Source organism: Ranitomeya variabilis, chromosome 4 (genome assembly GCF_051348905.1).
Source record: "Ranitomeya variabilis isolate aRanVar5 chromosome 4, aRanVar5.hap1, whole genome shotgun sequence".
NCBI classification, from domain to species: domain Eukaryota; kingdom Metazoa; phylum Chordata; class Amphibia; order Anura; family Dendrobatidae; genus Ranitomeya; species Ranitomeya variabilis.
In genome coordinates this window covers 610,326,575-610,398,663 of record NC_135235.1, presented here as the reverse complement: position 1 = coordinate 610,398,663, position 72,089 = coordinate 610,326,575, and positions in this window count along the sequence as shown.

Genomic DNA, 72,089 nt, shown 5'->3' with positions numbered 1-72,089 from the left:
CATCCCAGAGCTTCCAGCTAGCCAGGCAGAATCATGATAGCAAGCTGGACAGAAAAACAGTGGTAAACAAATAAGCTAGCAGGGACTTAGCTTTTGCTGGAGTAGACAGGTCATCTGAAAGATCCAAGAGCAAACTGAACCAGTACTAGGACATTGACAGCTGGCATCAAGTAACGATCTAAGTGGAGTTAAATAGAGCAGCCAGCCTAGGACTAAACAAGGTCAGCTGAGGACAGAACCTCAGAACCAGCATCTCCACTCACAGCCACCAGAGGGAGTCCATGGACAGAACTCGCCGAAGTACCATTCATAACCACCGGAGGGAGTTCGAGAACAGAATTCACAACACCAGGGCTTCCCAGTGTATAGATGGTGGATGGTGAGAGGCGCAGTGAAGAACGAGGACACAAGGTTGCAGTCTCTTTACCTTTTTACTGAAGGCCTCAGCATCCCCAGTCCTTAGCGCAGACCACAGGGCAGGCAGAGTCCGGCCGGTTTGGAGGCAAATCCAGAGTCCCCTTATCCAGGTGGAAATCAGTAGCCTTCCTCTAGCGCCGTGGTGTTGTAGTACCTTACTGCTAAGCCTCTGATAAGGTCTTCACAGATGTTATAGATGTTATTGGTGTTATCTCTCTCTGTCCCCCAGATGGATAGGACAAACCTGTATGACCGGTGGCTTGAGGCTTTTTACAGGGACTCTATCATTGCCCCAGCCTCTCGTGGGTGCCACCTTGCCTTCTGGGTATAGGGCGGATCAGTAACGTTCAATTAGCTGTCCTGCCGGTCTCTGGAGCAAGGCATAAAGGACTGTTGCTCCCTCGGTGTTCCGGCTACCGGGTTCCTGCGCCTCAGAAGGAGGCAGCCTGTGCAGGGCAGAACTCCTTCTGGTATCCACTCCTTTGCTATGACTTCTTCTCACCCTCTCTACAATACAGTTCTCCTTGGTGTCCATTCTTAGGAACTGCAGCACTTAGGGCAGGCGCAGCTCCGTGACCCTCTGTCTAGGCCTCCCACCCCTGTCAGGGACCAACTACCTGAGCGAAGCTCAGCCAGCAATTGCCTAAATTCCTCTCCAGGCCACCAGTTTTACCTAAGTGTGAAGAGTGCCCTAATAAATAGGAGCATAGCTCCCCCTGGTGGACTGGAGTATGAAATGTGTTGTATGTTTGTGATACCTGGATTCAGTTGTCTTTCATTGCCTCCAAACATAACATCACTCCCCTCTAGAGGAGAATGATATTACTGCAAGGACCAGGATCCTGGGGTGCTGCACAAAAGAGTAACAATGTTTTGAACTTTTGACTTCGAGGCTCTATTTTTCACCATCCACTACTACTGTGATCGTTAGGCTACCATCATTTTATAGACAATCATCTTGGCTATCTCATACATAAATTGGACTTGCAACTATTTAGCATATGATTAGTTATGCAGATTCTTGTCATGTTGCTGCATTATAACTGTTTTGCTCCTGGTGGTTTAAAAATATTTTTATTTCTAAATACTACAAAATACAACCTGTTTTCACATTCTCTAATAGCTCAGTGTATTATTAGGTTGATTCCCAAGTGAAAGGTAACTGATTTGAATTGAGGAGCAGCTATGAAGTCAGTTTTCCAAGAAAAGAGAAACAGCATCATCCAACTCATCGATAGCGGTCTCTTGGCCCAGAAAATTGCCAAACTGCATTATGTGAATGCCATGATAGTTGGAAGAATACGAAATTAAGTCCGCCCATCCATTCAGAAGTCAAAAGGTGGACATCCAGGCAAAATATCGGAGTCATCAAGTTGGCTCATCCCAATGTCTACCAGTTCTGGCACGACAAACAAGGCAGAGGTGACTAGTATGTTTCATAATGGTGAGATCGCTGATGTTGATGCAAAAAACATACATTGCACAAATCTGGAATGGTGGCTTGAAAAAGATGATGAAGCTTCAACTTCAATATTATCATAAGAAGTGTCAGTTCAATTTTGCAGGCCTCCCTGAACATGACGATCTTGGCTTCCACCTGGGGCTTCCTGGGAGTAGTGGTGCCCAGACCAGCCATGTTCGTGTGTTGTGTAACAACAGAAGAAAGATCTGCCACCTCCAGGCTGAGCTGCTGCAGTTGCCCAGCCAGAGCCGAAATAAGATCCATGGTGGATCAAAAAATAGTGTGGACCAGTGTCCACTCTGCTGTCAGATTACTCAGGGCCAGGGGCTCCTTCCCTGTCCCTAAAGCTAGGGACGCCCTAGCTATCACTGCTCCCTGGATTTTCTTCTGATGGTGAAGACGCTGGAGCCATGTACCTTGCTGCACTCCTGAATCAGTCCTATATCTGTTCCCCTCCCCCACCCAGGGAAGTGGGAAATAATATTGTGTGTATTGTGACAAAGTCATTGGCAAAGTACTGGAGGGGAGATATGTTTCACTGAGGCTACTAGCTTCAGTGATTTGAAACCTAGAAGTTTCCTCCAGCAAACTATGTGTTGAGAGGGGTTAAGCGGCCATTTTAAGGGCTGGATTTTTGTCAACTATCATAGAGCGTGTGGGAGTTATTCACCATATCTCCATCCCAGGGTATGGTCTGGGATATAAATAGCAAGCCTTTTGAGTCATTAGGTGTTTGGTAGGCCTAGAAAGGAGAACTCCATTGTTAGGTGTCCTGACAAGAAAGTTGAACCTGTGTATGTTGACTTTTACCTGAATGAGCGGATCCCCGCAACGACACCGACTGTGCTGTATGTTATGTTTTGTTTTCCTTAGGCGAGAAAGGCCTTGTTTATTTTAAGTCTGCACTTGTTTAGGCAGCATCCTTAATAAACCAGTGAGAGATTTAAAGAGACAATGTTCCTGAGTCTTCCTCTGTGTGAAGCCTAGTGAGCCAATCTACCACAGTATATACACAAACCAGACTAACAAGGGAGGACGCACATAGAAAAATGAAAATACCAATCATACAAATATGCACTCACAAGCAACATAGAGGAACACTAGGCAGAAAAGGAAGGAAAACCAAATAGGAGAGGATGAGGAATTGCACACAGCTGAAAGACCAAGCAACAGTCACCGATCAACACTCCAAGCGCCTCTAGCAACAACCAACACCACCACTCCACACTAGGCAGTATAAGACTATCATTGGCAATCCAGATTGCCAGAGGCGAGTATATATAGAAGTGGGGAGTGTTCAATACTGAACAGCTGAGCACATCCAAGCGGGAAAGCTTCAGAGACTCTAAGCTGAACATTTTAACCCCTGTACTGCTAACAGAAACCTGTACTGTTGAATATGAAGAAGTGCTTCCAATCAGTGCAGGAGTACGTGATATCATATGCTGCAGCTTTCAGGCCCCTCTCTGTTGTGGTAAACCCGTGACAAGAGGACTAACTATTAAGGGATAGCATTGTTAATATTCTTTCTCTAATTACAAGATTGATTACATGTCCTTTTAAATGGGCAACCATGGCAGGGTTACATCTGCCATGGGATATATGGATTGAGGTTGTCATAATGATGGATTTTTTTAAGGTTGTTTGGACCCTCCATGTGTGGGGTTGAAGAATAGGGTGGTAACTAAGTTCTTGTGGGACAGGGACTGTTGTGAATGAATAAATTCTGTACACATAACAGATAAAGAAAATAAAATAATTTTAGGTGTGTTATATTGACCACATGAAAGTAAACATCTACCCACAATGATCTCAGTAATGTCCTCTTTTATGTGGTATTCAGTAGAATGGCTATAATTGTGGTGATGGGACCTTTGTCTAGAAGTGTCATTTTTTTTTATAATTTAGGTCTAACAGCATGACTCCAATTATAATAGCAGCTTCTATTAATCACTGCATCTTTCAAGGACAGGTGCTGAGAATTCACTAGGGATGCTTGTCCTAGAACATGCAGCATCTAGAATTAACCCAGTCTTACACAAAATGGGCCATAAACTGGAGGCTTTACTCTCAATCCAACCAGTGCTCCAATATAAAAAAAAATGTGTCCACCATAGTGAGGTCAGTACTAGGGCCAGAGATGCTTAGTGCTAAATCATGCTCTGAACAACCCAGCCAGGAGGGGGCAGCAGAGAAATGAGAGGTCATATAGACTGAGAATTAACAGGGATGAGCAGAATTATGAATGTAGCTCTTGATGTTAATTGAGTTCTCATAGATCATGGTAAACACAAGATACAGTAAGTAATATTTTAAAAAGGTATACAAAATACATGTAGATTTAACTAACAATGTGGTTCTAAGGCCTTCATTCAGTGGAAGAAGATCTTCTTCAAGTCTGCCTATAGCCCTGTCCAACTGGCTACATCTAGATTTAGATGTGGTCATTCCTCTTTTATTGAAGACCAACCTAATTCCAAGTATTATATCTGTCCTATACAAATTTGGAAGCATGGTAGGACTGACCCATCAAACTACAAGGGCCCAGGCTTGATTAATCTCCAAAGGTCCAACACAATCCATCACCATTTGGAGCTGACTTTGGAGCTAATTACTTCGCACTAGGGTCTATTTTATATACATCGGCCACAAACGATTGATTATACCTTATTGATAATGTGGAAGTTAACATGCTGTGTAAAGATGTAGAGTCATTTACATCCAAGGTACTCGACTGACATTGCCGGGAGAGTTGAAATTCTTCAATGTATACACTGAGGACTCTCAATTCTAAATATTTTTCTATCTACCGGCTAACACGGTACCAAGATATATATCTTTCCTGAATCGTAATTTATGTAAGGGAATTTGTCATCAGAGACTGACGTAGTTCAAGCAATTTATATGTTAATTTACTTTGTTTTATCTGATTTTTTTCAACTTTTGATGTCACTATATTACACAGGACACAGGATCCACTATTCACAATAGGTGATATCACAGCTCTCCTCCTCCCCTTCCTGTACAATGACTGATAACACCTCTATATACAGTAAATAACACAAGATTAACCATTTACAATAAGTCAAGTTACATATTACCTCCTCCTCTTCACTGTCCTGAAAAATTACTCTATATACAGTAGATAACATAGGATCTAACATTCACAATAGATGATGTCACAGCTCGCCTCCTCCTCCTGTACAATGACTGATAACACCTATATGTACAGTAGATAACACAGGATCTACCATTCACAATAGATAATGTCACAGCTCGCCTCCTCCTCCTGTACAATGACTGATAACACCTATATATACAGTAGATAACACAAGGTCCACCATTCACAATAGATGATGTCACAGCTCGCCTCCTCCTCCTGTACAATGAATGATCACACCTCTATATACAGTAGAAAACACAGGATCCACCATTCACAATAGGTAAAGTTACTGTTATGATCAGGTGGCCTGAGAGCAGCATGAGACGTACTCTGGAGAAGGTGGTACCTGTACTGACCGCAGACCCTGAACTTAACACCGCAACTAGAAGTAGCTGTGGAATGTACCTATTACTCCCTAGACATCTCGACACAGCCGGAGGACTAATTACCCCTAGAGATAGAAAAGGGAAAACTATCTTGCCTCAGAGAAAATCCCCAAAGGATAGACAGCCCCCCACAAATATTGACTGTGAGAGGAGAGGGAAAAAACATACACCGACTGAAATCAGAATTTAGCAAAGGAGGCCACTTCTAGCTAAATAGAAAGGATAGGACAGAGTACTATGCGGTCAGTATTAAAACACTAGAAAATATCCACCACAGAAAATACAAAATCTCCACATCTAACTAAAGATATGGAGGGTATATCTGCATCTCCAGAGATACCAGCTTGGCTAAACAAATCCTTATACAGACCAAGCTGGACAAGACAAAAACGTGGAAAAGAACTGAACAATAAGGCCACAGCATGTGGACAGCAAAAATCAAGGCCAGGACTTATCTTTGTTGAAATGAACAGCAAGCAGGAGAGACCAGGCAGGGATGTGAATCCTCCAGGAACAATGGACAACTGGCACTGACTAAAGGGTCAAGCAAGACTAAATAGCCCAGTCAAAATTGCAAAAAGTGGACACACCTGATGAATGCTGCGATCCAGAGACAGCAGTGCTACCACTTATAACCACTGGAGGGAGCCCAAGAGCAGAATTCACAACAGTACCCCCCCCTTGAGGAGGGGTCACCGAACCCTCACCAGAGCCCCCAGGCCGATCCGGACGAGCCAAATGAAAGGCACGAACCAAATCCTCAGCATGAACATCGGAGGCAACAACCCAAGAATTATCCTCCTGGCCATAACCCTTCCATTTGACAAGATACTGAAGCTTCCGCCTCGAAAAATAAGAATCCAAAATCTTCTCAACCACATACTCCAACTCCCCATCAACCAACACCGGGGCAGGAGGATCAACAGAGGGAACAACGGGCACCACATATTTCGGCAACAAAGATCTATGAAAAACATTATGGATGGAAAAAGAGGCTGGAAGGGCCAAACGAAAAGACACTGGATTGATAATCTCAGAAATCCTATAAGGGCCAATAAACCGAGGCTTAAACTTAGGGGAAGAAACCTTCATAGGAACATGACGGGAAGACAACCAGACCAAATCCCCAACCCGAAGCCGGGAACCAACACACCGACGACGGTTAGCAAAACGTTGAGCCTCCTCCTGAGACAACACCAAATTGTCAACAACATGAGCCCAATTTTGCTGCAACCTGTCAACCACAGAGTCCACCCCAGGACAATCAGAAGGCTCAACCTGCCCTGAAGAAAAACCAGGATGAAAACCAGAGTTACAAAAGAAGGGTGAAAACAAGGTAGTAGAACTAGCCCGATTATTAAGGGCAAACTCGGCCAATGGCAAGAAAGCCACCCAGTCATCCTGATCAGCAGACACAAAGCATCTCAAATAAGTTTCCAAAGTCTGATTAGTTCACTCGGTTTGGCCATTTGTCTGAGGATGAAAAGCGGAAGAAAAAGACAAATCAATGCCCAGCCTAGCACAAAAGGCCCGCCAAAACCTAGAAACAAACTGGAACCCTCTATCGGACACAATATTCTCCAGAATGCCTTGCAAACGAACCACATGCTGAAAAAACAGCGGAACCAAATCAGAAGAGGAAGGCAATTTAGGCAAAGGTACCAAATGAACCATCTTAGAAAACCGGTCACAAACCACCCAGATAACCGACATCCTCTGGGAAACCGGGAGATCCGAAATAAAATCCATAGAAATATGCGTCCAAGGCCTCTCAGGGACCGGCAAAGGCAAAAGCAACCCACTAGCGCGGGAAAAGCAAGGCTTGGCCCGCGCACAAGTCCCACAGGACTGCACAAAAGAACGCACATCACGTGACAAAGAAGGCCACCAAAAGGACCTACCAACCAAATCTCTGGTACCAAAAATCCCAGGATGACCAGCCAACACAGAACAATGAACCTCCGAAATCACTTTACTAGTCCATCTGTCAGGAACAAACAGTTTCCCCACTGGACAGCGGTCAGGTTTATCAGCCTGAAATTCCTGAAGAACCCGTCGTAAATCAGGGGAGATGGCAGAAAGAATCACCCCTTCCTTCAGAATGCCGACCGGCTCAAGGACCCCAGGAGAATCAGGCAAAAAGCTCCTAGAGAGGGCATCAGCCTTAACATTCTTAGAACCCGGAAGATAAGAGACCACAAAATCAAAACGGGAGAAAAACAGGGACCATCGGGCCTGTCTAGGATTCAGCCGTTTGGCAGACTCGAGGTAAATCAGATTCTTATGATCGGTCAAGACCACAATACGGTGCTTGGCCCCCTCAAGACAATGTCGCCACTCCTCAAATGCCCACTTCATAGCCAACAACTCACGATTGCCGACATCATAATTGCGTTCCGCAGGCGAAAACTTTCGAGAAAAGAAGGCACACGGTTTCATCAAGGAACCATCAGAATTCCTCTGAGACAAAACAGCCCCTGCCCCAATCTCAGAAGCGTCAACCTCAACCTGAAAAGGAAGAGAAACATCCGGCTGACGCAACACAGGGGCAGAAGTAAATCGGCGTTTAAGCTCCTGAAAGGCAGAAACAGCCGCAGAGGACCAATTCGTCACATCAGCGCCTTTCTTCGTCAAATCGGTCAGGGGTTTAACCACACTAGAGAAGTTGGCAATGAAACGGCGATAAAAATTAGCAAAGCCCAAAAATTTCTGAAGGCTCTTCACAGATGTGGGCTGGATCCAATCATGAATGGCCTGAACCTTAACCGGATCCATTTCTATAGATGAGGGAGAAAAAATGAAGCTCAAAAAAGAAATCTTCTGTACTCCAAAGAGGCACTTAGACCCCTTCACAAACAAGGCATTATCACGAAGGATCTGAAATACCATCCTGACTTGTTTCACATGAGACTCCCAATCATCTGAAAAAATCAAAATATCATCCAAATATACAATCATGAATTTATCAAGATAATTCCGAAATATATCATGCATGAAGGACTGAAACACAGATGGAGCATTAGAGAGTCCGAATGGCATCACAAGGTATTCAAAATGGCCTTCGGGCGTATTAAACGCAGTTTTCCATTCGTCACCCTGCTTAATACGAACAAGATTATATGCCCCTCGAAGGTCAATCTTAGTAAACCAACTAGCCCCCTTAATCCTAGCAAACAGATCAGAAAGCAAAGGCAAAGGGTATTGGAATTTGACCGTGATCTTATTCAAGAGGCGATAATCAATACAGGGTCTCAAGGAGCCATCCTTCTTGGCAACAAAAAAAAAACCTGCTCCCAATGGTGAAGAAGATGGCCGAATATGCCCCTTCTCCAAGGACTCCTTAACATAGCTCCGCATAGCGGTATGTTCTGGCACAGACAGGTTGAAAAGTTGGCCCTTAGGGAACTTACAGCCTGGAATCAAGTCAATAGCACAATCACAGTCCCTATGCGGTGGAAGGGAACTGGACTTGGGCTCATTGAATACATCCTGGAAATCTGACAAAAACTCAGGAATTTTAGAAGAGGGGGAGGAGGCGATTGACATCAAAGGAACGTCACCATGAACCCCCTGACAACCCCAACTAGTCACAGACATAGATTTCCAATCTAATACTGGATTATGCACCTGTAACCATGGGAAACCCAGCACAATAGCATCATGCAAATTATGCAACACCAGAAAACGACAATCTTCCTGATGGGCTGGCGCCATGCACATGGTCAGCTGTGTCCAAAACTGAGGTTTATTTTTAGCCAACGGTGTAGCATCAATGCCCCTCAAAGGAATAGGACTCTGCAAAGGCTGCAAGGGGAAACCACAACGTCTGGCAAATTCTAAGTCCATTAAGTTTAAAGCGGCGCCTGAATCCACAAATGCCATGACAGAAAATGACGATAATGAGCAGATCAGGGTCACAGATAACAGAAATTTAGGTTGTACAGTACTGATGGTAACAGAACTAGCGATTCTCTTGGTACGCTTAGGGCAATCAGAAATAACATGAACAGAATCGCCGCAGTAAAAACACAACCTATTCTGACGTCTGAATCCTTGTCGTTCAGCTCTAGACACAATCCTATCACACTGCATAGGCTCAGGACTCTGCTCGGAAGACAATGCCATAGTGTGCACAACTCTGCGCTCGCGCAAGCGCCGATCAATCTGAATGGCCAGAGACATAGAATCACTCAGACCAGCAGGCGTGGGGAACCCCACCATAACATCTTTAACGGATTCAGAAAGACCCTTTCTGAAAATTGCCGCCAAGGCATCCTCATTCCATTTAGTCAGTACAGACCATTTTCTAAATTTCTGGCAATATGATTCTGCCGCTTCTTGACCCTGACACAGGGCCAACAAGGTCTTCTCAGCATGATCCACTGAATTAGGTTCATCATACAATAACCCAAGCGCCTGAAAAAAGGTGTCTACATTAAGCAACGCCGGATTCCCAGGTTCCAGGGCAAATGCCCAATCCTGGGGGTCACCACGCAGCAGAGATATAACAATTTTAACCTGCTGGATGGGATCTGTTATGATCCTTAGTGGCTGAGGATCACAGAATGGACTAGCTAAGTTACTGAACATAGAACAAGCTCTAGGGAGGTGGTAACTGGACTGACCGCAACCTGATCCTAACCAACACACTAAAGGTAGCCGGTGAACGTGCCTAAATTCCTGGACGTCTCGACACAGCCTGAGAAACTTGCTACCCCTATAGAGAAAGTAAGACCTCACTTGCCTCAGAGAAATGACCCCAAAGATATAGGAAGCCCCCAACAAATAATAACGGTGAGGTAAGGGGAAAATACAAAACGTAGAAATGAAAACAGATTCAGCAAATGAGGCCCACTAATACTAGATAGCAGAAGACAGACAGGGAACTGTGCGGTCAGTAAAAAACCCTATACAAAATATCCACGCTGAGAATTCAAGAACCCCCACACCAACTAACGGTGTGAGGGGAGAACTCAGCCCCCTAGAGCCACCAGCAAGCAAGGAAATCACATATTAGCAAGCTGGACAAGAACAAATAAATAACCAAGAAACATATTGAACACTGATGAGCAAAAAATAACCAAACAGAAACTTAGCTTCTCTTGGAGAGACTGATAACGAAGGAATTCAGGAGAGATCAAAATAGCACTGAATACATTGACAGCAGGCAACCACTGAAAGTCCAGGTGAGCTAAATAGGAAACCAGCTAACACATAACGAGACAGCTGAAGCCAGCCCCAGACCTGCAGAATGACACAAAGAGCCACCAGAGTGAGCCCAAAGACAGCACTCACACAGTACCACTTGTGACCACAAGAGGGAGCCCAAAAACAGTTCACAACAGTACCCTCCCCTTGAGGAGGGGTCACCGAACCCTCATCAAAACCCCCAGGGCGATCAGGATGAGCCACATGGAAGGCACGAACCAAATCGGCCGCATGAACATCAGAGGCGACAACCCAGGAATTATCCTCCTGACCATAGCCCTTCCACTTAACCAAATACTGAAGCCTCCATCTAGAAATACGAGAATCCAAGATCTTCTCCACCACGTACTCCAATTCGCCCTCAACCAGCACCGGGGCAGGGGGCTCAACAGAAGGAACCACAGGCACCACATACCTCCGCAACAAAGACCTATGGAACACGTTATGAATGGCAAACGACGCTGGGAGGTCCAAACGAAATGACACCGGGTTAAGGATTTCCAAAATCTTATAAGGACCGATGAAGCGAGGCTTGAATTTAGGAGAGGAGACCTTCATAGGAACATACCGAGAAGACAGCCATACCAAATCCCCAACACGAAGTCGGGGACCCACACCGCGACGGCGGTTGGCAAAGCGCTGAGCCTTCTCCTGTGACAACTTCAAATTGTCCACCACATGGTTCCAAATCTGCTGCAACCTATCCACCACAGAATCCACCCCCGGACAGTCAGAAGGCTCAACCTGACCCGAGGAAAAACGAGGATGAAAACCAGAATTGCAGAAAAAAGGCGAAAACAAAGTAGCAGAACTAGCCCGATTATTAAGGGCAAACTCGGCCAATGGCAAAAAAGTCACCCAATCATCCTGATCAGCAGAAACAAAACATCTTAAATAAGTTTCCAAGGTCTGATTAGTTCGCTCGGTTTGGCCATTCGTCTGAGGATGGAAGGCCGACGAAAAAGACAAATCAATGCCCATCTTAGCACAAAAGATCCGCCAAAATCTGGACACAAACTGGGATCCTCTGTCAGACACAATATTTTCAGGGATGCCGTGCAAGCGAACCACATTCTGAAAAAAATAGACGGACCAAATCGGAGGAGGAAGGCAACTTAGGCAAGGGCACCAAATGGACCATTTTGGAAAAACGATCACACACCACCCAGATGACAGACATTCTCTGAGAGACTGGAAGATCCGAAATAAAATCCATGGAAATGTGCGTCCAAGGCCTCTTCGGGACAGGCAAAGGCAAAAGCAAACCGCTGGCACGAGAACAGCAAGGCTTAGCCCGAGCACAAATCCCACAGGACTGCACAAAGGAACGCACATCCCGCGACAAGGAAGGCCACCAGAAGGACCTAGCCACCAAATCTCTGGTACCAAAAATCCCAGGATGGCCTGCCAACACCGAAGAATGAATCTCGGAAATAACTCTGCTGGTCCATCTATCTGGGACAAACAGTCTCTCTGGTGGGCAACGGTCAGGTCTATCCACCTGAAATTTCTGCAGCACTCGTCGCAAATCTGGGGAAATGGCAGACAAAATCACTACCTCTCTGAGGATACCAGCCGGCTCTGAAACTCCCAGAGAGTCAGGCACAAAACTCCTAGAAAGAGCATCAGCCTTCATGTTCTTCGAACCAGGCAGGTACGAGACCACGAAATCGAAACGGGAGAAAAACAACGACCAACGAGCCTGTCTAGGATTCAGCCGCTTGGCAGACTCGAGATAAATCAGATTTTTGTGATCAGTCAAGACCACCACACGATGCTTAGCTCCCTTGAGCCAATGTCGCCACTCCTCAAATGCCCACTTCATAGCCAACAACTCCCGATTACCAACATCATAATTCCACTCGGCAGGCGAAAACTTTCTTGAAAAGAAAGCACAAGGCTTCATCACAGAGCAATCAGAGCTTCTCTGCGACAAAACAACCCCTGCTCCAATCTCAGAAGCATCAACCTCGACCTGGAAAGGAAGAGAGACATCAGGCTGACACAAAACTGGAGCCGAAGAAAACCGGTGCTTCAGCTCCCGAAAGGCTTCCACGGCCGCAGGAGACCAATTAGTCACATCAGAACCCTTCTTGGTCAAATCCGTCAAGGGTTTAACCACGCCAGAAAAATTAGCAATGAAGCGACGGTAAAAATTAGCAAAACCCAAGAACTTCTGAAGTCTCTTAACAGATGTAGGCTGAGTCCAGTCATGAATAGCCTGGACCTTGACTGGGTCCATCTCAATAGTAGAAGCGGAAAAAATAAAACCCAAAAAGGAAACCTTCTGTACTCCGAAGAGACATTTTGAGCCCTTCACAAATAAGGCATTAGCACGCAGGACCTGAAATACCATCCTGACCTGCTTCACATGGGACTCCCAATCCTCAGAAAAGACCAAAATGTCATCCAGATACACAATCATAAATTTATCCAGATATTCTCGGAAAATGTCATGCATGAAGGACTGGAACACAGAAGGAGCATTAGAGAGTCCAAAAGGCATCACCAAGTACTCAAAATGGCCTTCGGGCATATTAAATGCTGTTTTCCATTCATCCCCCTGCTTAATACGCACAAGGTTATACGCACCACGAAGATCTATCTTGGTGAACCAACTGGACCCCTTAATCCGAGCAAACAGATCAGATAATAATGGCAAAGGATACTGAAATTTGACCGTGATTTTATTTAGAAGACGATAATCTATACAAGGTCTCAGAGAACCATCCTTCTTGGCCACAAAAAAGAATCCTGCACCAAGAGGGGAGGAGGACGAGCGAATATGTCCCTTCTCTAAAGACTCCTTTATATAACTCCGCATCGCGGCATGTTCTGGTACAGACAAATTAAAAAGTCGTCCCTTAGGGAACTTACTACCAGGAATCAAATTTATAGCACAATCACAATCCCTGTGAGGAGGCAGGGCACCGGATCTGGGCTCATCAAATACATCCTGGTAGTCCGACAAAAACTCAGGGACCTCAGAAGGAGTGGAAGAAGCAATTGACACCAAAGGAGCATCGCCATGAATTCCCTGGCAACCCCAACTTGAAACAGACATAGCTTTCCAATCCAGTACTGGATTATGGGCCTGCAACCATGGCAGACCCAAAACGACAACATCATGGAAATTATGCAGCACAAGAAAGCGAATCACCTCCTGATGCACAGGAGTCATGCACATGGTCACTTGAGTCCAATACTGAGGCTTATTCTCAGCCAATGGTGTAGCATCAATTCCCCTCAGTGGAATAGGGAATTCTAAAGGCTCCAGGACCAAACCACAGCGCCTGGCAAATGACAAATCCATCAGGTTCTGGGCAGCACCTGAATCCACAAAAGCCATAACCGAGTAGGATGACAAAGAACAAATTAAAGTAACAGACAAAATGAATTTAGGCTGTATAGTACCAACGGTGACAGTTTTAGCGATTTTTTTTTAAGCGCTTAGAGCATGCTGAGATAACATGAGTTGAATCACCACAGTAAAAGCACAACCCATTTTGACGTCTATGACTTTGCCGCTCAATTCTGGTCAGAATTCGGTCATATTGCATAGACTCAGGTCTCTGTTCAGAAAACACCGCCAGATGGTGCGCAGATTTGCGCTCCCGCAAACGCCGATCAATCTGAATGGCCAAAGCCATTGAGTCATTCAGACTTGCAGGCGTGGGGAACCCCACCATAACATTCTTAATGGCTTCAGAAAGACCTTCTCTGAAATTTGCAGCCAGGGCACACTCATTCCATTGAGTAAGCACCGACCATTTCCGAAATTTTTGACAATACACCTCAGCTTCATCCTGACCCTGAGAGAGAGCCAACAAGGCCTTTTCTGCCTGGTTCTCAAGATTAGGTTCCTCATAAATCAATCCAAGCGCCAGAAAAAACGCATCCACATTCAGCAATGCAGGATCTCCTGGCACCAGGGAGAAAGCCCAATCTTGAGGGTCGCCACGTAACAGGGAGATAACAATTCTAACTTGCTGAGCGGAATCACCAGAGGAACGAGGTCTCAAAGAAAGAAATAATTTACAATTATTCTTAAAATTCAGAAACCTAGATCTATCTCCAGAAAACAACTCAGGAATAGGTACTTTTGGCTCAGACATAGGACTGTGAACAACAAAATCCTGAATGCTTTGCACCCTTGCAGCAAGATGATCCACACTAGAAGTCAGACTCTGAATATCCATGTCTGCAGCTGAACTCAAAGCCACCCAGAGATTAAGGGGATGAGAGAAGCTGGACAGACTTCAGCAAAGGGAGAGGAAACAAAAAAAAAAAAATTGTACTCAGGACTTCTCTTATCCCACTTCTGCGATGCATTAAACACTTTTTTGGCCTGCTGTACTGTTATGATCCTTAGTGGCTGAGGATCACAGAATGGACTAGCTAAGTTACTGAACATAGAACAAGCTCTAGGGAGGTGGTAACTGGACTGACCGCAACCTGATCCTAACCAACACACTAAAGGTAGCCGGTGAACGTGCCTAAATTCCTGGACGTCTCGACGCAGCCTGAGAAACTTGCTACCCCTATAGAGAAAGTAAGACCTCACTTGCCTCAGAGAAATGACCCCAAAGATATAGGAAGCCCCCAACAAATAATAACGGTGAGGTAAGGGGAAAATACAAAACGTAGAAATGAAAACAGATTCAGCAAATGAGGCCCACTAATACTAGACAGCAGAAGACAGACAGGGAACTGTGCGGTCAGTAAAAAACCCTATACAAAATATCCACGCTGAGAATTCAAGAACCCCCACACCAACTAACGGTGTGAGGGGAGAGCTCAGCCCCCTAGAGCCACCAGCAAGCAAGGAAATCACATATTAGCAAGCTGGACAAGGACAAATAAATAACCAAGAAACATATTGAACACTGATGAGCAAAAAATAACCAAACAGAAACTTAGCTGTTGTGAACTCTATTTTTAGGCTCCCTCTAGTGGTCACAAGTGGTACTGTGTAGTGTTGTCTTCTACAGGTTGGCTGTATCAGCTGGTTCATTATCCTTGGTTCGTTTCCTATTTAACTCACCTGGATACTCAGTTCCTTGCCTGCTATCAATGTATTCAGTGCTCTTCAGATTCCTTGTGATTACCTTGCTCCCAGCCTCTCCAAGACAAGCTAAGTTTTTTGTCCGTTCATTTTTTGATTATCAGCATTCATCATGTTTCTTGTCCAGCTTTTTAAGATGTGATCTCCTCGCTGGCTGGTTGCTCTAGGGGACTGAGTTTCTCCCCCCACACCGTTAGTTGGTGCGGGGGTTCTTGAAATCTCAGTGTGGATATTTTGTTAGGGTTTTTTACTGACCGCACAGACCCCTTACTATTTTCTGCTATCTAGTATTAGTGGGCCTCATTTGCTGAATCTGTTTTCACCCCTGTGTATGTGCCTTCCTCTTACCTCACCGTTATTATTTGTTGGGGGCTTCTATATCTTTGGGGATTATTTCTCTGGAGGCAAGAGAGGTCTTTCTTTCTCTCTAGGGGTAATTAGTTCCTCAGGCTGGCTCGAGACGTCTAGGATTTTTTAGGCACGTTCACCGGCTACTTCTAGTGTGTTTGGATAGGTTCAGATTTGCGGTCAGTCCAGTTTGCCACCTCCCTAGAGCTTGGCCTATGTTTGTTACTTAGCTGGAGTATTCGTGATCTTCAACCACTAAGGATCATAACAGTATAGCAGGCCCCAACTTGACACAGACATAGCTTTCCAATCTAAAACTGGATTATGATGTTGGTAATCGGGAGTTGTTGGCTATGAAGTGGGCATTTGAGGAGTGGCGACATTGGCTCGAAGGAGCTAAACATCGTGTGGTGGTCTTGACTGATCACAAAAACCTGATTTACCTCGAATCTGCCAAGCGCCTGAATCCTAGACAGGCTCGTTGGTCGCTGTTTTTCTCCCGTTTCAACTTTGTGGTCTCATACCTGCCTGGTTCGAAGAACGTGAAGGCTGATGCACTTTCTAGGAGTTTTGTGCCTGACTCTCCGGGAGTTTCTGAGCCGGCTGGTATTCTCAGAGAGGGAGTGATTTTGTCTGCCATTTCCCCAGATTTGCGACGAGTGCTGCAGAAATTTCAGGCGGATAGACCTGACCGTTGTCCACCAGAGAGACTGTTTGTCCCGGATAGATGGACCAGCAGAGTTATTTCCGAGGTTCATTCTTCGGTGTTGGCGGATCATCCTGGGATTTTTGGTACCAGAGATTTGGTGGCTAGGTCCTTCTGGTGGCCTTCCTTGTCGCGGGATGTGCGTTCCTTTGTGCAGTCTTGTGGGATTTGTGCTCGGGCTAAGCCTTGCTGTTCTCGTGCCAGTGGTTTACTTTTGCCTTTGCCTGTCCCGAAAAGGCCTTGGACGCACATTTCCATGGATTTTATTTCGGATCTTCCAGTATCTCAGAAAATGTCTGTCATCTGGGTGGTGTGTGATCGTTTTTCCAAGATGGTCCATTTGGTGCCCTTGCCTAAGTTGCCTTCCTCCTCCGATTTGGTTCCTCTATTTTTTCAGAATGTGGTTCGCTTGCACGGCATTCCTGAAAATATTGTGTCTGATAGAGGATCCCAGTTTGTGTCCAGGTTTTGGCGGACTTTTTGTGCTAAGATGGGCATTGATTTATCTTTTTCGTCGGCCTTCCATCCTCAGACTAATGGCCAAACCGAGCGAACTAATCAGACGTTGGAAACTTATTTGAGATGTTTTGTTTCTGCTGATCAGGATGATTGGGTGACTTTTTTGCCATTGGCCGAGTTTGCCCTTAATAATCGGGCTAGTTCTGCTACTTTGGTTTCGCCTTTTTTCTGCAATTCTGGTTTCCACCCTCGTTTTTCCTCGGGTCAGGTTGAGCCGTCTGACTGTCCTAGGGTGGATTCTGTGGTGGATAGGTTGCAGCAGATTTGGAACCATGTGGTGGACAATTTGAGGTTGTCACAGGAGAAGGCTCAGCGCTTTGCCAACCGCCGCCGCGGTGTGGGTCCCCGACTTCGTTTTGGGGATTTGGTGTGGCTGTCTTCTCGGTATGTTCCTATGAAGGTCTCCTCTCCTAAATTCAAGCCTCGCTTCATCGGTCCTTATAAGATCTTGGAAATCCTTAACCCGGTGTCTTTTCATTTGGATCTCCCAGCATCGTTTGCCATTCATAATGTGTTCCATAGGTCTTTGTTGCGGAGGTATGTGGTACCTGTGGTTCCTTCTGTTGAGCCTCCTGCTCCGGTGCTGGTCGAGGGTGAATTGGAGTACGTGGTGGAGAAGATTTTGGATTCTCGTATCTCTAGACGGAGGCTTCAGTATTTGGTGAAGTGGAAGGGCTATGGTCAGGAGGATAATTCCTGGGTTGTCGCCTCTGATGTTCATGCGGCCGATTTGGTTTGTGCCTTCCACGCGGCTCATCCTGATCGCCCTGGGGGTCTTGATGAGGGTTCGGTGACCCCTCCTCAAGGGGGGGGTACTGTTGTGAACTCTATTTTTAGGCTCCCTCTAGTGGTCACAAGTGGTACTGTGTAGTGTTGTCTTCTGCAGGTTGGCTGTATCAGCTGGTTCGTTATCCTTGGTTCGTTTCCTATTTAACTCACCTGGATACTCAGTTCCTTGCCTGCTATCAATGTATTCAGTGCTCTTCAGATTCCTTGTGTCTACCTTGCTCCCAGTCTCTCCAAGACAAGCTAAGTTTTTTGTCCGTTCATTTTTTGATTATCAGCATTCATCATGTTTCTTGTCCAGCTTGCTAAGATGTGATCTCCTCGCTGGCTGGTTGCTCTAGGGGACTGAGTTTCTCCCCCCACACCGTTAGTTGGTGCGGGGGTTCTTGAAATCTCAGTGTGGATATTTTGTTAGGGTTTTTTACTGACCGCACAGACCCCTTACTATTTTCTGCTATCTAGTATTAGTGGGCCTCATTTGCTGAATCTGTTTTCACCCCTGTGTATGTGCCTTCCTCTTACCTCACCGTTATTATTTGTTGGGGGCTTCTATATCTTTGGGGATTATTTCTCTGGAGGCAAGAGAGGTCTTTCTTTCTCTCTAGGGGTAGTTAGTTCCTCAGGCTGGCTCGAGACGTCTAGGATTTTTTAGGCACGTTCACCGGCTACTTCTAGTGTGTTTGGATAGGTTCAGATTTGCGGTCAGTCCAGTTTGCCACCTCCCTAGAGCTTGTCCTATGTTTGTTACTTAGCTGGAGTATTCGTGATCCTCAACCACTAAGGATCATAACACTTAGCTTCTCTTGGAGAGACTGATAACGAAGGAATTCAGGAGAGATCAAAATAGCACTGAATACATCGACAGCAGGCAACCACTGAAAGTCCAGGTGAGCTAAATAGGAAACCAGCGAACAGATAACGAGACAGCTGAAGCCAGCCCCAGACCTGCAGAATGACACAAAGAGCCACCAGAGGGAGCCCAAAGACAGCACTCACACAGTACCACTTGTGACCACAAGAGGGAGCCCAAAAACAGAGTTCACAACAGGGATCACCAGAGGAACGGGGTTTCAGAGCAAAAAACAGTTTACAGTTATTTTTAAAGCTCAAAAATTTTGACCTGTCCCCAAAAAACAAATCAGCAGTTGGAATTCTAGGCTCTAAAACCGGAGTCTGAACGATATAATCGAAAATACCCTGTACTCTAGCAGCAAGTTGATCCACAAGAGAAGCCAATCCCTGAACATCCATACCAGCGCCGAATTCCTGAGCCGCCCAGAGGTAAAGAGGGAAAAAAAAACACAACAGACTACAGAAAAAAAAATGTCTCAGCACTTTCCTTCCCTTCTTCTGAGATGCGGTTAACTCATTGTTGGCCAGTTGTACTGTTATGATCTGGTGGCCTAAGAGTAGCATGAGACGTACTCTGGAGAAGGTGGTACCTGTACTGACCGCAGACCCTGAACTTAACACCGCAACTAGAAGTAGCCGTGGAATGTACCTATCACTCCCTAGACATCTCGACACACCCGGAGGACTAATTACCCTTAGAGATAGAAAAGGGAAAACTATCTTGCCTCAGAGAAAATCCCCAAAGGATAGACAGCCCCCCACAAATATTGACTGTGAGAGGAGAGGGAAAAAACATACACCGACTGAAATCAGAATTTAGCAAAGGAGGCCACTTCTAGCTAAATAGAAAGGATAGGACAGAGTACTATGCGGTCAGTATTAAAACACTAGAAAATATCCACCACAGAAAATACAAAATCTCCACATCTAACTAAAGATATGGAGGGTATATCTGCATCTCCAGAGATACCAGCTTGGCTAAACAAATCCTTATACAGACCAAGCTGGACGAGACAAAAACATGGAAAAGAACTGAACAATAAGGCCACAGCATGTGGACAGCAAAAATCAAGGCCAGAACTTATCTTTGTTGAAATGAACAGCAAGCAGGAGAGACCAGGCAGGGATGTGAATCCTCCAGGAACAATGGACAACTGGCACTGACTAAAGGGTCAAGCAAGACTAAATAGCCCAGTCAAAATTGCAAAAAGTGGACACACCTGATGAATGCTGCGATCCAGAGACAGCAGTGCTACCACTTATAACCACCGGAGGGAGCCCAAGAGCAGAATTCACAACAGTTACATATTACCTCCTCCTCTTCCCTGTCCTGAACAATGAATCTACAGTGCCTACAAGTAGTATTCAACCCCCTGCAGATTTAGCAGGTTTACACATTTGGAATTAACTTGGCATTGTGACATTTGGACTGTAGATCAGCCTTGAAGTGTGAAATGCACTGCAGCAAAAAAGAATGTTATTTCTTTGTTTATTTTTTTGTAAAATTGTGAAAAGTTTTTTCAGAGGGTCATTTATTATTCAACCCCTCAACCCCCCAGAATTCTGTTTGGTTCCCCTAAAGTATTAAGAAGTAGTTCAGGCACAAAGAACAATGAGCTTCACATGTTTGGATTAATTATTTCTTTTTCCAGCCTTTTCTGACTATTTAAGACCCTCCCCAAACTTGTGAACAGCACTCATACATGGTCAACATGGGAAAGACAAAGGAGCATTCCAAGGCCATCAGAGACAAGATCGTGGAGGGTCACAAGGCTGGCAAGGGGTACAAAACCCTTTCCAAGGAGTTGGGCCTACCTGAATCCACTGTTGGGAGCATCGTCCAGAAGTGGAAGGCTTATGGAACTACTGTTAGCCTTCCACGGCCTGGACAGCCTTTGAAAGTTTCCTCCCGTGCCGAGGCCAGGCTTGTCCGAAGAGTCAAGGCTAACCAAAGGACAACAGGGAAGGAGCTCCGGGAAGATCTCATGGCAGTGGGGACATTGGTTTCAGTCAATACCATAAGTAACGTACTCCACCGCAATGGTCTCCGTTCCAGACGAGCCAGTAAGGTACCTTTACTTTCAAAGCGTCATGTCAAGGCTCGTCTACAGTTTGCTCATGATCACTTGGAGGACTCTGAGAATGACTGGTTCAAGGTTCTCTGGTCTGATGAGACCAAGATCGAGATCTTTGGTGCCAACCACACACGTGACGTTTGGAGACTGGATGGCACTGCATACGACCCCAAGAATACCATCCCTACAGTCAAGCATGGTGGTGGCAGCATCATGCTGTGGGGCTGTTTCTCAGCCAAGGGGCCTGGCCATCTGGTCCGCATCCATGGGAAGATGGATAGCATGGCCTACCTGGAGATTTTGGCCAAGAACCTCCGCTCCTCCATCAAGGATCTTAAGATGGGTCGTCATTTCATCTTCCAACAAGACAACGACCCAAAGCACACAGCCAAGAAAACCAAGGCCTGGTTCAAGAGGCAAAAAATCAAGGTGTTGCAGTGGCCTAGTCAGTCTCCTGACCTTAACCCAATTGAAAACTTGTGGAAGGAGCTCAAGATTAAAGTCCACATGAGACACCCAAAGAACCTAGATAACTTGGAGAAGATCTGCATGGAGGAGTGGGCCAAGATAACTCCAGAGACCTGTGCCGGCCTGATCAGGTCTTATAAAAGACGATTATTAGCTGTAATTGCAAACAAAGGTTGTTCCACAAAATATTAAACCTAGGGGTTGAATAATAATTGACCCACACTTTTATGTTTAAAATTTATAAAAATTTAACTGAGCAACAAAACTTTTTGGTTTGTAAGATTTATGCATCTGTTAATAAATCCTGCTCTTGTTTGAACTTTGAAGGCTCTAACTTATTTGCATCTTATTAAACCTGCTAAATCTGCAGGGGGTTGAATACTACTTGTAGGCACTGTATATACAGTAGATCAGAGGTGTCAAACTGCATTCCTCGAGGGCCGCCAACAGGTCATGTTTTCAGGATTTCCTTAGCATTCCACAAGGTGCTGGAAATCATTCTGTGCAGGTGATTAAATTATCACCTGTGCAATACAAGGAAATCCTGAAAACATGACCTGTTGGCGGCCCTCGAGGAATGCAGTTTGACACCTCTGCAGTAGATAACACAGGATCTACTTTTCACAATTACTGTTGTTACAGTTCACCTTCTCCCCCTAGTTGCACGATGACTTTTGCCCAGATCATAGTACGCTCAGATATTTATGAATACCAAAGGAAAAAAGGAGTAAACGAAAACACTCACAAAAGAGATAATGTAAAACTCTTTTTATTAGGTATACAAACCACAACACAATTAACCCATTAGATAAAATGAACAGATAAAAATTAAGGAGGAAGCAATGCCAGTAGCCAGAGGAGACCAAAGCGATCACTAGTATGACCTGGGTACAATGTATATAGCAGTGCCTAGGCGTATATTAAACTTACATGTATAATGGTAGCTGCCCACAACTAAGCGCCATATAAAACGCCCATATAGGACTACCCCCAAAGTGGAGCATATATCTAAAGTGCATTACAGTGCTCACCCATAGTACGTCCTAACCAATATGACGTGGGTAAAATCTGTGCAACAGTGCTTAGGCATATAGTAGGCTTACATGTATAAAAATCACTGCCCAGAAAAAGCACCGTACTATATGTCCATATAGGACTGCCCCCAAAGTGGAGCATACATGTAAAGTGCATTGCAATGCTTACCCATAGTGTGTCCTGATCGGCAGCGTTCTCCCCGCAACCCCTGACGCGCGTTTCGCGTGCCCGCTTCTTCAAAAGGGGAAGTAGCTCAGATATTTGTTGTACACAAGTTATTAGGGTCGTAGATTGCCTATTGTTGCTAATGTCCATGTAGTTTTTGAAAAGAATAGGAAATACGAGTCTATTATTGGGTCTAATGGGGAGTGTTAGAATAAATTAAAAAAAAATCTAGATAGTAATATGGAAATATTATGAATCCAACTCTTAGTGAATAGTTGTAAAAAATGGAACAAAATAGTTAATATATTGGCAAAGTTGCTTATAGCCTTGTCCACTTGGTATATTTACTTTTTTTTATGCGACCAGGGTTAGACTTGCTCCTCAGAACTAAATGAATCTGTCACAAATGTACAGCAGAATACATCCATATTTGGAGCTGGTTTGGGAGCTAAATCTCTTTTTAACAAAATCTATTTCTTATAAATTGATCAAAACATAACCTCAGAGCTTGTTGATGGTGTAGTTGTGTACGTACATGTTCTGCATAGCTTGGTGGTCAATCTTCAGAATCATATTCCCTGGTGAGCCTAGGGAACCCTTTGCCTTATACTACCTGGAAGGTTGGAAGGCATGCATTCATACACTGACTTTGACAATCACAGATTGAATACCCTATACGGTATGTATCTTGTTACTCAGGACCCTGCCAGCAGTTCCGCAATTATATCTCTAGCCCCATTTTTAATAACGTAACTTTTTAATTAGCTTATGATGTATTGCTGCTCCAACATTTGCTTGATGACTAATTCTGTGAGAAAGTGAATAACCAGAGGGGGACAAGAAACTGGATGACAAAGAATGATTGTCTTCACCGGAGGAAAAAAAATAATAAATTCCACAATATGAGATGGAGGTAGGAAAAATTGATTTGTCACATTTCTTGGCAAAAACATCTCACTTGTTCAGTAGGTTGGAGTGGCTCCACCAGAAGAACAAGCGATGGTCTCATGTTCTGCAAATCTGATTCTACTTGGCTCATTAAACTCTAGAGCCGGTGTTGGTAGTACTGGTGTCAGTGGTAGGTTCTTCATGTCTTTCTTCAATATGGACAAGAAGATGTTGTAGACTTCGAACTTGTGAAAGTGAATACACTAAGGCATCTACTCAGCTTGAGAGCCACCCAACGCCATCAGTGTAAATCCATTGGACATCTAAATGTTCAAAACTGTGAACTGACTGCTTCCCCCATAGGTTTTGGAGACCTAACTTAGTGATCCCTGACATCTTTAATCTCTCCCTCTCCTCAGGCATTTTCCCGTCCTCCTTCAAACACTCTATCATTATTACGTTACTAAAGAAACCTGCCCTCGACCCATCCTGCACAAATAACTACAGACCAGTCTCCAACCTCCCCTTCATCTCTAAACTCTTGGAGCGCCTAGTCTACTCCCGCCTTACCCGTTACCTCTCCAGTCACTCCCTCCTAGACCCTTCACAGTCTGGCTTCCGCCCCCTACACTCGACAGAAACTGCACTTATCAAAGTGACCAACGACCTTCTGACAGCAAAATGTAATGGTGACCACTCTCTGCTCATTCTCATTCTTCTCGATCTTTCTGCAGATTTTGACACTGTTGACCACCCTCTCTTACTCTCTAGGCTCCAGTCACTTGGCATTAAGGACACTGCTCTCTCCTGGTTCTCCTCCTATCTTTCTGACCGCTCCTTCATTGTTCTGTTCTCTGGCTCCACTTCATCTCCTCTTCCTCTCACTGTCGGGGTACCCCAGGGCTCAGTCCTTGGCCCCCTTCTTTTCTCCCTCTACACGGCCCCAATTGGACAGACCATCAGGAGATTTGGTTTTCAGTACCATCTTTATGCCGACGACACACAACTATACACGTCATCCCCTGGCCTTACTCCTGCTGTACTACAGAACACCACTGACTGTCTGTCCGCAGTCTCCGACATCATGTCCGCTCTCTATCTGAAACTCAACCTCTCCAAAACTGAACTTCTTCTGCTCCCACCATCTACTAACCTTCCTAAACCTGATGTTTCCCTCTCCGTGGGTGGCACCATAATAACACCCCGGCAGCAGGCGCGCTGTCTGGGTGTTATGTTTGACTCTGATCTCTCCTTCACATCCCATATACAATCTCTTGCCCGCTCATGCCGCTTACACCTAAAGAACATCTCTAAAATCCGCCCTTTTCTCACTATAGAAACAACAAAAACCCTCACTGTCACCCTGATCCACTCCCGCCTGGACTACTGCAACGCTCTATTAATTGGCCTCCCCCTCACTCGACTTTCCCCTCTCCAGTCTATCCTTAATGCACCAGCCAGGGTTGTCTATCTAGCTAATCGTTACTCAAACGCGTCCGCTCTTCGCCAGTCATTACACTGGCTGCCCATTCATTACAGGATACAATTCAAAGTACTTGTTCTCACCCACAAAGCTCTTCACAGTGTGTTGCTTTAATTATTGTATTGTTAAGGCTTCTTTCACACTAGCGTTGGCACAGGGCCGTCACTATGCGTCAGCCCGACGTGCCGACGCGCGTTGTGAAAGTGATGCCCGACGTGGGCAGCGGAAGCAGTCTTACGACGCTTCCGCTGCCCCATTGTAATGTCCGTGGAGGAGGGGGTGCAGTTTCGGACCGCCAAAACATGACGCAACCGTCGCACGACGGTTGCGACGTGTGGCCATACGTCGCAATGCGTTGCTAATGTAAGTCTATGGGGAAAAAAACGCATCCTGCAGACAACTTTGCAGGATGCATTTTTTCTCCTAAATGACGCATTGCGACGTATTCAAAACGACGCTAGTGTGAAAGTAGCCTAACATTGTTACTTATGACTGTTGTGTTTGAAGCTGTTAAACTGTAAAGCGCTGCGGAATTTGTTGGCGCTATATAAATAAAGATTATTATTATTATTATTTATTATTATAGACCCTTTGTCCTAATTTACTCAGAGTAGCTGAACAGGTGACAACACAGAAGATATGTTCACCAAAGTTGTACATGCGATGGAGGCAGACCATCAAGAGAGGAGAGAAAGGATGTCTACTTTGGTTGGCTCCATCTTTCCTACTGGGTGGTAAGTACTTTTGAAGAACTTGCTCCACAAAAACCAGGTCCATACATGCCAACTGTGTTGAATTTGCTTGGACTGTCCTAATTATTAGTAAACAGTACATAGCCAACATGAAATAGTGATGCCATATTGTGCCCTTAATATTGGCAACTTAGATCTATACATGCCCTCAGAGAAGTTGTCATCTCCTTGCCAAAAATCGAGTCAGTAGCAATTAAGTTCTTCCAGCCCACATGGAAGACTCAACAGAAAAATATGAATTAAATAACTAAACAGGCCCCAAATAAATCAGAAAAACTTAAAAAGACCCTCCTACTATTAATGAATAAATGTTAAAAAGGGGGAGGCTTTACAAAGCAGGGGTAGGTCACATAGATGAGGGATAGGGATTCTGGCCCTAGTTTGGCCTAATGGTTTCCCTACCTTGCCATGGAGATCGCCACCCTAAAGAGCTACATGGCACCCCCACTCAACATTGGCTTGCCCTCAGTAACCCTGCTATACCCTACAAGTAGAACCACTGTGAACAATCAAAAAACAGCAAACAGGTGTGACCCAAATGATAACATTAAAAATACATACAGTACAGGGAGATAATCCTATCCAAGGTTGCGAATATATCACCTATGTCTTATCAGTCAAAAAATTGTAAGTATATCACATAAACCTTATTAACCAAACAGTTAAGGTACCGTCACACTCAGCAACTTTGCAACGAGAACGACAACGATCCGTGACGTTGCAGCATCCTGGATAGCGATCTCATTGTGTTTGACACGCAGCAGCGATCTGGATCCCGCTGTGATATCGCTGGTCGGAGCTAGAAGTCCAGAACTTTATTTCGTCGTCAGGTCGGCGTGTATCGTCGTGTTTGACAGCAAAAGCAACGATGTCAGCAATGTTTTACATGGAGCTAACGACCTGTGAGAACGATAAGTGACTCGCTGTTACGTCACTGGATCGCTCCTGCATCGTTCTGGAGCTGCTGTGTTTGACGTCTCTACAGCGACCTACACAGCGATGCTCCAGCGATCAGCTCGTTGTCTATATCGCTGCAGTGTCGCTGAGTGTGACGGTACCTTTAGTATTGTGAGCACTGTTCAATATACACAGACTAGATAATTCCTGGGTTTTGATCTTGTGTAATCCTTAGGCAACATATAAGGGTATATTGCAGTTGCCCAACGGCCTAGAACAATTCAAGTGTAGGAAGATGGATCAGGCCGGTGATGCCTCTCTCGTGTTGGTTCCGGAACTATCAGGTCTGTTGCCATTGTTGCTGGGGGGAAAGTTTTCTGACCCGGACAGACCTTTGCACTCAACTGTAAGGGGTGTGTCAGGGATAAAAGGGATGGTGCGCGGGAAAGCGAGACACTTGGCGGGAAGACAGGGCGCGCAGCAGGAGAAGGTTGACTCACTCTCTGTGGGGCTGCGCGATAGTTCAGACCTGTGCTGCAGCTCCTCAACCCTTGTGCACACTGACTGTGAGGGATGTAAATTTGTGTGCCCTCTCTCCCCTGCGACTGAGGGTCTGACCCACATCGTTCCGCTGACTGCTGTGAGTGTGTGGCCAGGCGAATCATCTAGAACCGGGTAGCTTTATCCCCGTCACCACCACTGGACTGTGACACCTTCCGGCGGTGTCAGAGACTGCTTCACATCATGTATGTGGTCCCTGTAACCCAGGACCTCGCCTCGGAGAACCAGGATACGCCGTTTCCGTCAGGAGACAGTGCATCACGTTCCTTGAGGAACAGGCCAGAGACTCCACACGTCACTTATGGTGCCACCGTGGGATTTCAAGCTTCCACAGCCCGGAAACCATCAGACTGATAAGTTTATCTGTTTCATAACCGTTTGTTCTTACCCTGACACAATACCGAGTTTTACTCCCCTCTTAACCCTTTCTCTCCCTGCGTGGAGTATCCCTTTTAATAAAACCTTTAAATCTTGTTATGCCTCCTGCTCATCACTGCATCCCACGTTCCTGCTATTCTTCACAACAATATACAGTAGATATGCCCCAACACATGCATATTAGAACACAGGACACAATCAAATCTCATAGCTGATAGACCATAAATGACATATGAATCATGTCTATAAGGTACTTATCGTTCATATTCTGTTGTACATCCCAACTCCCAATGCATTTCCACCCTCTTGTATCAGAGCTTCATCAGGGAATCGGTATAAGAAGAAACAATTGCTGTGAAAGCATTTTCCCAGATGGAAGTGATGGAATACTCACCTTTGTAATGCTCCCCATTTTTAACATTTATTAGTTAATGTTGTTGTAAATATTAGGAGCGTTTTTTTTTAAAGTTTTTCTCACATGGAAGACTCACCAAGAAGGATTTTATAAAGAGTTCCCAAATATAATTTCACACCCAAGGATCAGTCACATCTTCTGAAAATTAGTTTAGAACCAAAACCTTAAAAATTAAGGTAAAAATTAATCAGTTAATGTGAAAGTTGCATGAGCCACCAGATGATGAAAAACTCGCATAGGTAATATTGTGTAGAGTATTTTTTGTTTGTTTGCATTTCTGACCCGGTAATATTTCAAGCACTGGAGAACAATTATGGAAATAGTTCTGTGGAGTGACTGGGCGATATTACCGGCATTTGGCATAATTTGTCAATAGTGCTTATTTGGAGAATGAAATACAGAGCCCATTCACAAGTCACACAAATAAGAAAGCAAATTGGTATCGCACTGACTCAGACAAAGCAAGAGCGCTCCACAATATGAACTCTTTATTGGGGCCTAATTTACCAGCATTTATCTCAGCATGGGAGCTTACTAGGACGATGCTTTCTAGATGGCTTTTTAGCAACAGTTATTAAAAGGTAGGAATTAGAAGCTACTAGTGTTGAGCGATACCGTCCGATACTTGAAAGTATCGGTATCGGAAAGTATCGGCCGATACCGGCAAAGTATCGGATCTCGCCGATACCAATACCCGATACCAATACAAGTCAATGGGACTCAAGTATTGGAAGGTATCCCTGATGGTTCCCAGGGTCTGAAGGAGAGGAAACTCTCCTTCAGGCCCTGGGATCCATATGAATGTGTAAAATAAAGAATTAAAATAAAAAATATTGATATACTCACCTCTCCGACGCAGCCTGGACCTTACCGCTGTGAACCGGCAGCCTTCTTTGCTTAAAATGAGCGCGTTCAGTACCTTCCATGACGTCACGGCTTCTGATTGGTCGCGTGCCGCTCATGTGACCGCCACGCGACCAATCAGAAGCCGTGATGTCATCCCTCAGGTCCTAAATTCCTAGAAGGGAATTTAGGACCTGAGGGATGACGTCGTGGCTTGTGATTGATCGCGTGGCAGTCACATGAGCGGCACGCGACCAATCAGAAGCCGTGACGTCATGGAAGGTGCTGAACGCGCTCATTTTAAGCAAAGCAGGCTGCCGGTTACTAGCAGGGTGCGTCAGAGGGTGAGTATATTCCTATTTTTTATTTTAATTCTTTATTTTTTACATGGATATGGATCCCAGGGCCTGAAGGAGAGTTTCCTCTCCTTCAGACCCTGGGAACCATACACTGGGAACTTCCGATTCCGATTCCCGATACCACAAAAGTATCGGATCTCGGTATCGGAATTCCGATACCGCAAGTATCGGCCGATACCCGATACTTGCGGTATCGGAATGCTCAACACTAGAAGCTACGACTAGTGTAAAACATGGTCCTACACAATTAAAAAATGATCACGTGTTAAAAGTGTAGCAGAGTCCGAGAAGTGATTTCCCTCTTCTACAACATTTATACATGAAATTCTAGAATCCTCTGTAGTCATAAAGGGTTAACTATTATCCTTATACAACCTACTGTTCTGGAATTAGTTTGTACAGTTGTGCTGAAAAGTTTACTTACCCCAGCAGAATTTTTGCTTTCTTGTCCTTTTTTCAGAGATATGAAGGATAACAACAAAACTTTTTCTCCATTCATGGTTAGTGGTTGGGTGAAGCCATTTATTGTCAAACTACTGTGTTTTCTCTTTTGAAATCATAATGACAATCCAAAACATCCAAATGACCCTGATCAAAAGTTTACACACCCTGGTGATTTTGGCCTGATAACATGCAGAGAAGTTGACACAAATATGTTTGAATGGCTACTAAAGGTAACATCCTCACCTGTGACCTGTCTGCTTGTAATCAGTGTGGGTGCATAAAAGCTGAATGAGGATCTGAGATCCAGACAGACTCTTGCATCTTTCACCTAGCCACTGACTTTCTGGATTGTGAGTCATGGGGAAAGCAAAAGAATTGTCAATGGATCTAAGGGAAAAGGTGTTATGATCTGGTGGCCTAGGAGCAGCATGGACGAGCTCTGGAGTAGGTGGCGTCTATACTGACCGCAGACCCTGAACTTAACACCGCAACTATAAGTAGCCGTGGGATGTTCCTGTCACTCCCTCAACACCTCGTCACAGCCGGAGGATTAATTACCCCTAAAGAAAGAAACAGGAAAACTATCTTGCCTCAGAGAAAATCCCCAAAGGAAAGACAGCCCCCCACAAATATTGACTGTGAGAGGAGAGGGAAATTACAAAGGCAGACTGAAAACAGAATTTAGCAAAGGAGGCCACGCTACCTAGAAAGAAAAGACAGGACAGAGTACTGTGCGGTCAGTATTAAAATACTACAAAAATCCACCACAGAGAATACAAAAATCTCCACACCTAACTAAAGGCATGGAGGGTAACTCTGCGACTCCAGAGCTTCCAGCTTGGCTGAATAAATCCTTACACAGACAAAGCTGGACAAGAAAAAACATAGCAATTCACTGAACTATAAAGTCCACCGCATGTGGACTGCAAAAACAAAGCCAGGACTTATCTTTGATGATTTGGACAATCCAGCAGGAGAAACCAAGCAGAGATGTAAATCCTCCAGAAAACAATGGACAACTGGCACTCACTAAAGGGTGAAGCCAGACTAAATAGCCCCGTCCAAAGTGGAAGCACCTGATGACTGCTGTGAAGGACAAACAGCAGCACTACCACTTATAACCACCGGAGGGAGCCCAAGAGCAGAACCCACAACAGAATTCACAACAAAAAGGTAGTTGAACTGTAGAAAACAGGTAAGAGATGCAAAAAGATATCCAAGGAATTGATAATGCCAGTCAGCAGAGTTCAAGCTGTGATTAACAAATGGAAAATCAAGGGCTGTGTCTGTCGTCCACAACTGCCAGGAAAATTATTCGGGATGCAAAGAAAAACCCACAAATAACATCAGCTGAAATACAGGACTCTCTGAAAATTAGCAGTGTGGCTGCACAATAAGGAGACTCTTGAAGAAAAATGGTCTGTATTGTCGAGTCGCCAGAAGAAAGCCATTACTGCGCAAATTCCACAAAGTATCTCGCCTACAATACGCAAAACAGCACAGAGACAAGCCTCAAAACTTCTGGAACAAGGTAATTTGGAGTGATGAGACCAAAATTGAACTATATGGTCACCACAACCATAAACATTACATTTGGAGATAGGTCAACAAGGCTTATGATGAATGGAACACAATTTCTCCTGTAAAGCATATGAAACACTGATGTTTTGGGAATGTGTGAGCTACAAAGGCACAGGAAACTTGGTCAAAGTTGAAGGAAAGATGAATGCAGCACGCTATCAGCAAATACTGGAGGCAAATTTGCACTCATCAGGCCAGAAGCTGCGCATGGGACGTCCTTGGACATTCCAACATGACAATGATCTAAAACATAAGGCCAAGTCGACCAGTCATTTGCTACAGCAGAACAAAGTGAAACTGGAATGGTCATCTCAGTCTCCTGACCTCAATATCATTGAGCCACTCTGGGGAGATCTCAAGCACACAGTTCATGCTAGACAGCCCAGGAATTTACAGGAACTGGAGGCTTTTTGCCAAGAAGAGTGGGCAGCTTTACCATCTGAGAAAATAAAGAACCTCATCCTCAACTACCACAAAAGACTTCAAGCTGTCATTAATGTTAGAGGGGGCAATACACGGTATTAATAAATGGGGTATGTGACCTTTTGATCAGGGTCATTTGGATGTTTTGGGTTGTCATTATGATTTAAAAAGAGAAAGCACGGTAGCTTGACAATAAATGGCCTCACCAAACCACTAACCATAAGTGGAGAAAAAAGTTTGGTGTTATCATTCATATTCTCTGAAAAAAAGGCAAAGAAAGCAAAAATTCTGTCGGGGGGGGGGGGGGGGGGAATTTTGAGCACAACTGAATTTTTTCCTCAACCCTATTAATTAATTACTTCTGGATGGTCATGATTCCCAGGTTAGCATCTATGTGACCGTAGTAATGGAAGTTTCTCAGTTCTTGAAATATTCAGGTTGGCAAGAACCTTCTTTATCAGCCTTTTGGCTTAGTAGTTAACACTGTTGCTGTTACTCGCCTGTCTGATCTTAAGCTTCTCATAAGGTCCTCACAGATGTTATAGATCAGCGGTTCTCAACCTGGGGGTCGCGACCCCGAGGGGGGTCGAACGACCAAAACACAGGGGTCGCCACCTCTCTCACCTCCCCATCCACCTTCCCCCGTATGCCTGGACTGCTAGCTTTACTCCCGGCATAGCTTTGGGATCCCCGCAGGAAAATGAATCGATCGCACATCGGATCTAGGGACATACCAACTTCCGACGTCCCCCCTTCTTGTTTGGTGCAGCCAGGACAGATCCGGAATCTGTGGCACGTATCTGGCAACGGAATCCAGGGATGCAGGAAGAACGCGGCTGCCGGCATCGGTAATCGGCTTGAAGGCCTGCGGAAGAGCACGCCATAAAGGAGCCGTTCGGTACCCAGCAGTGATCCGCCGCCATCACTGTGTTCAGGGGCGTAACTACCGCGGTCGCCATTGCGACCGGGCCCCGCAGGTCAGGGGCCCCGGGCCGGCAGGTCTGAGCAGGGCCGGGCTGGCCATCGGGCACTTCTGGCAAATGCCAGAAGAGCCGATGCCAGTAGTGGGCCGCTGCACTGTTCCTCCCCCGGACCCCCCCCAGTGCCGCCGCCGCCGCCGCATTTAACTATACCGGCGTCTATGACACCGGTATAGTTCAATGCAATGATGAAAGAGAGAGCGTCACCTGACGCCCCCTCTCCCATCATTCCCCGCTCTGCCTCTGACACTGCGGGTGCGCGATGACGTCATATCATCGCGCACCTGCTGTGTCCTGGGCAGACTGCAGCCACCGAGACAGGAGCCAGGAGCAGCGCGGGCAAAAGGAAAGGTGAGGAGTTTTTTTTTTTTCTTTTTAAACGGACTGTGGGGCCATTATCGGGGGTGGTGGGATGAGATGTGGGCTGTGCTCTATATACCCCTGTGCTGGCTGTGCTGTATATACCACTGTGCGGGCTGTGCTGGATATACCACTGTGAGGGCTGTGCTGGATATACCACTGTGCGGGCTGTGCTGAATATACCACTGTGCGGGCTGTGCTGGATATACCCCTGTGCGGGCTGTGCTCTATATACCCCTGTGCGGGCTGTGCTGGATATACCACTGTGCGGGCTGTGCTGGATATACCACTGTGCGGGCTGTGCTGGATATACCACTGTGCGGGCTGTGCTGGATATACCACTGTGCGGGCTGTGCTGGATATACCCCTGTGCGGGCTGTGCTGGATATACCCCTGTGCGGGCTGTGCTCTATATACCCCTGTGCGGGCTGTGCTGGATATACCACTGTGCGGGCTGTGCTGGATATACCACTGTGCGGGCTGTGCTGGATATACCACTGTGCGGGCTGTGCTGGATATACCCCTGTGCGGGCTGTGCTCTATATACCCCTGTGCTGGCTGTGCTGTATATACCACTGTGCGGGCTGTGCTGGATATACCACTGTGAGGGCTGTGCTGGATATACCACTGTGCGGGCTGTGCTGGATATACCCCTGTGCGGGCTGTGCTGGATATACCCCTGTGCGGGCTGTGCTCTATATACCCCTGTGCGGGCTGTGCTGGATATACCACTGTGCGGGCTGTGCTGGATATACCACTGTGCGGGCTGTGCTGGATATACCACTGTGCGGGCTGTGCTGGATATACCCCTGTGCGGGCTGTGCTCTATATACCACTGTGCGGGCTGTGCTGTATATACCACTGTGAGGGCTGTGCTGGATATACCCCTGTGAGGGCTGTGCTGGATATACCCCTGTGCGGGCTGTGCTGGATATACCCCTGTGCGGGCTGTGCTGGATATACCACTGTGCGGGCTGTGCTGGATATACCACTGTGCGGGCTGTGCTCTATATACCACTGTGCGGGCTGTGCTGGATATACCACTGTGCGGGCTGTGCTGGATATACCACTGTGCGGGCTGTGCTGGATATACCACTGCGCGGGCTGTGCTGGATATACCACTGTGAGGGCTGTGCTCTATATACCACTGTGCGGGCTGTGCTGGATATACCCCTGTGCGGGCTGTGCTCTATATACCCCTGTGCGGGCTGTGCTGGATATACCCCTGTGCGGGCTGTGCTGGATATACCCCTGTGCGGGCTCTGCTGGATATACCACTGTGAGGGCTGTGCTCTATATACCACTGTGCGGGCTGTGCTCTATATACCTCTGTGCTGGCTGTGCTGTATATACCACTGTGAGGGCTGTGCTGTATATACCCCTGTGCGGGCTCTGCTGGACATACCCCTGTGCGGGCTGTGCTGGATATACCCCTGTGCGGGCTCTGCTGGATATACCACTGTGAGGGCTGTGCTCTATATACCACTGTGCTGGCTGTGCTGTATATACCACTGTGCGGGCTGTGCTCTATATACCGCTGTGCTGGATATACCACTGTGCGGGCTGTGCTCTATATACCACTGTGCGGGCTGTGCTGGATATACCCCTGTGCGGGCTCTGCTGGATATACCACTGTGCGGGCTGTGCTCTATATACCTCTGTGCTGGCTGTGCTGTATATACCACTGTGAGGGCTGTGCTGTATATACCCCTGTGCGGGCTCTGCTGGACATACCCCTGTGCTGGATATACCAATGTGAATCATAACTAATAAAATTACAGTTTTAAAGTAGCCACCAAAATTATTTTTTGGGTTGGGGGTCACCGCAACATGAGGAACTGTATTGCGGGGTCACGGCATTAGAAAGGTTGAGAACCACTGTTATAGATGTTATGTCTCTTTCTCTCTGTCCCCCGGATAGGATAGGACAAACCCGTATGACCGGTGGCTTGAGGCGGTTTATAGGGACTCTATCATGCCCCAGCCTCTAAGGGGTGCCACCTTGCCTCCTGGGTTTAGGGCGGGCAGGTAACGTGAAATTAGCTGTCCTGACGGTCTCTGAAGCAAGGCATAAAGGGTCGTTGCTCCCTCGGTGTTCTGGCTACTGGGATCCTGCGCCTCAGAAGGAAGCAGCCTGTGTAGGGCTGGTCTCCTTCTGGTATCCACTCCTTTGACACAACTTCCCTCACCCTCTCTGCAATACAGTTCTCCTTCAGTGTCTCTTTCTGGAAGCTGCAGCTCTCAGGGCATGCACAGCTCTGTGTCCTTCTTCCTCGATCTCTGACAGGATTCCACCCCTGTCAGGGACCAACTACCTGAGCAAAGCTCAGCCAGCAACTACCTAACTTTCCCTACAAGTCACCAGTTTTACCTAAGTGTGGGGAGTGACCTAAAAAATAGGAGCAGAGCTCCCCCTGGTGGCCTGGAGTGTGAAATGTTTTGCATGTTTGTGATACCTGGATGCAGTTGTCCTTCTTTGCGTCCAAACGTAACACCACTCTCCCCTAGAGGAGAATGATATTACTGCGACCAGAACCCTGGGGCGCTGCACTATGATCCATTCACTTATGTCTGCACTTTTTGCTATGGTCCACTCCTGTGGAACTCCAGTGACATAATCCCCCAAAACCTTTTAAGGTCGACACAGACCAAACCCATGTGTGTCTGAGATCTCATAGCTGGCAATCATCTCTGCAAACTCCTGCTTGTTTCTTCAATCTGCATTTACTTCCTGGCTCAGATCTGTTGCCAGTCATCTGCTGTAAGCATAACAAATTCTTCTCTGAAGCTGTTCACGTTACAAAGCTGCTGAAGCAGACTGTTATCTTCTCTACTAACTAGTTTGCTTGTTCATCACTGATGCCAGTGGCTACTCATGTGTTTTCTGATTAACCCTTCATTTGCTGTAAGCATAACAAACTCTGCTTTGGAGCTGTTCACACTACAAGCGCTGCTGCAAGTCCTGGATTGACTGTACAACTATGGTTCCTGTGTATATCTAAATTCCAGTCTCTGTGTCTCCTGATGTTTCCTGACAAACTTTTGCTGTTCTGGCCCTTACTATTCCATGTGACTCTAGGCAAATCCTGCCCACTGTGCCATACCCTATGATGTTATCCACCCTGAACTGCAGTTTACAGAATCTACATTACCAAAAGAGCCCATAACACCTGTTCCGCTTCAAGCCCAATGGCTTTTAAATTAGTACTTTGTTTCCCCCCACACTCCATTATCAACCTGAAAAGGTAATTTGGAATTTAGCTTCTGAGCGCCGATGGGGACAGGGAATGATGACAATCTATGTACAGTGCTTCAGAATATCTTCGTGCTTGGCTTTCCAAAAAATTTTGTTTACGGGCATCATAAACACCCTTAAAAACAATAACGTGGGTGCTGCATCACAGACCACGGTCACCCTAGTGATATAGTGGTGGTGGATGAAGATACGTGGAGGAGGACCTCCTAAAAATATCTTCCCATTACAAAAGAGCAGGTCTCCTATACTTGTAATGCCCATGCAGTAAGTGCATGGGCTGACAAACATTTTCCCCTGGGGGTATGCAGCAAGATACTGTCAAAAAATGTTGTTTACGGGCAACCTAAGGGTACCGTCTCACTATACGATTTACCAACGATCACGACCTGCGATACGACCTGGCCATGATCGTTGGTAAGTCGTTGTGTGGTCGCTGGGGAGCTGTCACACAGACCGCTCTCCAGCGACCAACGATGCCGAGGTTCGCTGGTAACCAGGGTAAACATCGGGTTACTAAGCGCAGGGCCGCGCTTAGTAACCCGATGTTTACCCTGGTTACCAGCGTAAAAGTAAAAAAAAAAAAACCGTACATACTCACCATCTGATGTCCGTCAGGTCTCTTGCCGTCTGCTTCCCGCTCTGACTGAGTGCCGCCGTAAAGTGAAAGCAGATCACAGCGGCGACGTCACCGCTGTGATCTGCTCTCACTTTCCGGCCGGCAGACAGTCAGAGCGGGAAGCGGACGGCAAGGGACCTGATGGACATCAGATGGTGAGTATGTACGGTTTGTTTTTTTTTACTTTTACGCTGGTAACCACGGTAAACATCGGGTTACTAAGCGCGGCCCTGCGCTTAGTAACCCGATGTTTACCCTGGTTACAAGCGATCGCATCGCTGGATCGCTGTCACACACAACGATCCAGCGATGACAGCGGGAGATCCAGCGACGAAAGAAAGTTTCAAACGATCTGCTACGACGTACGATTCTCAGCAGGGTCCCTGATCGCAGTAGCGTGTCAGACACTGCGAGATCGTAACTATATCACTAGAACGTCACGAATCGTGCCGTCGTAGCGATGAAAATGCCACTGTGTGACGGTACCCTTAGATCTTTAAACTGTCTGAGAACCATTGTCACCTCCTTTCCCACAAACCAGTCATTAACATTAATTTTGTCCTAGGCCAGATAAAAGACCCACCAATAAATATTTTGTATGTAGTGCTCTATCATAAAGAAGGTTCACAAATGAGAACTTATAGTCAGGGGAGAGTTGCATCTTTAAAGAGTCTTGAAAAATCAGAACCATAAAAATCAAGATCAAAATAAAAATTAAGCAAATTTTGAAAAAGTCGCAAGAGAGTGTGAAAAAGAGTTCCTTTACCCAGAAAACTTGCTGTGATTGCTCCTCCTCTCCTCCCGTAAGTCAGATTAAACTTATCCCTGTAAATGTTCAGACTCAATACAAAAAAATAGTTTACAGAAAAACAGTAAAACTATAAGGCAGAAAATAGGGGAGAGGAAGGGGATGAAGCTGCAGGTTCACACTCTGTTATTTTTAGTCAGAGGATGTCTGCTTTGGACAATCTCTACTTGTTAGAATGGTCTCTCAATAAGAACTGCTTTCTAAGGCCGGGTTCACATTAGTGTATCTGTGCGCAGCGTATGATCCGCATAGATCCGCATGCGTCATGTGTACATATCTTTAACATGGTGTACGCAGGGACATGCGTTTGCATGCGTTCATGGAGCACCCCGTCAGGGCAGTGGTGGTACTTGGTACCGGGTCCGGTGTTCACAGGGGGGAATGTCACAGTGGCTGACCCGGTCCGTGGCCCTGGGACGTCCATGCAAAAGGGAAAGGTCTTTAAAGGGATTAAGTATGAAGTTTATGTTCGTGACGCCACCTGTGGTACTCGGTCAGGGTGACCGACGCTGCTTTAAGGGGTCCGCTGGGGTGATGTTAAGGCAGCTAGATGGTATACCTTCCCTTCTGCCAGGGCTTCCCAGTGTGTAGATGGTAGAATAGTGAGAGGAGCAGTGAAGAACGAGGACACAAGGTTGCAGTCTCTTTACCTTGACTGAAGACTTCAGCATCCACAGTCCAGAGCACCAGACCACTGTGCAGGCAGGGTCCGGCCGGTTTGGAGGCAAGTCCAGAGTCTCCTTGTCCAGGTGGAGAATAAAAGCCTTTCCTCTAGCGCCGTGGTGGTGTAGTCCCTTACTGCTAAGCTTCTCATCAGGTCTTCACAGATGTTATCTCTCTCTGTCCCCCGGATTGGATAGGATATACCCGTATGACTGGTGACTTGAGGCGGTTTATAGGGACTCTAGCACGCCCCAGCCTCTAAGGTTGTCACCGTGCCTCCTGGGTGTTAGGTCGGATAGGTAATTTAGAGTTCAGCTGTCCTGCCGGTCTCTGATGTAAGTCATAGAGGTCCTTACAACCACGGTATTCTGACTACCGGTCTCTGCGCCTCAGAAGGAGGCAGCCTGCTCGGGGCTGGTCCCCTTCTGGTATCCTCTCCTGTGCTTCCTCTCCTGCACGCTCACTGCAAACAATTTGGCCTTCAAAATGTCTCTTTCTGGGAGCTGCAGCTCTGTGGGTATGCACAGCTCTGTTGACCCTCTGTCCTCCTCAGACTACTGTCTGGAACGAACTAACTTTCCCTACAGACTACCAATTATATATATATATGGGGAGTCACCTAGTAAATAGGATCAGAAGCTCCCCCTGGGGGCCTGGAGTGTGAAGTGTTGCATGTTTGTTGTACCTGGATGCAGTTATTCTTGCTTGCCTCCAAACGCAGCATAGCGAAAGCGACACTACTGCGACGACCAGGACCCTGGGGCGCCGCACTCGCATGCGGATGCGTACGTATGGGTTGTTTCGCAGTGTGCAGCAGTGTCCGGAAAACGCAACATGTTGCATTTTTTGAGGCGTCATGATTGCGGATGAGTGCATCAAAAAAGCGCATTACTGTCTATGTGAATGCATTGGTTCGCAAGGACATGCGTGCCTCAGACTGCGCATGTCCAGGAAATGTCGCCACCTCCACCATGCGCATAAACAACGCAAACGCATGGCAAAACGCATTTAAACACATGCACACGCAGCGGTTTTTTTTGCGTCATGTGTAACATGATGCAGAGGCGTAAGCAGGTGTTTGCTCTTGCACAGAAACGCTAATGTGAACCTAGCTTAATTGTCCTACTGCTGGGATTAAAACTGATCAGCTGTGGGGAAACCTGGCAGGGAAGACTGCAGCTCCACCCTAGGAGTTATGAAGTATTACACTGTTTCTATTCTAATTAGTGGCTGGATTGGTCCTCCAGAGTGAGAGACACTCTTTGTAGCTATTCTCCGCTCTAGTCAGGAAATGAGGACCCTGAAAACAGAACCCCCTAAGCTAAAATTCCCCTACATGGCATATATAAATAGGTTTTCTAAATGGAGTATCAGATCATAGATGAGAGCAGTTACATCATACCAGAAAGTGCCATCTACTCAGAATGTATAGAGAGAAAAAAAGGCATCCATGGAAACCATCAGAAGGTAGGAAAGTGATACAAGATATGTAGGTGTGGTTACACAAAACATTTCTGATTCTAATATATTTAATAAATATCTAAAGCTAAGTTTCTGTGATATCAATGACCCTGATTGGCAAGTCTGCAAGGTTGTCACTCATCCCCTGCCTTCTGACTTTAAAAATACAGCAATATAGCAAAATCTAAACACTTTATTTCAGATATATTATTATCCTTAAATACACAAAACGGAAAGATATTTATGTTGAGCAATTGCTTTAAGTGCTGCTTAAATTTACACCAGGGGGGACGGAATGTAATTAAAGCTCTACTACACATTACATAAAATGCTTCGGCAAGAAGATGTTTCGGGAGAGGGGAATGCTTGTGTGACGGTGGAGGTTTTATATTGGATATAACGAGAAACAATTTTTCACAAACAGGCAAAAAACAAAGTTATCGTATGAGTTATTACTGAACAATTATTGCCACCGCCACTGAGTGTGTGACAGCTCTCACGGGATGTCACTTATCAAATCACTTCTTAAAGCAAGGCACTCTGCAATAAATATATAGATATATGGCTCCAAAGTGGCAACTAAGTAGAACATTTTCTTAACTTTTTTTGTTTATTTTTTATTTTTGAAAAATAAATCAGTTGTAAAAATTCTGTGTTAGGTATTGAGTTCCTGCTGCTGCTCAGGGGGAATCTTGAGCCTTGTCCTCTGCAGTCTCCCATTCTCTCCAAGCCACAGAGGAGCCTGCTCAGCAGGGAGGTCGGTCCCAGGGTCTTGCTCAAGCTGATGCTGTGCATCAGGCCACTGCTGCTGTCCCAGGTCCAGCTATTGTAACCAGCATTAGTCAGTGGCGAGCAGACGTTCCTGGGACTACGTCCTGCTTTTTCCCTACTGAGCATGCCCATGGGACGACCTCTCATTGGAGGTCGGGAATCACATGCCCAGGTCCTCAAGCGGCTCCGATTGGACCACCGGCAAGTTCCCGAAAGGCTGCAACTATAAAAGGTTCGCATGGCCACTCGGCCATGTGCTAGTATAAACTGAGATCGTGTGTGTGGATGCATGTATGTTATCTGGTGAAAGCTCCTAATCATCCCCTTCCCTAGCGTTGTTGTATGTGCTTTGGTGTTTGGAGCTGAGTAGTGCCATCCAGCACGAGGCACGATCCTACTGCGTCAATTTAGCAGCAATCGCCAGTGCGGCGCCGTGCGCAACTAGTGCGCTTTCCAGCACCTAGTTAGGGCGGTTAGTGGCGTCCGCCAGAGCGGCGCTGCATGCACTCAGTGTGCTAAATCTATTATTATTATTTCGTTTTCCATGGCACCGCAGGTGCGGCACCAAGCTCTAGTGGGTCTAGAGGGACTCTAACCCCATGTCCTTGGGGCAGAGTCCTGTGACCGAACACTAGCATTCATTCTGCGGTAATGTGGCTCTGTAATGCAACAGGGTCTGACACTTAACATACCAGGTGAAGTTAATCTGTGTGTAGTTGGAGCGCCCCCACACCGCCGCAGGGCCGAGGGGTACCCGGAGCCGGGCCTCTAGGTCTCAGTCCTGGGGTTGTCACGGTGGCTAGACCCGGTCCGTGGCCCTGTCCGTCAGTGGGGGACGTCCGGTGCAATAAGTGGTGATAACGGTGGTGTAGCGGTGCAGTTGTGGGGTGCAGGTCGCGGTAAATAACGAGGACACCAGGTTGCAGTCTCTTTACCTCTTTACTGGAGATCTCTGAGTCCTCAGTCCAGAATACGGTTCACCAGGCTGCGCAAGTCCGGCCGGTCCAATGGCACCTCCAGAGTTCTCCTCACAGGTGGAAATCAGTGCCTTCCTTCTTAGCGCTGTGTGTTGTAGTCCTTCCCTGCTGTGCTCACGGAAAGTACCCCACAACTGTTGTGTCTGTTTCTTAAGTTCCCTCACAACTCGATTAGATGTTCCTCTCTTATTCCGTCCCTCCCTGGTATTCAGGTTGGAACGGCACCCGTTTGTCAGGTAGGCCTGGAGTTCTTCCGGGACCCTAGAGACGCCCCTCTCCCGCAATTGCCCCCCAAGACTTCATAGGTGATATGTGGTAGACAGCCCGCCTGAGACTGACTGTCCTGCCGCTGTTTGGAGTATGGCTTAAAGCTGTATATTATTCCACTCCCTCGGCGTTCCGGCCACCGGTAATGCGCCTCAGCAAGGTGCTGCCTCTTTCAACAAAACCCCTGCTGGTATTCTCCGTCTGCTTGATCTCGTTTCTCACTCAGCACAATCTATCTCGCTTCTAGTCCTTTCTTGGGCACCGCCGCTATGCTGAGCAGGCACGGTCCCGTTACGTTCTTTCCAATGCCAAGCCTCTGCCAGGGTCCCACCCCTGGCAGAGACCCTACTTTCTCTTCCTCCACAACACCCTCTCTCACTAGGTGTTGCTTCGTTCGATCCAGTCAGCGTTCTTCACTAACTTCCTGCCTGACCCCCAGTTTACCCACTATGGTGGGGAGTGGCCTAATGAATAGCACCCTTAGCTCCCCCCGGAGGCCCTGCTGTGAAACATATTGGTGTCTGTGATACCTGATCAGAGGAACTCCTTCAGTGCCATCGAACGCACCATGGCTCCCCTTAGTGGCGAAGCCACAGTACTGCAACGACCAGGACTCTGGGGCGCTGCACTCCCCCCTGGTTAAACACAGTACTCCGGGACTGGGAAGAAAAACAACAATACAGATTAGCAAAAAGACATACAATTTTGTTGAGTGCAAAACAATAAGCATACTTGAACAGGCTTCCCTTTATGGGAGGTGAGGACACTTTAACGTTACAAAACATAATCAAATATCATAGCAACAGGCTACAATTTACTCTCATTACCCAACCGGGTATTCTACTAAGTGCAAATGCTGGAACAATAAATTAACATTGCCTTTAAGAAACATACACTCTTAGTTTATCAAAGGCCTTCCTATAATCACATTACAGGGCAAGGTAACTCTTCATTCTCCTACTTTTGAACCTGCAGGACCGCCTGTCCCTATGGCACCAGACCTACTGCCTCTCCTTTCTTTTACAGGACCGCCCCGTTCAGCCAGGGCCTACTGCCTTTCTCTACTATACATAGTATAGACATAACATTCCCTTCAGTCTGAGAACATGGAGCCCACTCTGCCTGGCTCCTATAAGGACTCACTCACTAACCCCTACGGGTCTACTTTCTGTCCTTAGTAACGAACTAACTTTCTATGGGGACGCAGGGTTTACCTTCTATCCTCACCTTCATTATTACTTTCTTACGTTTCTATCCATGCAGAACTCTAGTCCACCTCAACAGGCTTTCTGCATCTTTCCTTTTGAAGAACATTATTCAAGCTTCACATTTCAAACATATTAAACACATATAACTTTTCATGTAAAACGGTTACATTTCTTGCAAAGCATCATCATGACATTACTGTTCCAAGACAGTATCACTTTCAGGTTCAATTCCCACCTCCCCCTTTAAGAGGAGATCAAGTCTTTCTGAGGTAGCTCTTCTTCTCAGCCTACCAGTCCATACCAGAGCTCCGGAATGGCATCTTCGCAAAGTGTCTTTAACTAAAACCAGTAGGAAGCACCTTTAAGGAGGTGCAAACTATTTACAGGAAAGTTCGAATCATGCACAGTCCATGATTACTGCAGTTTGTGTAACTTTGTGCAAAACTTCTGGAAAACAACAATAGTGACCCCGGGTCAACAAAGGGGTCACCTTTTAAAGTTTACCCTGGACGGGTTTAGCAGCAACAGGAACAAAAGAACAAACAGTAACTATTTACATTTTCAGGTTTCCGAGGTTTACTCTTTTTCAGGCGGCTCGGGCTCCTGCCCCCAACCACCGTGGTGCCAGCGTCCGCGGTTCGAACGTGAAGATGAACTCGACTGGCCAACTCGGTGGCCGCAACCAGGCGCACCGTTGCGATGGTGACAAGATCGGGTGCTCCTGGGACCAGGTCCGAGGCGGTAAGGGTCGCGGCTCCAGACATACACCGCCGAACATTCCGTGCATACCACCCGAGCGGGTTCTGGTGGCGGCTGTAGGTCACCGAATCCCCCTTTTGCAATGGTTCTCCACTTCGGCCACAGCAGGGAGCCCTCACGTTACAGTGCGCAACAAAAACGTCAGTATCCAATCCTGGCTCGTGTATGAGGCCCCACCCTCTTCTTGCATGGTAGGCCAACACAGTGCCCCGCCTTGTCACGTCTCTGTCATCCCATGCCGGAGGGGATTGTTGTATTCTCGATGGACCCATCGGCTCGGCCTCTTTCCGGCCTTTCCACTGTAGAATCAAACACTGTCTATATTGTTCCCACGTAAGCACCGCAAGAGTGGACCCGTTCTCCTGGGATCCATCTGTCCCAACCCAGGGGCTGTCCCACTGAAGAACTACTCCATCTAGACTCACATCCACGGGCTCTCCCACTCTAGTCGACAGCGGTGGCACCATCCTCCCCAGGTCACCAGGGGATAACACCATTAACCCTGCCGAGAAGGGTCGCCCTTTACTGAGATGGAGGTGGGTCGTGGAAGCGGACTCGTGAGGGGGAGCAGGGGCGTCTTCCGTACCTACGCCTGATGTGGTTCCACCGATGTCGATCCGGTCCGCTGACAAGAACGCTGGAGTCGGCTGCTGCTCGGACCGCGGCTCTTCCGATGCGGCCCCCGAACGCTGCTCCGCTCGCTGTGGTTCCTCCTCCTCTAACTCCGAGGTCGGGATTGGTGGACGTAGCTCCGCTGTCAGGTCCGCAGGCTCCTGGTCCGTCTCTGGTGAAGGAGGGCAGGCCGGGATCGCTCCTTCCTTTCTCAGGCACTCGCTGCTCATCATCGCTGCCTGATAGTCGGTGGCAGTGCATGCACCTGACTCCGCCATTTCTCCGAGGTCGGGCTTCTCCATCTCCTGCTTCCCGCTGTTGCAAATCAGGAGGTTGTCCTCTGCTTTGGGGCAGGTCATCTCCTTGCAGCCCGAAGCGCAGAGGGCGGTATCCATTTCTCGCGCCATTCTGGTAGTCTCCTCCCATAGCACGCCCTCCTTCTTCTCCAAAGTAGCAATGGCGGCGGCTTTTGGCGGGAACTTCTATTGGTCAATGGTAGCACACAGTCTCTCAATAAAGCTACAGTTCATGCACAACAAATCACAGTCTCTAGGCACACATGACCTGATTCTTCAGGCTTAAGTAGATCCTGTTCGTGACGCCAAGTTGGAGCGCCCCCACACCGCCGCAGGGCCGAGGGGTACCCGGAGCCGGGCCTCTAGGTCTCAGTCCTGGGGTTGTCACGGTGGCTAGACCCGGTCCGTGGCCCTGTCCGTCAGTGGGGGACGTCCGGTGCAATAAGTGGTGATAACGGTGGTGTAGCGGTGCAGTTGTGGGGTGCAGGTCGCGGTAAATAACGAGGACACCAGGTTGCAGTCTCTTTACCTCTTTACTGGAGATCTCTGAGTCCTCAGTCCAGAATACGGTTCACCAGGCTGCGCAAGTCCGGCCGGTCCAATGGCACCTCCAGAGTTCTCCTCACAGGTGGAAATCAGTGCCTTCCTTCTTAGCGCTGTGTGTTGTAGTCCTTCCCTGCTGTGCTCACGGAAAGTACCCCACAACTGTTGTGTCTGTTTCTTAAGTTCCCTCACAACTCGATTAGATGTTCCTCTCTTATTCCGTCCCTCCCTGGTATTCAGGTTGGAACGGCACCCGTTTGTCAGGTAGGCCTGGAGTTCTTCCGGGACCCTAGAGACGCCCCTCTCCCGCAATTGCCCCCCAAGACTTCATAGGTGATATGTGGTAGACAGCCCGCCTGAGACTGACTGTCCTGCCGCTGTTTGGAGTATGGCTTAAAGCTGTATATTATTCCACTCCCTCGGCGTTCCGGCCACCGGTAATGCGCCTCAGCAAGGTGCTGCCTCTTTCAACAAAACCCCTGCTGGTATTCTCCGTCTGCTTGATCTCGTTTCTCACTCAGCACAATCTATCTCGCTTCTAGTCCTTTCTTGGGCACCGCCGCTATGCTGAGCAGGCACGGTCCCGTTACATTCTTTCCAATGCCAAGCCTCTGCCAGGGTCCCACCCCTGGCAGAGACCCTACTGTCTCTTCCTCCACAACACCCTCTCTCACTAGGTGTTGCTTCGTTCGATCCAGTCAGCGTTCTTCACTAACTTCCTGCCTGACCCCCAGTTTACCCACTATGGTGGGGAGTGGCCTAATGAATAGCACCCTTAGCTCCCCCCGGAGGCCCTGCTGTGAAACATATTGGTGTCTGTGATACCTGATCAGAGGAACTCCTTCAGTGCCATCGAACGCACCATGGCTCCCCTTAGTGGCGAAGCCACAGTACTGCAACGACCAGGACTCTGGGGCGCTGCATATTTCTATTATACCGCCATACTGTAGACAGTCCGCCATTACCGAGCAGCAGGTAATATTTCTGCACGGTGGACCCCAGGCTGCGAACGCACATTATAGCTTCCCTTATATTATTTGGTGCTTTCAGCCAGCCCAAACATTCTGTTTGAGTGAAAAATTGTAAAATTCTGGTATTGTTTGAATGAAAAATTGTAAAATACTGGTATTTTGGGACATTCTTTTTATGTGCCCATAGATTGACCAGGATAAAGGTTGACGGAGGCCCCTATCTCATCTCTAGATACTCTCAGCTGACTCTCTCATACACAGGATGGCTCCTCTGTAGGGTTGAGCGAAACGGGTCGATCATTTTCAAAAGTCGCCGACTTTTGGCTAAGTCGGCGTCTCATGAAACCCGATCCGACCCCTGTGCTTGTCGGCCATGCGGTACGCGACTTTCGCGCCAAAGTCGCGTTTCAATGACGCGAAAAGCGCCATTTCTCAGCCAATGAAGGTGAACGCAGAGTGTGGGCAGCGTGATGACATAGATCCTGGTCCCCACCATCTTAGAGAAGGGCATTGCAGTGATTGGCTTGCTGTCTGCGGCGTCACAGGGGCTATAAAGGGGCGTTCCCGCCGACCGCCATCTTACTGCTGCTGATCTGAGCTTAGGGAGAGGTTGCTGCCGCTTCGTCAGAAGCAGGGAGAGCGTTAGGCAGGGTCCACTAACCACCAAACCGCTTGTGCTGTAGCGATTTCCACTGTCCAACACCACCTTCGGTGTGCAGGAACAGTGGAAGCTTTTTTTTTTTTTTTTTCCTCAGCGCTGTAGCTCATTGGGCTGCCCTAGAAGGCTCCGTGATAGCTGTATTGCTGTGTGTACGCCACTGTGGAAACCAACTGCTTTTTTCAAAGCACATATCCTCTTGTTCCTTTCTGCACAGCTATCTTTTTTGTTTGTCCACACTTTTTATTTAATTTGTGCATCAGTCCACTCCTATTGCTGCCTGCCATACCTGGCTTAGATTACTGCAGGGAGATAGTAATTGTAGGACAGTCCCTGTTTTTTTTTTTTTTTTTTTTGTGGGAGATTAAGATTGGCATTTCTGCTACAGTGCCATCCCTGTGTGTGCCATCCCTCACTGAGTGGGCCATAGAAAGCCTATTTATTTTTTCCGTGATTTGTGTTCTAAATTCTACCTCAACACAAAAACACTACATCAATCAGTGGTAGAAAAATATTGGCCTCAGTCAGGGCTTGTGTGCCACTGCTGTGTGTGCTATCTCTCATTCAGTGGGCTATAGAAAGCCTATTTATTTATTTATTTTTTTTCTTATTATTTGGTTTCTAAAGTCTCCCTGAAAAAAAAAAAAATAAATAAAAAAACAGTGGGAGAGTAATATTGCCCTTTCAGCTTGTGTGCCAGTCTTGACTCCTGGGTGTGCCACCTCTCTCTCTCATTCAGTGGGCCATAGAAAGCCTTTTTTTTTTAAATATTATTGGGTTTCTAAAGTCTCCCTTAAAAAACAAAAAATACATAAAAAAACAGTGGGAGAGTAATATTGCCCTTTCAGCTTGTGTACCAGTCTTGACTCCTGGGTGTGCCACCTCTCTCTCTCATTCAGTGGGACATAGAAAGGCTATTTATTTTTTTGGTTTTTTTAATATTATTTGGTTTCTAAAGTCTCCCTGGAAAAAAAAAAAAACATAAAAAAACAGTGGGAGAGTAATATTGCCCTTTCAGCTTGTGTGCCAGTCTTGACTCCTGGGTGTGCCACCTCTCTCTCTCATTCAGTGGGCCATAGAAAGGCTATTTATTTTTTTGGTTTTTTTAATATTATTTGGTTTCTAAAGTCTCCCTGAAAATAACAAAAAAAAAAACTTAAAAAAACAGTGGGAGAGTAATATTGCCCTTTCAGCTTGTGCGCCAGTCTTGACTCCTGGGTGTGCCACCTCTCTCTCTCTAATTGTGGGCCATAGAAAGCCTTTTTTTTTTTGTTTTGTTTTTTAATATTATTTGGTTTCTAAAGTCTCCCTTAAAAAACAAAAAATACATAAAAAAACAGTGGGAGAGTAATATTGCCCTTTCAGCTTGTGTGCCAGTCTTGACTCCTGGGTGTGCCACCTCTCTCTCTCATTCAGTGGGCCATAGAAAGGCTATTTATTTTTTTGGTTTTTTTAATATTATTTGGTTTCTAAAGTCTCCCTGAAAAAAAAAAAAAACATAAAAAACAGTGGGAGAGTAATATTGCCCTTTCAGCTTGTGTGCCAGTCTTGACTCCTGGGTGTGCCACCTCTCTCTCTCATTCAGTGGGCCATAGAAAGGCTATTTATTTTTTTGGTTTTTTTAATATTATTTGGTTTCTAAAGTCTCCCTGAAAATAACAAAAAAAAAAACTTAAAAAAACAGTGGGAGAGTAATATTGCCCTTTCAGCTTGTGCGCCAGTCTTGACTCCTGGGTGTGCCACCTCTCTCTCTCTAATTGTGGGCCATAGAAAGCCTTTTTTTGTTTGTTTTTTTTTTAATATTATTTGGTTTCTAAAGTCTCCCTGAGAAAAAAAAAAAAATAAATTAGGTGGGAGATTAATATTGACATTAGTGCTTGAGTGACAGTCCTGCGTGTGTGTCATCTCTGTGATTTTGTGCCACAGAAAACAGAGTGTGTAACATTGTGCCTGATTTTCCTTGTGGTCTCACCAACCTGTTAAGGGATATTGAAATCATACTGAAGTTATAGCTCACCGTGTAAGTTGTTTGACAGCAACAAATAAAGTTACTTTGGTTAAGATTAGTGTTGAGCATTCCGATACCGCAAGTATCGGGTATCGGCCGATACTTGCGGTATCGGAATTCCGATACCGGGATTCCGATACTTGCCGCGTATCGGATACCGGAATCGGAAGTTCCAAGATTCAAAATGCAGAAATTCAGCCAATGAGAATGATTCCAAGTGTGGGCACATCCTGTTTAGCATGGAGGGCATGAAACTACTGGCAAGGCTGTGATTGGCTGCTGAAATGATGTCATGCTGCAGTTTAAAAGTCGCTGGCGCCATTTTGCGATCACTCTGCTGTGAATTCAGTTAGTGACAGGACGCTGTTTGCTGACTGAGGGACAGTTTAGAGATAGCGATTTGCTTCTTTGTGCTTTCCAAAGGCTAATTTAGCAACCGCTGTGTTCACCTACTATTCACCTTGCTTTTGCCTTGTAGCGCTGTTTTCACAGCGATCTGCAAGGTCTGTGTGTGTGTGTGTGTGAGTGCAGCCCACTCTCTAGTCTGAGTGCAGCCACATAGGCCATCCATAGCTGGTTGTATTCAGTTCAGGGAGGGTGGTTCATTGCCTCATACTGTTCTTTTTTTTTTTTTTTTTTTTTCAAGTAGTGTAGTCTGCTGCTAATTTATTCAAAAAAATCCTATTAGTGTCTTTCCACCCGTCTCCAGCTAATTTGTGGAAAAACACTACATAGGATAAAGTAGAGGAGGGTTTCTGGGCCTTGCAGCGCCGTTTACGGCTGTCTGCACGGTCTCCGTGTGACTGCAGCTCGCCCTGTAGTCTGTGAGCAGCCATACCCTGGTTGTCTCCAGCTCAGGGTTCTTCACTGCGTCATACCGTAAAATCAATTTTAATTTTTTTTCAAGTAGTGTAGTCTGCTGCTAATTTATTTAAAAAAATCCTATTAGTGTCTTTCCACCCGTCTCCAGCTAATTTGTGGAAAAACACTACATAGGATAACGTAGAGGAGGGTTTTTGGGCCTTGCAGCGCCGTTTACGGCTGTCTGCACGGTCTCCGTGTGATTGCAGCTCGCCCTGTAGTCTGTGAGCAGCCATAGCCTGGTTGTCTCCAGCTCAGGGTTGTTCACTGCGTCATACCGCCAAATCAATTTTCTTTTTTTTTCAAGTAGTGTAGGTTGCTGCTAATTTATTTAAAAAAATCCTATTAGTGTCTTTCCACCCGTCTCCAGCTAACTTGTGGAAAAACACTACATAGGATAACGTAGAGGAGGGTTTTTGGGCCTTGCAGCGCCGTTTACGTCTGTCTGCACGGTCTCCGTGTGACTGCAGCTCTATCTGTTGTCAGTTCAGCCCCCAAAAAATAAATAAATAATAAAGTTCACCAAACACACCAGTGACACCACTTTACATTTGTGTAGGCCACATTAGCTCATATTAAAGTCTAGTCCACACTTTAGAAAATTAGTGTTTCTTATACCTGTTAGGAGGAGTTGCTCAGGAATAAGCACACAAATCCGTTAGTACTTTTCTGCTTATCTTTATCAGTCAACCAAGATGAAGAAGGCAGTGAGTAAGGCACGTGGGCGTGGGCGTGGGCGCGGAGCAGGGAGGGGACGTGGGGATTCTGTGCCTGCTGCGGGCACCGGTGACTCATCAGCACCCACTTTCACCAGGCAACAGTCGTTCATGCGCAGCTTTGTGTCAGAGCGCCGTACACCGCTGCTGCGTCAAGAACAAATTGAAGCTGTTGTCGGATGGATGGCAGCTAATGCATCAACTTCCATTAGTGCCACATCCTCTCAGACACAGAGCACTGGAGAGCAGCCATCTGTCTCTTCACCACCTGCCAAATTGCCCAGGCAGACAGAGAGCCCAGGACAGGAGCCGTCTCTACTTCTGTTCTCTGAATCTCTTGGCTTGGAAACAGGGGGCCAGCCAAGCAGCATTGGAGAAATGGAAGAAGAGGCAGGGTGCAGTGATGCCCAACAGCTTTTTCTGTCTTCCTCTGAAGAGGCGGGTGGGCCAGTGGCTCCGGTCACCACATCGCAGGCCGCATCAGCTGATGATGACACTCAGGTGCCACTTACTGGTGCGTGCTCTGCTGCTGAGACTACCCAGGAGGAGCAGTTGGGGGCAGAGGGTAGTGTAGATGATGAGGTCCTCGACCCATCTTGGCGTGAGGGACAGGAAGGTGGTGGGAGCAGCTCTGAGGAAGAGATTCCCCGTACGGCCCAAAGAGGGAGAGGGAGGGGGAAGACTGCAGATCCTGCAGCCTCCGCTTTGGCACCCGTTAGGAGCATGTCTCTTCCAAAAGCCAAAAAGGGCGCTCCCAAGACTTGCAGTGCCTGGTCCTTTTTTGACACAGTTGCAGATGACATTTGCTATGTCAGATGCAAGGTGTGTCATCAAAAAGTCAAAAGAGGGAAAAATGTCAGCAACCTCAATACCTCCAACATGTGGAAACATGTGCGCAACAGGCACCCGGCGGAGTTAGAAAAACACACTGAAGAGGTAGGCCAACCAACAGCGGCAGCTACCACCTCTTCAGCTCGTGTTGCCTCTTCCTCTAGCTCACACGCAGCTGGTTCGGCTTCCTCCCAGGATCGCCGTGGAAGAACCTCTGGCCCTGTTGTCCAGAGACCCGCTGTAATTCCACCCGCAGCACCACTTTCCCAGTCATCCACACACTCCCAGCCCAATCTACAGCCATCGGTAGTACAGGCATGGGAGAAAAGGCGGCCTTTCTCGTCAAACCACCCACGAGCACAGGCTCTGACTGCAGGCATTGCCAAACTTCTGTCACTGGAAATGCTGTCATTCAGGCTGGTGGAGACTGACAGCTTCCGTGACTTGATGTCATTGGCAGTCCCACAGTACAATGTGCCCAGCCGCTTTTACTTCAGCAGGCAAGCCGTCCCTGCCCTGCACAAGCATGTGGAGGGACACATAAAACACGCGCTACTGAACGCCGTCAGTAGCAAGGTCCACCTCACCACCGATGCGTGGACCAGTCAACATGGACAGGGGCGATACCTTTCCCTCACTGCCCATTGGGTTAATGTCGTTGAGCCGGGTACAGACCGTGCGAGTGGCGCAGGACGTGTCCTGCCCACTCCAAGGATTGCAGGAATCCATTCTGTACGCATTGACTCCTCCTCTTACACCAGTTCCTCAGAATCATCGCTGCAGGAGCCGTCACAGTCCACCTCCACATGGACCCGTGATGAACGTGTACCTGTTACGACCGACATGAGCACAGCCGTGGCCAAACGTCAACAGGCCGTGTTGAAATTAATTTTTTGGGGGAATCGTAGCCACACAGCGCAGGAGCTCTGGAATGCCATCAAGCAGGAGAGCGATGTGTGGTTTGTGCCAGCGAATCTCCAGCCAGGCATGGTAGTGTGTGATAATGGCCGAAATCTGGTGGCAGCTCTGGGCCTCGGCAACCTCACTCACATCCCATGTCTGGCACATGTGCTCAATTTGGTCGTGCAGAGCTTTTTGAGGGACTATCCGGATCTTGATGCACTGCTGCACAAGGTCCGCCTAGAGTGTGCTCACTTGCGGCGTTCCAGCACGGCAAAAGCGCGCATTGCGGCTCTGCAGCGCCGACACCGCCTGCCGGAACATCGCATCATATGTGACCTACCTACCAGGTGGAATTCCACGTTACATATGTTGGAGCGGTTGTGTGAGCAGCAGCAAGCTGTAATGGAGTACCAGCTGCTTCAGGCACAAAAAAGTCGCAGTCAGCGCCGTACAGACTTCACAACCACAGAGTGGGCCACTATGAATGACGTCTGCCAGGTTTTGCGTCCCTTTGATTATTCCACGCGGATGGCGAGTGCAGATGATGCACTAGTCAGCATGACTGTCCCCCTTATCTGCCTGCTTGAAAAATCACTGCAAGCGCTAAGGGATGATGTTGTGGAAGAGGTGGAGGATGAGGATTCACCATTTCCATCATCTTCTGGACAGTCAGCGCCACGTGGTTCCTCACAAACGCGTAGGCAGGGGACAGTTTGTGAGGAGGATGAGGAGGAGTCAATGGAGGAGGAAGACGTCCGTCCAGAGGAGGGAGTTACCGAATTGTCCAGTACTCAGTGTGTACAGCGAGGGTGGGGTGATGACGAGCAGGCAGAGATCACGCCTCCAGCAGGGGACAGCGTTTCTTGGGCAGTTGGCAGTCTGCAGCACATGGTGGATTACATGCTGCAGTGCCTGAGAAACGACCGCCGCATCGCCCACATTCTCAACATGTCTGATTATTGGGTGTTCACCCTCCTCGATCCTCGCTACCGGGACAACGTAGAAAGCCTCATCACACCGTTGAACCGGGAGCGAAAAATGTGGGAGTACCAAGACACACTGGTCAATTCCATCATCTTCTCCATTCCAACTGAGAGAAGTTCTGCTAGTGCATTCCAAAGCAGCTCAGTGCGTCCAGGCAGTGGTGGAGGCTCTGCACAAAGAGGGAGCAGAAGCAGTGCCTCTGCCCAAGGCAAGACCAGTATGGCCCAACTGTGGCACAGTTTTCTGTGCCCCCCACAAAAGTCTACACCATCACAGACGGCTCCAGTCAGCAGGAGGCAACGGTTCCGTCAGATGGTGACAGACTACATGTCTTGCCCTCTTGCTGTACTCCCAGACGGCTCTTCCCCTTTCAAGTTTTGGGTCTCAAAGCTGGATACATGGCCAGAGCTAAGCCAGTATGCATTGGAGGTGCTGTCTTGCCCTGCGGCCAGTGTATTATCGGAACGTGTCTTTAGTGCTGCAGGTGGTGTACTAACTGACCGTCGCATGCGACTATCCTCCGATAACGTTGACCGGCTTACTTTCCTGAAAATGAACAAGGAAGAATTTGCAGGAATTTGCCACTCCTCCTCCTGATTAAATAATTAGGTCACTGTATACGTTATCCAGGTCTCCTGTTGTGTTCATCTTTCTACCACCTGAACTTAAATTCCTGGGCTCCAACACCGCCAGTTGAGGCTCAGAAGTGCCGTCTGCACAGTCAAAACATACGACCCAGTGTTATTGGGTGTCAGTAACGTCAGCTGATCCCCAGCTGTGTAGCCGGCAATGTGTCCTGCGACCGCCACGCTGACACAACAACTGAAATGTAAGGGAATCTGTCCCCCCCCCCAAGGCGTTTGTTACTGAAAGAGCCACCTTGTGCAGCAGTAATGCTGCACAAGGAAAAGGTAGCTATTTTTGTTTAGCACCTTGCACACGCAGAACTTAACACTTATAAAATGTGTCCACTGATACCGTAACACCGTCCCGGAGGTGGGACTTTCCTTCGTAATGTGACGCAGCACAGCCGTCATTCCTACCCCCCCGGCGCCGCGCACCCGCTCCTCAGCGTTGTTTGATTCCGTCCCGGAGCCTGCGCTGTTATGTTATCCCGTGGCCAGGCACACTTAGCGCTGCCCGTCTTCTGGCATCATTTGGTGTCAGGATGGCTGCGCCTGTGCGGCCGCGCTGGCCGAGAGCCCGCCTCGCAGTGTCTTCTGATTTAATCCCACTGGGGGCCTGGGATCCATGGACATGCGCAGTGCATATCTGAACCTCCACCTCTCACTTATCTCCCTATGGCTTCTTCAGACTGTTCGGTGTCAGCTGGTCCCTAATAGCATGCCACGGCCGTGACACCGCACAGTCTTAAGAAGCCGTAGGGAGGGGAGTGAGAGGCGAGGATATGCACTGCGCATGTCCATGGATCCCAGGCCCGCGGTGGGATTAAATCAGAAGACACTGCGAGGCGGGCTCTCTGCCAGCGCGGCCGCACAGGCGCAGCCATCCTGACACCAAATGATGCCAGAAGACGGGCAGCGCTAAGTGTGCCTGGCCACGGGATAACATAACAGCGCAGGCTCCGGGACGGAATCAAACAACGCTGAGGAGCCAGTGCGCGTCGCCGGGGGGGTAGGAATGACGGCTGTGCTGCGTCACATTACGAAGGAAAGTCCCACCTCCAGGACGGTTTTACGGTTGCAGGGGACACATTTTATAAGTGTTTAGTTCTGTGTTTGCAAGGAGCATGATGAAAAGAGCCACCTTTTCCTTTTGCATCTTTTGTGCTGCACAAGCTGGCTCTTTCAGCTACAAACGCCTTGGGGGGGGGGGTTAAAGGTTCCCTTTCGACTTTCTCAGGCTTCGGCCTACATTGTGTTCCTCTGCTTTTCCACCTGTCCCTGGGCTCCAACACCGCCAGTTGCCGTCCAGAAGTGCTGTACGCACAGTCAACAGTCCCTCCTCTGTTATTGGGGTTCAGTAACGTCATCTGTTCCCCTGCTGTGTGTGTGGCAATCCCTCCTACCTCCTCCAACCTCCTCCTCCTCCACCTGTCCCTGGGCTCCAACACCGCCAGTTGCCGTCCAGAAGTGCTGTACGCACAGTCAACAGTCCCTCCTCTGTTATTGGGGTTCAGTAACGTCAGCTGTTCCCCTGCTGTGTGTGTGGCAATCCCTCCTACCTCCTCCAACCTCCTCCAACCTCCTCCTCCTCCACCTGTCCCTGGGCTCCAACACCGCCAGTTGCCGTCCAGAAGTGCTGTACGCACAGTCAACAGTCCCTCCTCTGTTATTGGGGTTCAGTAACGTCAGCTGTTCCCCTGCTGTGTGTGTGGCAATCCCTCCTACCTCCTCCAACCTCCTCCAACCTACTCCTCCTCCACCTGTCCCTGGGCTCCAACACCGCCAGTTGCCGTCCAGAAGTGCTGTACGCACAGTCAACAGTCCCTCCTCTGTTATTGGGGTTCAGTAATGTCAGCTGTTCCCCTGCTGTGTGTGTGGCAATCCCTCCTACCTCCTCCTACCTCCTCCTCCTCCACCTGTCCCTGGGCTCCAACACCGCCAGTTGCCGTCCAGAAGTGCTGTACGCACAGTCAACAGTCCCTCCTCTGTTATTGGGGTTCAGTAACGTCAGCTGTTCCCCTGCTGTGTGTGTGGCAATCCCTCCTACCTCCTCCTACCTCCTCCTCCTCCACCTGTCCCTGGGCTCCAACACCGCCAGTTGCCGTCCAGAAGTGCTGTACGCACAGTCAACAGTCCCTCCTCTGTTATTGGGGTTCAGTAACGTCAGCTGTTCCCCTGCTGTGTGTGTGGCAATCCCTCCTACCTCCTCCAACCTCCTCCTCCTCCACCTGTCCCTGGGCTCCAACACCGCCAGTTGCCGTCCAGAAGTGCTGTACGCACAGTCAACAGTCCCTCCTCTGTTATTGGGGTTCAGTAACGTCAGCTGTTCCCCTGCTGTGTGTGTGGCAATCCCTCCTACCTCCTCCAACCTCCTCCAACCTACTCCTCCTCCACCTGTCCCTGGGCTCCAACACCGCCAGTTGCCGTCCAGAAGTGCTGTACGCACAGTCAACAGTCCCTCCTCTGTTATTGGGGTTCAGTAATGTCAGCTGTTCCCCTGCTGTGTGTGTGGCAATCCCTCCTACCTCCTCCTACCTCCTCCTCCTCCACCTGTCCCTGGGCTCCAACACCGCCAGTTGCCGTCCAGAAGTGCTGTACGCACAGTCAACAGTCCCTCCTCTGTTATTGGGGTTCAGTAACGTCAGCTGTTCCCCTGCTGTGTGTGTGGCAATCCCTCCTACCTCCTCCTACCTCCTCCTCCTCCACCTGTCCCTGGGCTCCAACACCGCCAGTTGCCGTCCAGAAGTGCTGTACGCACAGTCAACAGTCCCTCCTCTGTTATTGGGGTTCAGTAACGTCAGCTGTTCCCCTGCTGTGTGTGTGGCAATCCCTCCTACCTCCTCCAACCTCCTCCTCCTCCACCTGTCCCTGGGCTCCAACACCGCCAGTTGCCGTCCAGAAGTGCTGTACGCACAGTCAACAGTCCCTCCTCTGTTATTGGGGTTCAGTAACGTCAGCTGTTCCCCTGCTGTGTGTGTGGCAATCCCTCCTACCTCCTCCAACCTCCTCCAACCTCCTCCTCCTCCACCTGTCCCTGGGCTCCAACACCGCCAGTTGCCGTCCAGAAGTGCTGTACGCACAGTCAACAGTCCCTCCTCTGTTATTGGGGTTCAGTAACGTCAGCTGTTCCCCTGCTGTGTGTGTGGCAATCCCTCCTACCTCCTCCAACCTCCTCCAACCTCCTCCTCCTCCACCTGTCCCTGGGCTCCAACACCGCCAGTTGCCGTCCAGAAGTGCTGTATGCACAGAGCCAAACACCTCGCAAATGTGTTAGTGGGGTTCAGCACCGCCAGCTGTTCCCCTGCTGTGTATACGGCAACGTGTACTGCGACCGCCACGCAGGCACAACAAGTTAAATTTAAGGGAACCTGTCCCCCCCCCCCCCCAGGCGTTTGTTACTGAAGGAGCCACCTTGTGCAGCAGTAATGATGCAAAGGGAAAAAGTGCCTCTTTTCGTGGTGCTCCTTGCAGATGCTGAACCTAACACTTATGAAATGTGTCCCCTCACAGCGTTCAACCGTCCGGTAGGTGGAACTTTCCTTTGTCATGTGACGCAGCACAGCCGTCATTTTTACCCCCTTGGCGCCGTGCGCCGCCTCCTCAGCGTTGTTTGAATCTGTCCCGGAGCCTGCGCTGTTAGGTTACCCTTTGGCCATGCACACATTTCGCGCTGCCTGTCTTCTGACATCATTTGCTGTCAGGCTGGCTGCGCCTGTGTGTGTGCGCTGTCCGAGATTCAGCCTCGCAGTGTCGTGTAATGTAATCCCACCGCGGGCCTGGGATCCGTGGCCATGCGCAGTGCATATCCTCGCCTCTCACTCCCCTCCCTACGGCTTCTAAAGACTGTTCGGTGTCAGCTGATCCCTAATAGCATGCCACGGCCGTGACACCGCACAGTCTGAAGAAGCCGTAGGGAGGGGAGTGAGAGGTGAGGATATGCACTGCGCATGGCCACGGATCCCAGGCCCGCGGTGGGATTACATTACACGACACCGCGAGGCTGAATCTCGGACAGCGCACCCACACAGGCGCAGCCAGCCTGACAGCAAATGATGTCAGAAGACGGGCAGCGCGAAATGTGTGCATGGCCAAGGGGTAACCTAACAGCGCAGGCTCCGGGACAGATTCAAACAACGCTGAGGAGGCGGCGCACGGCGCCAAGGGGGTAAAAATGACGGCTGTGCTGCGTCACATGACAAAGGAAAGTTCCACCTACCGGACGGTTGAACGCTGTGAGGGGACACATTTCATAAGTGTTAGGTTCAGCATCTGCAAGGACCATAATTAAAAGAGCTAAGTTTACCTTTTCCAGCATTAGTGGTGTACACGATGGCTCTTCCAGCTACAAACGCCTGGGGGGGGGGTTAAAGGTTTCCTTTCAACTTGCTCCAGTGCAGGCTTCGGCCTACACTACGCTCCCCCTGCTCCCCCTGCAGAGCCCTGGGCTCCAACACCGCCAGTTGGGGCCCGGTACTGCTAGCTGCACAGAGAAAAACACCAGCCAATGTGTCAGTGGGGTTCAGCACCGCCAGCTGTTCCCCTGCTGTGCAGCCGGCAACGTGTCCTGCAACTGCCACGCAGGCACAACAGACCCAAAAGCTGCCGCCAGTGCAGGCTTCGGCCTACACTCTGCTCCATCTCCTCCTCCTGCTGACCCCGGGCTCCAACACCGCCAGTTGGGGCCCGGTACTGCTAGCTGCACAGAGAAAAACACCAGCCAATGTGTCAGTGGGGTTCAGCACCGCCAGCTGTTCCTGTTGTGAATTTGGATTCTGGGCTCCCCCGGTGGCTACTGGTGGAATTGAACTGGTGTCTTCATCTTCTCTGTTCACCTGTTCCCATCAAGATGTGGGAGTCGCTATATAACCTTGCTGCTCTGTTAGTTGCTTGCCGGTCAACAATGTTATCAGAAGCCTCTCTGTGCTTGTTCCTGCTCCTAGACAACTACTAGATAAGTTGGACTCTTGTCCATGTTTGTTTTTGCATTTTTGTTCCAGTTCACAGCTGTAGTTTCGTTACTGTGTCTGGAAAGCTCTTGTGAACAGGAATTGCCACTCTGGTGTTATGAGTTAATGCCAGAGTTTTAAAGTAATTTCTGGATGGTGTTTTGATAGGGTTTTCAGCTGACCATGAAAGTGTCCTTTCTGTCTTCTGCTATGTAGTAAGTGGACCTCAAATTTGCTAAACCTATTTTCATACTACGTTTGTTATTTCATCTTAATTCACCGCCAATACATGTGGGGGGCCTCTGTCTCCTTTCGGGGTATTTCTCTAGAGGTGAGCTAGGACTAATATTTTCCTCTGCTAGCATTATTTAGTCCTCCGGCTGGTGCTGGGCATCTAGAATCAACGTAGGCATGCTACCCGGCCACTGCTAGTTGTGCGTTAGGTTTAGTTCATGGTCAGCTCAGTTCCCATCTTCCAAGAGCTAGTTCCTATATATGCTGATGCTATGTTCTCTTGCCATTGAGAACATGACAGTTTGACCGGCCCACTAAAGGGTTAAAATCCTTGGCTGAGAAAGGAGAGAAATAAGAAGTCTGCTGAGATTTTTTTTTTTTTTTTTTCTCCTTCTAATCTTTGAATGGCTCTGTGTCCACCTGTTTGTAATGGATCTTCAGAGTGTAACTGCAGGTTTGAATAATCTCGCCACGAAGGTACAAAATTTGCAAGACTTTGTTTGTCATGCACCTGTATCTGAGCCGAGAATTCCTTTGCCGGAATTTTTCTCGGGGAATAGATCTGGGTTTCAGAATTTTCGAAATAATTGCAAATTATTTTTGTCCCTGAAATTTCGCTCTGCCGGAGACCCTGCACAGCAGGTCAGGATTGTGATTTCCTTGCTCCGGGGCGACCCTCAAGACTGGGCTTTTTCATTGACACCAGGGGATCCTGCGTTGCTCAATGTGGATGCGTTTTTTCTGGCCTTGGGGTTGCTTTATGATGAACCTCATTTGGAGCTTCAGGCAGAAAAAACTTTGATGTCCCTATCTCAGGGGCAAGATGAAGCGGAAATTTACTGCCAAAGATTCCGTAAATGGTCTGTGCTTACTCAGTGGAATGAGTGCGCCCTGGCGGCGACTTTCAGAGAGGGTCTCTCTGATGCCATTAAGGATGTTATGGTGGGGTTCCCTGTGCCTGCGGGTCTGAATGAGTCCATGACAATGGCTATTCAGATCGATAGGCGTTTGCGGGAGCACAAACCAGTGCACCATCTGGCGGTGTCCACTGAGAAGTCGCCAGAGAGTATGCAGTGTGATAGAATTCTGTCCCGAAGCGAGCGGCAGAATTTTAGACGGAAAAATGGGTTGTGTTTCTATTGTGGTGATTCTACTCATGTTATATCAGCATGCTCTAAGCGCACTAAAAAGCTTGATAAATCTGTTTCCATTTGCACCTTACCGTCTAAGTTTATTCTATCTGTGACCCTGATTTGCTCTTTGTCATCTATTACCACGGACGCCTATGTCGACTCTGGCGCCGCTTTGAGTCTTATGGATTGGTCCTTTGCCAAACGCTGTGGGTATGATTTAGAGCCTTTGGAGACTCCTATTCCTCTGAAGGGGATTGACTCCGCCCCATTGGCTAATAATAAACCACAATACTGGACACAAGTAACTATGCGCATTAATCCGGATCACCAGGAGATTATTCGCTTTTTGGTGCTGTATAATCTACATGATGATTTGGTGCTAGGATTGCCTTGGCTGCAATCTCACAACCCAGTCCTCGACTGGAGAGCTATGTCTGTGTTGAGCTGGGGATGTAAGGGGGCTCATGGGGATGTACCTGTGGTTTCCATTTCATCATCTATTCCCTCTGAAATTCCTGAGTTCCTGTCTGACTATCGTGACGTCTTTGAAGAATCCAAGCTTGGTTCGTTACCTCCGCACCGAGAGTGCGATTGTGCCATAGATTTAATCCCGGGTAGTAAATACCCAAAGGGTCGTTTGTTTAATCTGTCTGTGCCTGAACATGCTGCTATGCGAGAATATATAAAGGAGTCCTTGGAAAAGGGACATATTCGTCCATCGTCATCTCCCTTAGGAGCCGGTTTTTTCTTTGTGTCAAAAAAAGACGGCTCTTTGAGACCATGTATCGATTATCGGCTTTTGAACAAAATCACTGTTAAATATCAATACCCATTGCCGTTGCTGACTGATTTGTTTGCTCGCATAAAGGGGGCCAAGTGGTTCTCTAAGATTGACCTTCGTGGGGCGTATAATTTGGTGCGAATCAGGCAGGGGGATGAGTGGAAAACCGCATTTAATACGCCCGAGGGCCACTTTGAGTATTTAGTGATGCCTTTTGGTCTTTCAAATGCTCCGTCAGTTTTCCAGTCCTTTATGCATGATATTTTTCGCGATTATTTGGATAAATTTATGATTGTGTATCTGGATGATATTCTGATTTTTTCGGATGACTGGGACTCTCATGTCCAGCAAGTCAGGAGGGTTTTCCAGGTTTTGCGGTCTAATTCTTTGTGTGTGAAGGGTTCTAAGTGTGTTTTTGGGGTACAGAGGATTTCCTTTTTGGGATATATTTTTTCTCCCTCTTCCATTGAAATGGATCCTGTCAAGGTTCAAGCTATTTGTGATTGGACGCAGCCCTCTTCTCTTAAGAGTCTTCAGAAATTTTTGGGCTTTGCTAACTTTTATCGTCGATTTATTGCTGGTTTTTCGGATATTGCTAAGCCATTGACCGATTTGACTAAGAAGGGTGCTGATGTTGCTGATTGGTCCCCTGACGCTGTGGAGGCCTTTCGGGAGCTTAAGCGCCGTTTTTCCTCTGCCCCTGTGTTGCGTCAGCCTGATGTTGCTCTACCTTTTCAGGTTGAGGTCGACGCTTCTGAGATCGGAGCTGGGGCAGTGTTGTCGCAGAAAAGTTCTGACTGCTCCGTGATGAGGCCTTGTGCCTTCTTTTCCCGTAAATTTTCGCCCGCTGAGCGGAATTATGATGTTGGGAATCGGGAGCTTTTGGCCATGAAGTGGGCTTTTGAGGAGTGGCGCCATTGGCTTGAGGGGGCCAGACATCGGGTGGTGGTATTGACTGACCACAAAAATTTGATTTATCTTGAGACCGCCAGGCGCCTGAATCCTAGACAGGCGCGCTGGTCATTATTTTTCTCTCGGTTTAATTTTGTGGTGTCATACCTACCGGGTTCTAAGAATGTTAAGGCGGATGCCCTTTCTAGGAGTTTTGAGCCTGACTCGCCTGGTAACTCTGAGCCCACAGGTATCCTTGAGGATGGAGTGGTATTGTCAGCCGTTTCTCCAGACCTGCGGCGGGCCTTGCAGGAGTTTCAGGCGGATAGACCGGATCGTTGCCCACCTGATAAACTGTTTGTTCCTGATGATTGGACCAGTAGAGTCATCTCTGAGGTTCATTCTTCTGCGTTGGCAGGTCATCCTGGCATTTTTGGTACCAGGGATTTGGTGGCAAGGTCCTTCTGGTGGCCTTCCCTGTCACGAGATGTGCGAGGCTTTGTGCAGTCTTGTGACGTTTGTGCTCGGGCCAAGCCTTGTTGTTCTCGGGCTAGTGGATTATTGTTGCCCTTGCCTATTCCTAAGAGGCCTTGGACGCACATCTCGATGGATTTTATTTCTGATCTGCCTGTTTCTCAGAAGATGTCTGTCATCTGGGTGGTGTGTGACCGTTTCTCTAAGATGGTCCATTTGGTTCCTCTGCCCAAGTTGCCTTCTTCTTCCGAGTTGGTTCCTCTGTTTTTTCAAAATGTTGTTCGTTTGCATGGTATTCCTGAGAATATCATTTCTGACAGAGGGACCCAATTCGTGTCTAGATTTTGGCGGGCATTCTGTGCTAGGATGGGCATAGATTTATCTTTTTCGTCCGCTTTCCATCCTCAGACGAATGGCCAGACCGAGCGGACTAATCAGACCCTGGAGACATATCTGAGGTGTTTTGTGTCTGCTGACCAGGATGATTGGGTTGCTTTTTTGCCATTGGCAGAGTTCGCTCTCAATAATCGGGCCAGCTCTGCCACTTTGGTGTCCCCGTTTTTCTGTAATTCGGGGTTTCATCCTCGATTTTCCTCTGGTCAGGTGGAATCTTCGGATTGTCCTGGAGTGGATGCTGTGGTGGAGAGATTGCATCAGATCTGGGGGCAGGTGGTGGACAATTTGAGGTTGTCCCAGGAGAAGACTCAGCTTTTTGCCAACCGCCACCGTCGTGTTGGTCCTCGGCTTTGTGTTGGGGATTTGGTGTGGTTGTCTTCTCGTTTTGTCCCTATGAGGGTCTCTTCTCCTAAGTTTAAGCCTCGGTTCATCGGCCCGTATAAGATATTGGAGATTCTTAACCCTGTTTCCTTCCGTTTGGACCTCCCTGCATCCTTTTCTATTCATAACGTTTTTCATCGGTCATTATTGCGCAGGTATGAGGTACCGGTTGTGCCTTCCGTTGAGCCTCCTGCTCCGGTGTTGGTTGAGGGTGAGTTGGAGTACGTTGTGGAGAAAATCTTGGACTCTCGTGTTTCCAGACGGAGACTCCAGTATCTGGTCAAGTGGAAGGGATACGGCCAGGAGGATAATTCTTGGGTGAATGCATCTGATGTTCATGCCTCTGATTTGGTTCGTGCCTTTCATAGGGCCCATCCTGATCGCCCTGGTGGTTCTGGTGAGGGTTCGGTGCCCCCTCCTTGAGGGGGGGGTACTGTTGTGAATTTGGATTCTGGGCTCCCCCGGTGGCTACTGGTGGAATTGAACTGGTGTCTTCATCTTCTCTGTTCACCTGTTCCCATCAAGATGTGGGAGTCGCTATATAACCTTGCTGCTCTGTTAGTTGCTTGCCGGTCAACAATGTTATCAGAAGCCTCTCTGTGCTTGTTCCTGCTCCTAGACAACTACTAGATAAGTTGGACTCTTGTCCATGTTTGTTTTTGCATTTTTGTTCCAGTTCACAGCTGTAGTTTCGTTACTGTGTCTGGAAAGCTCTTGTGAACAGGAATTGCCACTCTGGTGTTATGAGTTAATGCCAGAGTTTTAAAGTAATTTCTGGATGGTGTTTTGATAGGGTTTTCAGCTGACCATGAAAGTGTCCTTTCTGTCTTCTGCTATGTAGTAAGTGGACCTCAAATTTGCTAAACCTATTTTCATACTACGTTTGTTATTTCATCTTAATTCACCGCCAATACATGTGGGGGGCCTCTGTCTCCTTTCGGGGTATTTCTCTAGAGGTGAGCTAGGACTAATATTTTCCTCTGCTAGCATTATTTAGTCCTCCGGCTGGTGCTGGGCATCTAGAATCAACGTAGGCATGCTACCCGGCCACTGCTAGTTGTGCGTTAGGTTTAGTTCATGGTCAGCTCAGTTCCCATCTTCCAAGAGCTAGTTCCTATATATGCTGATGCTATGTTCTCTTGCCATTGAGAACATGACATGTTCCCCTGCTGTGCAGCCGGCATCGTGTCCTGCAAAAGCCACGCAGACACAAGAACTGAAATTGAAGGGAACCTGTCCCCCCTCCCCCAGGCGTTTGTACGTTTTAAAGGCCACCTTGTACAGCGGTAATGCTGCATGTGTGCAAGGTGGCTCATAAACGTATTCTCCTCGCACATGTGGAACTGAAAACACGTCTAAAATGTGTCCTCTGTGTGACCATTTAACCGTCCCGGTGGTGTGACTTTCCTTTGTAATGACACGCTGCAACCCCCTTGGTAGCGCTGCCCGTCTTCTGGCATCATTGTTTGGCTGCCTGCGCCTCTGCGGCCGCCCTGACCCACACAACGCCCCTCGTTGTCTTATTTATTGGGACTGCGAGGGTGTGATTGACGGGCATGATCAGTGCATCAGTTCGCCTGTCCCTCATCTCCTTCCGCCTTCTGCGGACTGTGCGGCTTCATGGCCGTGGCATGCGATAAGGGATCAGATGACGCCGCACAGTCTGAAGCGGGTGTAAGGACCCGAGTGTGAGAGGCGAACATATGTGCTGCGCCAGGCCCTGAATCCCAGCCCCGCAGTGTTTTAACAATGTTAAGACACTGCGGGGCTGGGATTCATGGTCATCGCGAACCGCACCGGCCGACATTAAATGATGCCAGAACATGGGCAGCGCTAACAGCGCTAGGCCAGGGGATCACACGACAGCGCAGACTCCTGTACAGCAAATAACAACGCTCAGGAGGCTGCACCCAGCACCAAGGTGGGATTCTTGACATCTGTGCTGCGTCTCATTACAAAGGGAACTCGCGCCTCCAACACAGTTTGACTGTTTAAAGGGCTAAATGTTATACGTGTTTCATTCAGCGTGTGCAAGGAGCGAAATTAAAAGAGCAACCTTTGACTTGTGCAGCACTACTGCTGCATAAGCTGTGGCTCTTCTACTTTGTAACCCCTGAGGGGGGGTTAAAGGTTACCTTTGAAATTGGTTCAATTAGGCTTCGGCCTACACTCTGCTCCCCCTGCAGAGCCCTGGGCTCCAACACCGCCAGTTGGGGCCCGGTACTGCTAGCTGCACAGAGAAAAACACCAGCCAATGTGTCAGTGGGGTTCAGCACCGCCAGCTGTTCCCCTGCTGTGCAGCCGGCAACGTGTCCTGCAACTGCCACGCAGGCACAACAGACCCAAAAGCTGCCGCCAGTGCAGGCTTCGGCCTACACTCTGCTCCATCTCCTCCTCCTGCTGACCCCGGGCTCCAACACCGCCAGTTGGGGCCCGGTACTGCTAGCTGCACAGAGAAAAACACCAGCCAATGTGTCAGTGGGGTTCAGCACCGCCAGCTGTTCCCCTGCTGTGCAGCCGGCATCGTGTCCTGCAAAAGCCACGCAGACACAAGAACTGAAATTGAAGGGAACCTGTCCCCCCTCCCCCAGGCGTTTGTACGTTTTAAAGGCCACCTTGTACAGCGGTAATGCTGCATGTGTGCAAGGTGGCTCATAAACGTATTCTCCTCGCACATGTGGAACTGAAAACACGTCTAAAATGTGTCCTCTGTGTGACCATTTAACCGTCCCGGTGGTGTGACTTTCCTTTGTAATGACACGCTGCAACCCCCTTGGTAGCGCTGCCCGTCTTCTGGCATCATTGTTTGGCTGCCTGCGCCTCTGCGGCCGCCCTGACCCACACAACGCCCCTCGTTGTCTTATTTATTGGGACTGCGAGGGTGTGATTGACGGGCATGATCAGTGCATCAGTTCGCCTGTCCCTCATCTCCTTCCGCCTTCTGCGGACTGTGCGGCTTCATGGCCGTGGCATGCGATAAGGGATCAGATGACGCCGCACAGTCTGAAGCGGGTGTAAGGACCCGAGTGTGAGAGGCGAACATATGTGCTGCGCCAGGCCCTGAATCCCAGCCCCGCAGTGTTTTAACAATGTTAAGACACTGCGGGGCTGGGATTCATGGTCATCGCGAACCGCACCGGCCGACATTAAATGATGCCAGAACATGGGCAGCGCTAACAGCGCTAGGCCAGGGGATCACACGACAGCGCAGACTCCTGTACAGCAAATAACAACGCTCAGGAGGCTGCACCCAGCACCAAGGTGGGATTCTTGACATCTGTGCTGCGTCTCATTACAAAGGGAACTCGCGCCTCCAACACAGTTTGACTGTTTAAAGGGCTAAATGTTATACGTGTTTCATTCAGCGTGTGCAAGGAGCGAAATTAAAAGAGCAACCTTTGACTTGTGCAGCACTACTGCTGCATAAGCTGTGGCTCTTCTACTTTGTAACCCCTGAGGGGGGGTTAAAGGTTACCTTTGAAATTGGTTCAATTAGGCTTCGGCCTACACTCTGCTCCCCCTGCAGAGCCCTGGGCTCCAACACCGCCAGTTGGGGCCCGGTACTGCTAGCTGCACAGAGAAAAACACCAGCCAATGTGTCAGTGGGGTTCAGCACCGCCAGCTGTTCCCCTGCTGTGCAGCCGGCAACGTGTCCTGCAACTGCCACGCAGGCACAACAGACCCAAAAGCTGCCGCCAGTGCAGGCTTCGGCCTACACTCTGCTCCATCTCCTCCTCCTGCTGACCCCGGGCTCCAACACCGCCAGTTGGGGCCCGGTACTGCTAGCTGCACAGAGAAAAACACCAGCCAATGTGTCAGTGGGGTTCAGCACCGCCAGCTGTTCCCCTGCTGTGCAGCCGGCATCGTGTCCTGCAAAAGCCACGCAGACACAAGAACTGAAATTGAAGGGAACCTGTCCCCCCTCCCCCAGGCGTTTGTACGTTTTAAAGGCCACCTTGTACAGCGGTAATGCTGCATGTGTGCAAGGTGGCTCATAAACGTATTCTCCTCGCACATGTGGAACTGAAAACACGTCTAAAATGTGTCCTCTGTGTGACCATTTAACCGTCCCGGTGGTGTGACTTTCCTTTGTAATGACACGCTGCAACCCCCTTGGTAGCGCTGCCCGTCTTCTGGCATCATTGTTTGGCTGCCTGCGCCTCTGCGGCCGCCCTGACCCACACAACGCCCCTCGTTGTCTTATTTATTGGGACTGCGAGGGTGTGATTGACGGGCATGATCAGTGCATCAGTTCGCCTGTCCCTCATCTCCTTCCGCCTTCTGCGGACTGTGCGGCTTCATGGCCGTGGCATGCGATAAGGGATCAGATGACGCCGCACAGTCTGAAGCGGGTGTAAGGACCCGAGTGTGAGAGGCGAACATATGTGCTGCGCCAGGCCCTGAATCCCAGCCCCGCAGTGTTTTAACAATGTTAAGACACTGCGGGGCTGGGATTCATGGTCATCGCGAACCGCACCGGCCGACATTAAATGATGCCAGAACATGGGCAGCGCTAACAGCGCTAGGCCAGGGGATCACACGACAGCGCAGACTCCTGTACAGCAAATAACAACGCTCAGGAGGCTGCACCCAGCACCAAGGTGGGATTCTTGACATCTGTGCTGCGTCTCATTACAAAGGGAACTCGCGCCTCCAACACAGTTTGACTGTTTAAAGGGCTAAATGTTATACGTGTTTCATTCAGCGTGTGCAAGGAGCGAAATTAAAAGAGCAACCTTTGACTTGTGCAGCACTACTGCTGCATAAGCTGTGGCTCTTCTACTTTGTAACCCCTGAGGGGGGGTTAAAGGTTACCTTTGAAATTGGTTCAATTAGGCTTCGGCCTACACTCTGCTCCCCCTGCAGAGCCCTGGGCTCCAACACCGCCAGTTGGGGCCCGGTACTGCTAGCTGCACAGAGAAAAACACCAGCCAATGTGTCAGTGGGGTTCAGCACCGCCAGCTGTTCCCCTGCTGTGCAGCCGGCAACGTGTCCTGCAACTGCCACGCAGGCACAACAGACCCAAAAGCTGCCGCCAGTGCAGGCTTCGGCCTACACTCTGCTCCATCTCCTCCTCCTGCTGACCCCGGGCTCCAACACCGCCAGTTGGGGCCCGGTACTGCTAGCTGCACAGAGAAAAACACCAGCCAATGTGTCAGTGGGGTTCAGCACCGCCAGCTGTTCCCCTGCTGTGCAGCCGGCATCGTGTCCTGCAAAAGCCACGCAGACACAAGAACTGAAATTGAAGGGAACCTGTCCCCCCTCCCCCAGGCGTTTGTACGTTTTAAAGGCCACCTTGTACAGCGGTAATGCTGCATGTGTGCAAGGTGGCTCATAAACGTATTCTCCTCGCACATGTGGAACTGAAAACACGTCTAAAATGTGTCCTCTGTGTGACCATTTAACCGTCCCGGTGGTGTGACTTTCCTTTGTAATGACACGCTGCAACCCCCTTGGTAGCGCTGCCCGTCTTCTGGCATCATTGTTTGGCTGCCTGCGCCTCTGCGGCCGCCCTGACCCACACAACGCCCCTCGTTGTCTTATTTATTGGGACTGCGAGGGTGTGATTGACGGGCATGATCAGTGCATCAGTTCGCCTGTCCCTCATCTCCTTCCGCCTTCTGCGGACTGTGCGGCTTCATGGCCGTGGCATGCGATAAGGGATCAGATGACGCCGCACAGTCTGAAGCGGGTGTAAGGACCCGAGTGTGAGAGGCGAACATATGTGCTGCGCCAGGCCCTGAATCCCAGCCCCGCAGTGTTTTAACAATGTTAAGACACTGCGGGGCTGGGATTCATGGTCATCGCGAACCGCACCGGCCGACATTAAATGATGCCAGAACATGGGCAGCGCTAACAGCGCTAGGCCAGGGGATCACACGACAGCGCAGACTCCTGTACAGCAAATAACAACGCTCAGGAGGCTGCACCCAGCACCAAGGTGGGATTCTTGACATCTGTGCTGCGTCTCATTACAAAGGGAACTCGCGCCTCCAACACAGTTTGACTGTTTAAAGGGCTAAATGTTATACGTGTTTCATTCAGCGTGTGCAAGGAGCGAAATTAAAAGAGCAACCTTTGACTTGTGCAGCACTACTGCTGCATAAGCTGTGGCTCTTCTACTTTGTAACCCCTGAGGGGGGGTTAAAGGTTACCTTTGAAATTGGTTCAATTAGGCTTCGGCCTACACTCTGCTCCCCCTGCAGAGCCCTGGGCTCCAACACCGCCAGTTGGGGCCCGGTACTGCTAGCTGCACAGAGAAAAACACCAGCCAATGTGTCAGTGGGGTTCAGCACCGCCAGCTGTTCCCCTGCTGTGCAGCCGGCAACGTGTCCTGCAACTGCCACGCAGGCACAACAGACCCAAAAGCTGCCGCCAGTGCAGGCTTCGGCCTACACTCTGCTCCATCTCCTCCTCCTGCTGACCCCGGGCTCCAACACCGCCAGTTGGGGCCCGGTACTGCTAGCTGCACAGAGAAAAACACCAGCCAATGTGTCAGTGGGGTTCAGCACCGCCAGCTGTTCCCCTGCTGTGCAGCCGGCATCGTGTCCTGCAAAAGCCACGCAGACACTTGCTCTTGTACCTTCTGCTCCCCATCCTGGTTCCAGTACCGTCAGCTGGTTCCGGGCAGAGCCTTTGGCTTAGGTGCCTCCCTCTGGGTATCCGAGTTCCACCAACGTCAGGTGGTCCTTGGTAGTGCTTTCAGGCACGGGTACCTCCTGCTTAGTAACCGGGTTCCAGTAACGTCAGCTGGTCCTCGGTAGTTCCATTGGCTCTTGGACCTTCGGCTACCCATCCGGGTTCCAGCACCGTCAGCTGGTTCTCGGCAGTGTCTTTTGCTCTTGTACCTTCTGCTCCCCATCCTGGTTCCAGTACCGTCAGCTGGTTCCGGGCAGAGCCTTTGGCTTAGGTGCCTCCCTCTGGGTATCCGAGTTCCACCAACGTCAGGTGGTCCTTGGTAGTGCTTTCAGGCACGGGTACCTCCTGCTTAGTAACCGGGTTCCAGTAACGTCAGCTGGTCCTCGGTAGTTCCATTGGCTCTTGGACCTTCGGGTAGCCATCCGAGTTCCAGTTCCATCAGCTGGTTCTCGGCATTTTCTCAGCCTTCTTGTACCTTCTGCTACATTTCCAAGTTCAAGAGACTAAACACGATGACCCGGAAGACCACCCCTAAGATGACGACGACACCAGAGACGACAACCACCATGATGACGACGACCCTGGAGACGATGACCCCGAAGACCACCCCGATGACGACGACCCCGGAGACGACGACCCTGAAGACCACCCCGATGACGACGACCCCGGAGACGACGACCCTGGAGACGACGACGACCTGGAAGACCGAGAAGCAGAAGAACAAGAGGCTGCAGAACAAAGAGCAGAAGAACATTAAGCATAACACTAAATATCAGAGCAAAAAATATTATCTAAATTATAAGCAGAAGAAGACTAAGCAGTGTATGGGGGTGAGTCCGTTCCTCCTCGTGGTGCCCCTGGATAAAGCCTGATGCTGCAGGCCAAACTGAACGCGGACAAATGTAACTGTTTTGTGACAGGCAGAACGGAAGGTGTAATCTTCAAACTTTTATAGATAACAACTACGGGAATGCCTGTCACAAATAAGAATATGATGAAGAAGTAGAATATGATGAAGATAATAGTAAAATAAAAAGAATATGAACAATGTAACCAAAAAAATAATAGGTAGAAGATGAAGAAGAAGATGAATAAGGTGAAGAAGTTGATGTCAAAGAAGCTGATGATGAGGATAATGAAGAAGAAAGTGTGGGAGAAGTAAAAAAGAAGGTGAAGGGCGTGGAAGTAGTGAAACATCAATATCTGACAAAATAAAAAAAAAAATTAACATAGTCAAAATCTTTCTACCGCCGAACGTCATAAAAAAACCCCAAAATCCTGCTATTCTATTACATTGGGCTAAACCTCTGTGCCTTTAATGTCTCCGCCACGTCCCCCAATACATCCTACATTATTCTTAGTTGTTTTCCTTCATGTAGAATGAACCTACAAGTTTATAAAGGGTTTATTTTAATTCCGATATTTTCGTCCCATTGACTTGCATTGGGATCGGGTATCGGTATCGGATTGGATCCGATATTTTGACGGTATCGGCCGATACTTTCCGATACCGATACTTTCCGATATCGGAAAGTATCGCTCAACACTAGTTAAGATTTTAAAACAATGAGGAAGTCTGGTGCAAGAGGTCGTCGTGGGCGTTCATTGTCAGCTGGTAATGATGGTAGTGGTAGTGGAGCATCAGGTGGTCGTGGGGATAAAAATATTCCACCTAAGTCTGGAGCTGTGGAGCCAGTTTCGTCGTCAGGCTACACAAGGCCTCGAACGCTCTCTTTTCTGGGAGTAGGAAAACCGCTTTTAAAGGCGGAGCAGCAACAGCAAGTTTTGGCTTACATTGCAGACTCAGCCTCTAGCTCTTTTGCCTCCTCTTCCGAAACTGGTAAATGTAAAAGCAGCGCGTCGCTTGTGGATGTTCACGGTCAGGGACAAGTCGCTTCCTTGTCCTCCTCAGCAAAAACTACAACAAGAGAGAAGGATGCAGCAGGCGACACAACGGGTCACTCCATGGAGCTCTTTACACATACCGTCCCTGGCTTAGAAAGTGAAACATTTAACAGGCCATGCCCATTACAAGTAGATTCTGACATGGAGTGCACTGATGCACAGCCACAGCCAGAGTACTATGCTGCTCCTTTGACTCAGACCACCACATTGCCCTCTCAGGGTACAGATCCACAATCAGACCCTGATGAGACTATGTTGCCCCGCCACGAACGCTATACCACCGACCGACACAGTGACACAGACGAAGTTGCACACGAGCTCGAAGAGGAGGTAATAGATGACCCAGTTATTGACCCCGATTGGCAGCCATTGGGGGAACAGGGTGCAGGCGGCAGTAGTTCAGAAGCGGAGGTGGAGGAGGGGCCGCAGCAGGCATCAACATCGCAACAGGTTCCATCTGCCGGGCCCGTATCTGGCCCAAAACGCGTGTCAAAG